The 72089-nt window shown below is 33.6% G+C and overlaps 3 protein-coding genes and 2 long non-coding RNA genes across 5 annotated transcripts; 3 read left to right on the forward strand and 2 right to left on the reverse strand.

The window, feature by feature from the left end:
• Positions 1-11579: 11579 nt before the first annotated feature.
• On the forward strand, positions 11580-13782 carry LOC114373780. The gene is made up of 3 exons (XM_028331321.1): positions 11580-11714; positions 12338-12430; positions 13513-13782. Exons 1-3 carry the CDS (start codon positions 11636-11638, stop codon positions 13611-13613), a joined length of 273 nt encoding a protein of 90 aa, XP_028187122.1. The 5' UTR covers positions 11580-11635; the 3' UTR covers positions 13614-13782.
• A 2801-nt stretch (positions 13783-16583) lies between these two features.
• Positions 16584-17889, reverse strand: LOC114375062. The gene is made up of 3 exons (XR_003658691.1): positions 17318-17889; positions 17150-17233; positions 16584-16755 (listed from the first exon to the last, which is right to left on the reverse strand). It is a non-coding gene; the product is annotated as an uncharacterized LOC114375062 (long non-coding RNA).
• A 3347-nt stretch (positions 17890-21236) lies between these two features.
• Positions 21237-23714, forward strand: LOC114373786. The gene is made up of 2 exons (XR_003658460.1): positions 21237-21358; positions 23417-23714. It is a non-coding gene; the product is annotated as an uncharacterized LOC114373786 (long non-coding RNA).
• A 1328-nt stretch (positions 23715-25042) lies between these two features.
• LOC114377485 (internal alternative NAD(P)H-ubiquinone oxidoreductase A1, mitochondrial-like) lies at positions 25043-29382 on the forward strand. Its single transcript, XM_028336012.1, has 9 exons — positions 25043-25584; positions 26502-26715; positions 27018-27178; positions 27283-27348; positions 27530-27693; positions 28088-28202; positions 28428-28607; positions 28682-28844; positions 28966-29382. Exons 1-8 carry the CDS (start codon positions 25111-25113, stop codon positions 28832-28834), a joined length of 1527 nt encoding a protein of 508 aa, XP_028191813.1. The 5' UTR covers positions 25043-25110; the 3' UTR covers positions 28835-28844; positions 28966-29382.
• Positions 29383-30300: 918 nt separating this feature from the next.
• LOC114375173 (jacalin-related lectin 3-like) lies at positions 30301-34583 on the reverse strand. Its single transcript, XM_028332931.1, has 7 exons — positions 34348-34583; positions 34005-34208; positions 33128-33580; positions 32153-32380; positions 31679-32041; positions 31098-31319; positions 30301-30747 (listed from the first exon to the last, which is right to left on the reverse strand). Exons 1-7 carry the CDS (start codon positions 34348-34350, stop codon positions 30451-30453), a joined length of 1770 nt encoding a protein of 589 aa, XP_028188732.1. The 5' UTR covers positions 34351-34583; the 3' UTR covers positions 30301-30450.
• Positions 34584-72089: the final 37506 nt, after the last annotated feature.

Below are 72089 nucleotides of genomic sequence, written 5' to 3' on the forward strand. Positions count from 1 at the left end.
GCTTGCTAATTGTTTATTATGAAATTGATGTGTTATTATGTCTTGATCAGAGTGTCTGATTCTTGTATAATGTGATTGATAATTGAAAAGTATGATTGATGGATGAAAAGTGAACTTTGAATGACAAAGTGACGGAATTACGTGAGTTATGTGTAAATGAGTTTTATTTAGTTTATATGATATGTATATCTAGTTTTCTTGCTTCTCTATTAGTTAGGAATGTGATATCTCACTCCCTGTGTGTTGTTTGTGCCTGGATCCTATGATGATCTTGAACTTTATGTTTGGGGGAGCAGATGACTAGGTGAATTGCTTTAAGGAACCTTGTGCGGAAGGTCGTCGAGACACAACGCTCTGATAGGATGTGACATTGGCATATAGGGTTTTATATTAATTGTATGAAGTCTTAGACGACCTTGTTTGAGCCGAGATGACTTTATTATTTATTTGGATAAGTTTGAATATGATGTAGAAGAAAGTGAATATGAGTCTTTTATCCCTTTGAAAGGATTGTATTTAAAAATGTAAAAAAAATTACTTTTAATTAATATTTGAATTTTTATTCCTTTGTTAGTATATATGTGAGGGGTAGAGGGTGTCACATTTAGTGGTATCAGAGCAGGTCAAACCTTTCATCCCGTGTGTTATGTGCTTACCATATTCTGGTGTGCACTTTGTGTGATTACTTATGAATGTTTTTTTTTGTTGAACATACTTGAATTATTGATTTTATTTTCCTTTGCATGATTAAATGAGATTGAAAAATGCTTGTGATGTGCCTTGCATCCTTAATGTTTGATATACCATGAATCCACTGTTGAGTCATGAGTTATGAGACTGGCCATCTCTATAATTCGTGAAGTGCGATAGGAGGCCATGGCAAGCCATTAAGTGATACAAGTTGTCTTGAAAACTTGATGTGTGTATTAATATCATCAAGAACCTTGAACTTGCAGGTGTGTTGTGAATGAGTGTGTCTTTCTTAATGTGTAAACGCATGACTACTTAACTCCCTTTGTTTTGTGTGTAGTCGTGAATGTAGTTGTTGAAGTTGTGATTCCTTAATACATCCGTAGTGACTGTTTAATTCTTTATTCTTATATGTATGTTATATACTTGTTATAGGAACCTTATAATTTTATGTATACTTGTAGTATGGTGCTTTGCCTTAATTGCATAAATGGTATGGTTGTTTGTGATTTCTTATTCTTAGCGATGCTGATACTCTATAGTTCGATGACTCATATTGAGATATATTTCATAAAGAATACTCTTTGATTGTACCTTCTGATTCTAGTGCAACCTATTCTTTGTGTTATGAGCCTACATCAAACAATTGGATTATCGATGTTTCTGTCACAATCAAGCGATAGTTGATGTCTCCATATGTACGTACACTATGATTATGTTTTCGTTTCTATAATTCATTTGGAATGTCTGTTGTTGATTCTGAATGAGTGATCTCTCTTGATTTAAAAGTTACTGTCTCCTAATCATTTAAGGGTTCATTTTGTTATGGGTTGCTCATCTTCCAATCATGTCTTGTCAAACTGCTTGATAATTTGTCATGTTGTTACTTCTACTACGAATAGAGAGAGACTTCGCTCTTAGTAATCATGTTAAGGTGTTTCGAGAGGAAAATACTTGAGTAGGTATGATCCTTGTTACCTGTAGATGAAAGTCAAACTTAGTAAGACGTGTACCTGTGTTCCTTGAGGATATGCTTAGTTACCACCTAAGTGCGAGATTGAGAATCTTGTAGGTCTAGTACCTCTAGAAACCTGTAGCTGTAGTTCGCAAGAAATGTTAGGTAAAGAGTTGTTTAAGAATATAGAGTAGTTGGAAAAGTTGTGAAGAATAGTTAAGAGGTTTAATGTGTTGGATCAAGTGGCCTCAAAATAATTAAGAACGAGGGGTTGAATTAATTATTCCTAAACCTTTACTAATTAAAAAATTACTCTTCTAAGGCTTTTACTAAGTTGTTAAGAGAATAAGGAGTAGAAGAAAAACTTAACAAAAAGTAAAAGCAGAAATTAAATGCACAGCGGAAATTAAAAGAGTAGGGAAGAAGGAGACAAACACACAAGAGTTTTTATACTGGTTCGGCAATGACCCGTGCCTACATCCAGTCCCCAAGCGACCTGCGGTCCTTGAGATTTCTTTCTACCTTGTAAAAATCCTTTTACAAGCAAAGATCCACAAGGGATGTACCCTCCCTTGTTCTCTTTGAAACCCTCGTGGATGTACCCTCCACTAGAACTGATCCACAAGAGATGTACCCTATCTTGTTCTCAGTCAAACCCAAGTAGATATACCCTCTACTTGTACCACAAAGGATGTACCCTCCAATGTGTTAAGACAAATATCTCAGGCGGTTAAACCTTTGATACTTTGTGGGGATTCAAAAGAATTCTCAGGCGGTTAGTCCTTTGAATACTTTTGTATAAGGGAAAGGGAAGAATCAAAAGAATTCTCAGACTGTGTCGTTTTGAATTCTTTGACAAGGGAGAAGGGAGACACAAAAGAATTCAGGCGGTTAGTCCTTCGTTCTTTTGGAAAAGGGAGAAGAGAGACACAAAAAGAATTCAGGTGGTTAATCCATGGCGAATTCTTTTTGGCAAAGGGAGAAGAGATGAAAAGAATGAATAGCACAAGTTTTCAAGGTTCAGAAAACCAGAAAACTTTGGAAAGCTTTTGGCACAAAGAAGAAGAAGAAGTTCAAAGAGATTCAAGGCTTGTAAAGGATTGTATAAGATTAATTGGAAAGTATCTTGAAAAGCAAATCAAAGCCTTGCTTTTATAGACTCTTCATGTCTGGCCAAGAGGACCATTTAGAAGAGTTATAACTTTTAGAAAAACTTAAAACCAATTTGAAAAAGTCAAAAACCTTTTGAAGAGTTACATCTTTTGATTTATTCAGAAACAACCACTGGTAATCGATTGCCAAATCAGTGTAATCGATTACACAAGGCTTTTATGTGAAAGGATGTGACTCTTCACATTTGAATTTGAATTTCAATGTTCAAAGGCACTATTAATCGATTACCAAAACATTGTAATCGATTACATCTTTTTGAAATTAATTGGAACATTGTAAATTCAGTTTGAAAACTTTTTCAAATCCATTTTGCTACTGGTAATCGATTACAATAATCTGGTAATCGATTACTAGAGAGTAAAAACTCTTTGGTAAACTTGTTTTGAGAAAAAATCATGTGCTACTCAGTTTTTGAAAAAACCTTTTCATACTTATCTTGATTAAGTTTTTTCTTGATTCTTGAATAGCCTTTTCTTGATTCTTGAATCTTGAGTCTTGAACCTTGATCTCTTGAATCTTGATTCTTGATTCTTGAATTCTACTTTCCTTTTGAATCTTGAAGTGTTCTTGATTCTATCTTGAACATCTTGAACTCATTCTTTGATTGACCTTTGAGTTTTTTGTCATCACCTTTGTCATCATCTTTTGTTATCATCTTTGTTATCATCAAAACATCTTTGAATCACTCTTGATTCACCATGAAGCTTTGCTTCTACAATCTCCCCCTTTTTTATGATGACAATTTCTGAAATCAAGAAACACACACACACACACACACACTTTTTCCTAGTCGATCACTCACATAAATTCTCCCCCTTTGTTTTTGAATTTATGCTTCTCTTAAGATTAAGTTGATTACTCATGTGAGTTCTTGATTTAATCCCTATTTCTCTCCCCCTTTGGCATCAACAAAAAGCCAAAGTTCGTATCAAATTTGAAGTATTCAAATATAACTAAACATTCATACAACATTCATGGAAAAACTATCAACCAAATCATGAAGCAAGAACCATGAAGCAATAATCATGAATAGATTAACTATAAAACCCACATAGTCAAATAACATACTTAATATTTGTTCAAACATACCATGCAAATAAGAAAATAGTAAATTGTTCAAATACCATAATAATATAGCCAAAATACAAGGCTGAAAATCAAAGTACTAATAATATAGAAATCTAAGATGATGGTGGCGGCGGTGGTGGAAGATCGAAGCTTGAACGAATGTAAGACACATCTTCTTCAACCTTTGTGATTCTTGACTCCATTTCATTGAAGCGCATATCCACTTGTAATTCCAAAGTGTCAAACCTTTCACCAACAAAGGTTTGAAGACCATCAAACCTGCCCATTATCTTTGAAAGGAGAGATGAATCCTCTCCATCATGTCCTTCTTCACAAACATGTCGAGCACCTTTCTTCATCCAAGAGCCATCATTCTCCTTTTGATAACCGAAAGATGCTATGACTGAAGCGCCTTTAAGGAAAGATCTCTTGATTGGAACATAAGGTTCAGAATCAAGAGGGATGTTTAAGTGTTGATGGAAAAGGGTAACAAGATGGCGCATGGAGCATTCAATGGCAATGACTTATGCATGTGATATCTAACAAGATGTGCCCAATCAATTTGTAAACCTTTATGAAAGGCCCACATGACAATGAGATCTTCTTCAGAAACCGGAGCAAGGTTTGAAGATCTCGGAAGCAAGATGTGAACAATAAGGTAATGGAGGATGCGGCTTTCAAAAGCCAATGAACCGGCAAGAAGCCTTCCGGTCATATCCGCTTGGTTGGTACAAACCAACCGGCGGGCATCATGTACAGAGAAATCAAACTTCCAATCGTCAATCAGTGCACCTTCAAATGGTACACCTTCGCTTGGCAATTGGGTTAAATCATAGAATAGGGACTGGTCAATGACCATCTTAATCCCATAAACTTCAGACATTAGGGTACCTTCATGGATTTCTAAATTAGAATAAAAAGCTTTGACTAGTTCAGAATAAACAAGTAATTTCAGAGACATGAATGGAATAAGATTGGAGTTTTCAAATGCTTGAAAGCATTCAAAACTGTCATTTGAGAAGAAATCCATATCTATGAATTTTGGGTCTATAATGGAATGAGAAGAAAAGAGGTTTGTGTACCGTATACGTTGTTCCTCTGATGAAAACAATGATCCAAAGGGAATGGAGGAAGGAATTGGTGTTTCCTGTGACCCAAAATGCCGTTGACTCCGACTCAAAGTGCCCTTTTTCTTCTTCGAAGGTTCAGCCATTTGAAGAGATTTTTTGAGATTTCAATTGGTTCAAATGAAAGATAGTGGAAAAAGAAGAAGTTTGGGCTTTGTGGGGAGTGGTTTGGACAAGAATTGAGTGAGATATGGCTGGAAGAAAATTTGGGGGCGAGGGTTTTCGAGAGAGAGAAGAGTTGCAGGTTTCAGAATTTGAAATCTGAATATATAGGTGCAGGGATGCATTGTAATCGATTACACAAATATGGTAATCGATTACCAGAAAGCAACATTGCCAGAAATAACTGCTTGTAATCGATTACACTATTATGGTAATCGATTACCAGTGGTTATTTTAGCCAGAAAACAAAAACCAAAAGGCTTTCTAGGAGAAAAGAAATTTTGAGTGATTATCAAAAAACACTTTTTAAAGAAAAAATACTAAACATACTTTATGAATAATTCTCAATCATGTAATCACATATCATATCATGCAAAAACATTAAAACATGTAGATAATCAATTTTATCAAAAACAATCAAAAACACAAGTATGATGAATATTGATTTTATTTAAATATATGAATAAATATTTCATGCAAATAAGATGAAATCAATCAAGAACACATACTCATGATTTCAAACAATAAAAAACAAACAAATAAAGAATTGTTAGTCATCATACTCAAATTGTTTAAATAAAAATTTCAATTTAAGAGAAATTTTAATAAGAGAATGATTTTGATATTACCTTTTTCAAGATTAAAGTGTCTAGATCTTCAGAGATGAGGATCATACTTTTTCTCCTTGTTTTTCATTCTTGAGAGATGTTCTCATCACTTTCATAATCTTTGGTTAGAAGATTAATCTCCTTTTCTGAACCATCGGATGAATCATTGTCATCCCATGCAATGTAGGCTTTCTTAGTTCTTCTTTCATCAAATCTTTTCTTTTCACTTTTCTCCGACCATTCTTCATTTGAAGGGCAATTGGCCTTGATGTGACCAATTTGGTTGCATTTGTAACACCTAAGGACTTGTGAATCATCTTGTGATTTTCTTCCATTATTGAAATTCTGATGCATGTCAATTCTTCTTTTCTTGATGAATTTCTGAAATTTCTTAACAAAGAAAGAAAAATCTTCTTCATCATCTGAATCTTCTTCTTCATTTTCTTCTTGTATTGATGATGAGGCTTTAAGGGCTATACTTATCTTCTTTTTGTCATTTTCTTCATTCTGATTAAGGCGTTGAAGTTCCATCTCGTGTTCCTGCAATTTACCAAATAAAGTGGCAAGAGACATGGAAGAGAGGTTTTTACTTTCAGAAATAGAAGTTACCTTGGGCTGCCATTCCCTACTTAAACATCTTAAAACTTTATTAATCAAATCTTCATTAGGAAAGATTTTTCCTAGAGAAGCAAGGTGGTTTACTATATGTGTAAATCTTTTTTGCAAACTATGAATATTTTCATTAGGGTTCATCCTAAATAATTCATATTCATGGGTTAGGGTATTGATTCTAGACCTTTTTACATCTGTGGTTCCTTCATGGGTTAAATGGAGAGTATCCCACATCTCCTTGGCATTAGTACAATTTGATACTCTAAAGTACTCATCTATTCCTAGGGCTGAAGTGATGATGTTTTTGCCTTTGAGATCATATTGGATTCTTCTCCTATCTTCTTCTGTCCACTTATCTCTAGGTTTTTGGGTTGTAGTACTTGTGCTTACATCTACTATAGTGGGTATGTGTGGTCCTAATTCTATTGCTTCCCAAATATTTAGATCTATGGCTTCAATGAATATCTGCATACGGGTTTTCCAATAATGGTAACCCTCACCATTGAAAATAGGTGGTCTGTGAATGGAATTTCCTTCAGGAAACAAGGGATTTGAAGAGGCCATGAATCTTGAATTTGTTAGACTTTCTACAAGATACCTGCTCTAATACCACTTGTTGGATCAAGTGGCCTCAGAATAATTAAGAAGGGGGGGTTGAATTAATTATTCCTAAACCTTTACTAATTACAAAATTACTCTTCTAAGGCTTTTACTAAGTTGTTAAGAGAATAAGGAGTAGAAGAGAAACTTAACAAAAAGTAAAAGCAGAAATTAAATGCACAACAGAAATTAAAAGAGTAGGAAAGAAAGAGACAAACACACAAGAGTTTTTATACTGGTTCGACAACGACCCGTGCCTACATCCAATCCCCAAGCGACCTGCGGTCCTTGAGATTTCTTTCAACCTTGTAAAAATCCTTTTACAAGAAAAGATCCACAAGGGATGTACCCTCCCGTGTTCTCTTTGAAACCCTCGTAGATGTACCCTCCACTAGAACTGATCCACAAAAGATGTACCATCTCTTGTTCTCAGTCAAACCCAAGTAGATGTACCCTCTACTTGTACCACAAAGGATGTACCCTCCAATGTGTTAAGACAAAGATCTCAGGCGGTTAAACCTTTGATACTTTGTGGGGATACAAAAGAATTTTCAGGCGGTTAGTCCTTTGAATACTTTTGTATAAGGGAAAGGGAAGAATCAAAAGAATTCTTAGACTGTGTCGTTTTGAATTCTTTGACAAGGGAGAAGGGAGACACAAAAGAATTCAGGCGGTTAGTCCTTCGTTCTTTTGGAAAAGGGAGAAGAGAGACACAAAAAGAATTCAGGTGGTTAATCCATGGCGAATTCTTTTTGGCAAAGGGAGAAGAGATGAAAAGAATGAATAGCACAAGTTTTCAAGGTTCAGAAAACCAGAAAACTTTGGAAAGCTTTTGGCACAAAGAAGAAGAAGAAGTTCAAAGAGATTCAAGGCTTGTAAAGGATTGTATAAGATTAATTGGAAAGTATCTTGAAAAGCAAATCAAAGCCTTGCTTTTATAGACTCTTCATGTCTGGCCAAGAGGACCATTTAGAAGAGTTATAACTTTTAGAAAAACTTAAAACCAATTTGAAAAAGTCAAAAACCTTTTGAAGAGTTACATCTTTTGATTTATTCAGAAACAACCACTGGTAATCGATTGCCAAATCAGTGTAATCGATTACACAAGGCTTTTATGTGAAAGGATGTGACTCTTCACATTTGAATTTGAATTTCAATGTTCAAAGGCACTGTTAATCGATTACCAAAACATTGTAATCGATTACATCTTTTTGAAATTAATTGGAACATTGTAAATTCAGTTTGAAAACTTTTTCAAATCCATTTTGCTACTGGTAATCGATTACAATAATCTGGTAATCGATTACTAGAGAGTAAAAACTCTTTGGTAAACTTGTTTTGAGAAAAAATCATGTGCTACTCAGTTTTTGAAAAAACCTTTTCATACTTATCTTGATTAAGTTTTTTCTTGATTCTTGAATAGCCTTTTCTTGATTCTTGAATCTTGAGCCTTGAACCTTGATCTCTTGAATCTTGATTCTTGATTCTTGAATTCAACTTTCCTCTTGAATCTTGAAGTGTTCTTGATTCTATCTTGAACATCTTGAACTCATTCTTTGATTGACCTTTGAGTTTTTTGTCATCACCTTTGTCATCATCATTTGTTATCATCTTTGTTATCATCAAAACATCTTTGAATCACTCTTGATTCACCATGAAGCTTTGCTTCTACATAATGTGGAACCTTAAGAAGAGTGTAAGGTAGTTAGTAAGGCATTAATTGTTAAGCATAGAAGGATTCAAGAGTGAGTGTTCTTGCGTAAGGTAGGTGACCTAAAAGATTATTGATGATAGTTGTATGATTAGTGAGATAAATATTAGTTCTTTTTACCTTAATATGGAAAAAGTTTGTGGATGCTTCAAGAAATACCTTAGTACCTATTGTGACCTCTATGTGTACCTGGTCATGTCATAATATGATTGATGCCCATGTGTGTTTGTGAAATGCGTGACAGGATCTCCCACCCTAAGTTAGCTCTTGATGTGGTTTCGATGATTAGTGTTTAGTATGTTTCCAGTTAAGTTGAATTATGGTGTGTATCATAAGGTTATTATAGACCTTTGGGAATCATGTTTCGTGCTAAGAGTTTTGTTATGCATTTTAGTTAGATGAAGATGACCCTTAGAGTATGCTACGTCTAGGTGAAAGATAACTACAAATCCTTCTTGGGCAGAAGTTGTTTTGAGATGAGAGGAAACCTAAGATTAAGGTAAAATTCCCTTAACTAGTAGTCGAACCAAAACGTTATTTTAGGATTCCTTGAATTAACCTTAATTCTTGTTGGAGATTACTCAAGTAAGTTTAAGTTTTCGGGTGAGATCCTTGTAAGGTGTAAGCCATAAGTTCATACAGAAGTCGACCATTGTAAACCGTTGAGTGCTATCTTAGCCGCGTAGGTCCTTATTGGAGTAGTAAAATATTTGAAATAATTTTTAAGTTTAGAGGAGTGCTTGTATGAGGACAAGTAGCGGCCTAAGTTTCCTCGATAACTCAATATTCATGAAAGGATTTATCGTACGTATGACCTAAAGTTTGTAGCCACGGTTTTCGCTTCCACACTTTAGAGACATTACTGTTAGTTTGATACGTTGTGAGAACCTTAAGAGTTAAATCCGAGGTAGAAGAGATGAGTAGAATTCTTAACAATCTTGTTGTAAGTTTAGTTGATTTGTTAATATGATTTTGTTGAGGTTTTTTAAATTTGTATGTTATTATTTGTGTTATATATATGTTACGTTAATTTTAGTTGGTATGTTATTATTATTTGGTTTAGATTTTTTAGGTTTGTATGGTATTATTTGTGTTATATATATGGTATGTTAGGTTTAGTTAGAATGTTAATATTATTTAGTTTACTTATTTTAAGTTTTTGCTGAAATATATGATACATTATTAATTTTATATATATATATATATATATATATATATATATATATATATTGTTTAAATTTTTTTTTCCATAGTAACTTTTTGATTTATTTTAATTTATTTGTATAATATATGTTATTTAATTTAAATTTTGTTATTTGTAGAGTATTTCAATAAGTATTTTAAGTTTTGCATGTATTTTTATTTATTTGGAGAGTATATTTAAATTTTATTATTTGTATCATATATTTTGTTATTCAAATATATGTATTCTGTTGTTTATTCAAATTTTAATTATTTGGTATGTATATTTAACTAAATTTTTGTAAGTGTACTTAATTTTTTTATGTATAAATTTTATTGTCAATTTATTGTATTATATTTTATTTTGCAGTATCAATGACATCTTTCTCGTCATGTTCATCAAATATACAAATTAAGTCTGGTCCAATTGATGGTTATGTTTTATGAATGCAAGCAAAACATGTTTCAGAACATGTTTTGAATGGGAAAGAAGATAGAAAATTACATATCAGACGAGTTGTCCCCATATATTTAAAGCATATTGATCTCGTCAGCACCACTAGCTATATCAGTGATCTCGCTAGTACCATTGGCTATATCTTTGTCATCTCGCCAGTTGCACTGGCTATATCCCCATGGTCTGAAAAAGCTGCCTCTGAACCCTAAAAAAGTGCTGCCAAAATCTGGAAAAGCTGATGCCCTAGCTATGGAAATCGCCGGTCAAACTGGCTACTCTCCTGCATGGTCAAATCGCCAATACGAGTGGCGAGACCATTGCATTCTGCGCCACGTGTCGATGTCAACCCAAACTCGCCAATGGGGCTGGCGGTTTCCATCTTCCCTGCATGTATTTTATGTAGAAAACAGACCCATGCTAGAATATGTTTAAAAACATCACCATTTTACGAATAAGTTTGAAAAAGTAGCCTCTTTAGGGCAATTTGCCTATTTTTACATAGGAAGAGACTGTAATACTTGCATTTTTTAGGGGGGAGAGAGACTGCAAAATCATACTACAATACTTACACCTTTCAAAGGAGTAGAGAGTAATTTAACAATATTATGTTAAATGAACTAATTTTTTTAATTGAATATAAGAGAAAATATTGAAATCTTCATTCTCATTTTAAGCCCACTATATCAATAGGTATTCGCATCCGAGATATTGTAATTGTCCGCTTTATATTGGTCGAATCTCGTTACAATTAAAAGGTGCTTCAAAGAATAAGGAATAAAGATATTTATAAATTATCTCTAACATCAACTCTTAAATATGATGTAGAGCTTTTAGGTATACTAAAAAAAAAATCCATTATCTACCGAAAGAAAATCTATTTAATCAATGGAGAAAGGGGTTACAAATCCTGAATTCAGAAAATGGACTCCAAAAGCTTCATTAATAAATACTTGAAACTCATTAAAGCATTGATGACATCATAAAAAAATGAATGCAATAAATACTTGAAATGAAAGCATTAATGACAGTAAAAAAAAAAATGCAATAAATATTTGAAACTCATGAAAACATTGATGACAGTATAAAAAATAAATGCAATAAATACTTGAAATGAAAGCATTGATGATAGTATAAAAAAATAAATGCAATAAATACTTGAAACTCATGGAAGCATTGATGACAGTATAAAAAAAATAAATGCGATAACTCATTTTTTACTCTATAAATTGTAGAACAATTTTGTTGTCTTCTACCATCATACAACAAAATTGACTTTCTTGAGTTTGAGAGATGGCTTTCATCGCTAGGGTGTGCTTGCTCTTTCTTTTGCTAACCTCTGTAGTCACCTGCAAGGAACAACCTCTGATGAGTTTAGTTCTTTACATAAACAATTGAAAAAATATAGTATACATAACTTTTTAAAACGTGTTTTTAGTTTATTCTTTTCTTTTGTTTATGAAAAATGTATTTGCATTATGTGTTTTCTGATGCTTGATATCCTTCCAAGTTAAATTAAAGATTAACAAGAAATAATTTTCTCATAATTGTAATAATTTATTTCCACATTTCAAATTTAATGTTACTGCTGCAGAGATAAAGGAAAAAGGGAATCAAGATCAAATTTTGCATTTTGCTATGTTCTGTTAGGCATTTTTTTTAGTATGCATACAATGGTAAAGAATATTAGTGCTGCTTCAACGAGACTATTTTTTTTTTTCATATATAATAATTAGTTAGGATAGACCCATTACTACTCATACTAACCATTTGTTGATTAGGCATACTATTTATAATCCTTATTAGTATAAATTAAGAGGTATGTTTACTTTTGTTTTTATTTTTTGTTTTCATTTTTTTTAATTTTATAAACATGCTATCTTATCTTTAAAATGTTTTCTGTTTCAAATAATTACACATTAAAAGTGAAAATGACTTTTTTTCTTTTCTTTCTAAGAATCTAACATTAGGTGAAATGATTTTAATTTGAAACAGGGGACCTAAATAGCAACCACAACATAGATGATTATTACTATCCAAAGGCCAATCCAAAATACGATCCTCGCATTTCTCGTCCACCACGTCCAGGTGAGTAGTTATTATATTTATTTTAAAAATATACTATATTTTAAATAAATTCCACATTTAATATATTTAGATTTTTAAGTCAAAATGTCTTATAGCACATGTTAATGTTCCCGGCTTGTTAAATAAATAATAAAAAAGTCTCATTCAATTGATTGAACAAGATATACAAATTGGTATATACGATGCTACTTATCTTTAATTTTTATAGATAATTAAAAAACTTGTTAAATAAATTAACTAAATACTAACTATATAATGTTAGACCCAGCCTTTTTTACTTAACTTTTTAATATTCCATAAACTTTAAGTAATACTTATTCTTTCTTAAAAAAAGTAATAGTTATTTTGATAAATTATAAATATATCATCAACACTTTGTTTTTTTCTAATGGTGAATATACCACCATGAGTGTATTAGGAAATTTTTGCTCCAAATGCTGAATAAATATTCTCGCTCATGAATACTAAGATTTCCATATCGCTCTAAACGTTAGTAATGTACTTATAATATAATTTTAAATATATTTTTTATTCTTAAAAAAAATTGTCATGAGATTCATCACTTGATGTCTATGTCACTGTTTGAAATTTTTTACTTTTTACTATTTCTGTTAATAATAAAAAGTACAGTAAATTTTATGTTGATAACATTTTCCTGAAAGGATTTATTTATTTTAAGAATATACACAATATTTAAGGAAAAGTTATTAATAATTTGCGGACTGTGTTGTTCTTCCCGGCCACCATGTTAGCATTAATAATTTGCAAACTGTCATGTTTGTGGATTAAATAAGTAAAGATTAACACTTAACATAAAACTTAAGGTTAATAATCTCTACATCTTTGTGTTATTACTTGTTGAATTCTAAAGATTAAAACTATATATTAAAATTTAAATATATATTTAAGAGAGGTGTTCATATTTTCCTTTCAATTATATTTAAGTATAATTTTTTCTTATAGGAAAGATGTTTATAGAAAACTAAGAGCATTGTATTCTTTCTCATCAATTATTTTGGTTATTTTTTTAATACTTATATAAGTCACAAGGTAATAAAAGTGATTTGGGTGTTCTTTTTTAGGGAACCGAAAGATGCAGATGAGAGAAGAAGATTATCCCGGACCAGGGCCTAACACTATACATTATCCTTTCTCCCCTCATCCTCCCCCACTTGATGATTGAAGACTTAGTGTTATAGACATGGCTAATGGAGTGACAGTGGAGTTAAATTATAAGCATGTTTAAATAGATTAAGTTACATATATATGAGAACAAATTTGAAATTAAAATGTATAAATTTCTCTCTCTAAGTATTTTAATAAACATATATGTTTAGGACTTGATCTCAAAATTATTAGTTGTTGTTTCTTTTTATTTATTTTTACCGAAAAATGTTAGTTTATTAGTTTTATAGTTTTCTTAAAAATATCAATTGAGGAAATTCAAACTAGTGACTTCTCTCTCCTCCTTTCACCCTTCTCCAATCACTGAACTAATCTTATATCTCCAAAATTATTGGTTGTAATATAAGGAGCGGCTTTTCTGTCAAATCTGATGACTTTATGTTGCTGCCTGCTGCTCATTTCTTTTGGTCAAAATTAGTTTTAAGGTCATTTTTAAATTCATTTGGCTAGCAATAATTGGAAAGACTCTTCGTACTGGTTGAAATGGTTTTTTTATGCAGCATCAATTTTGTTGTAGACAAAGATTTTACTTAGTATCATTCTTCAATCTCAAAAGGATAACAACTTTTTATGTTTCAGTCAGATTGTTCTCCAGAGTGATAATTTCTTAGATTTAGAATATTTCTTCAATCAATGGAACACAAGAAAACATCCATAATGAATGGTACAAACATTACACTCACAAGGAAGCACAAATGAAGTGAAAATTAAGTAACTCTTAAAAAATTTGTACCTTAAGAGTGAAGGCTTTTGATATCACTTTCAGTAATTTATGATATCAACTGTGTCCTGTGGAGAGGTTTGAATTAAGTACTGCATTGACCTCTTTACTTCCTCATCAGATACATTCGCGCCCGGAATCATTCTCACTTTTCGGTGACTCCAATCCAACAAAGCAAGGTGGTATAGTTATAGAAGGAATTGAGAGAAGAGTGAGTTGGAATAGACATAATTTAATGGATATTCTTGAATTCAAGACTGAGTATTGAAAAAAAAGAAGCTTAAATACATTTTTCATCTTTATAATTTTATGCTTTTTTCATTGTTTGTTTTAGTATTTTTTTTCATTCATTTTAATTCTTAGAAAATATGTTTATTTTGTTTTTCGTTCTTAAAATATTTTAGATTGCACTACCAATGGTAAAAAAAATAGTATCTAAAACACTTTTAAAAAAATAAAATAAAACAAACATATTTTGGTAAGGACTAAAATAATTTTTTCTGCAAGAACAAAAACGCAAAATTACAAGAAAAAAATATATTTAAAAAATAAAATACAGACATATCATGAACCTTACTCTTAGCAAAATTCCGAGGGTACTAGGAGAGAGTGTCATTGTCTTTACATTATATATCACTTGCAGCCAGCTTACATTAACTAAGTAACTGTTCTCAAACACATCAAGATGTACTTTTTCGAGAAAAGAAAGATTGCATGTGGAGGAGAGTTGGCGGTTAGTAAAACCTATGATCATGAGCGAAATAAGATTTGGAGTAGAAAGTGCAATATCACAATCTTGTCCTCCAAGGAGATTGAGTATGGTCAAACTGGTAAGGTTGGAATTAGATATGCAGAGTAGTTTTGCATCCTTATGCAAAGAACAACTTCCAATGACCAAAGTACCCAACATGCTACAAGTTGAAAACAACTCAGCGCATTCATTGTGTGAAAGTGAAATGCTCAAGATGCAAGCAAGCTTTTTAATGCTGACAACTGCAGAGATTTTGGAAGTTTTTTCATTTAAACATCACAGTTAATGGAAAGCTTAAGAACTACCAAAGATGTTGGGGGAAACTCAAATTTGGTTCTGAAACTTAACTTTGTGTCGATTGTCAATATTTTAACATTGTGCATAGAAGCATATTTCATGACCCTATTTAGGAGTTTTGGCTTAACCGAACCATGGCGCTTGAAATCAAGACTAAGAAAGGAAATTGAGTCATCTCGACTAAACAGAACCCAAGATACAAATTTTCTAAAATTGTTCAGCTTACTGAAGTGTGAAGAATTGAATGCGAGATTAGTGAGATGTTTCCAAAGGTCTTTCTCCTCTTTACTATCTCTTCCTCTTCATCTTCATCACCAACTTCCCCTCTCTTCCTTTTCCTACCCATATATAGCCCAAAATAGTTGCTCAAATATTTCATTTATAGATATTATCGAGAAATTTGCTTAGAGACCAAATTGGGGAGTGAAAATCTAGAAGTACTTAGCATAGCAACACAACGAATAATTCAAGTTGCTTCTAGTCATTTTCCTAAATCATTGGTAAAAGGGAAGGAAGGTTATGCCAAAAATACCTTGTAAATTGTGATTTGGAGACAGATTAGTGTCACAACTCTGGTTTTTTTTTTCTCGAATGCTGCTTACTACAACAAATCTGTTAAATAATGGAGGTTATTTTTTCGTTTAGTGGAGGTTTTTACCCTCCGCAAAATAAATTACGGAGGTTGTCAAAAACCTCCACAGTTATATTCGCCACAAGCAATTAGCGGCGGTTTTCGAAAACCTTTGGTATCGAGAATATTTTGCAGAGGTTTTTTTGTAGAGATTTTAAACCTACGCTAACTGTGGAGGTTTTTAAAGGAGGTTTTAAACCTACGCTAACTGTAGAGGTTTATTGGAAGAGGTTTTTATATCTACACTAAATATGGAGGTTTTTTGTAGGAGATTTTAAACCTATACTAAATGCAGAGGTTTATTAAAAGAGGTTTTAAAACTATACTATGGAGGGTTTTTTTTTAAATCATGCTAACAATAGATGTTTTACAATTGATTTCTAATTCTCCTTATTTTCTTGTATATAATGATTTTGTATACTCATTTTAGTTTCATAATCTACATGTATTACAATTTTTCATTTTCTTATGATATCGATAAAAAAAATTTAATAAAAAAACTCATAATGAGGACATAGAAATTATATTTCAATAACCAAAATAATAACATATAGTTCAAAGATTTATAATTCAAATTTCTATTGTAAATCAAAGTATGACATAAAATCCATAACAAAGTAATATTAGTCTTGTACTAAACTTTAAATCCAAAATACATTATAAGCAAACTAATGGTTGCTAGCACCAGAAAATCCCCTTGCATCCAAAGGTGTATTAGGAACACTTGAAGCATCATTTGGCTGAAATAGGAAAAGAAAAAACACTTAGTCACATATACTATATACAAGGGTGTATCACACATACTAAATCATAATGACCATCAATAAAAATAATCAATTCTAAACAATTGTTTTAATATTCTAAACTTATGCATGGTTATTACCTTGGTCATATATGTTTACTTAAAGACCTAACTTGAGATAAAGAGTATTAAGAGCTAGCCAAAATGAATAAAATTCTACCTTAATATTGTTGATTAACTATAAAATCTACCTACAAAACTGTAAATTAATTAACTTAATAAACACACATACCAATTACAAAATATATTTCCTTACTAATATGCGTGAATAAATTAATAAACTATAGACATATGTAAAACAGTTTTAAGAGTACATTGTGTATTATACTAACAAGTTTTAGGATACCAACAACATCAAGAGGAGAAGCTTCAGATTCATCAACTATGTTTTGAGTCAATCCTACTTCAATTTGTTCCTGCAAACATGTAATAAAATGAAATATAAAATTTTTAAGATTAAGCACAATCCTTGAAAACAATGTTACTAAAGAAAAACATACCGCTATAGTCTTTGCTGCTTCATTTACAAATGATTCATCTTTCCTTTTATGAGTTTCAATATATAATTGTCCACAACTTGCTAGCTTCCTAGTTTCTAACAATTAAGATAAATAAAGAGTAAGTAAACATTGAACTTCTTTAATTAGTAAAAGTTAACATTTAGTGTCATTACCAACTCATTTCTTCTTCTAGGATTAGCTTTGGATCCACCGGTGTGTGGAATAACTTGTTTGCTTCGAATTTCTTTATTTCTCCTACAAAGTTCCTATATGCAAAGTAATTTCAAGTTTACAACTTGTAATAGTAATCATATAATTAGCTATAAAAACAATTCAATAACTAAAACAATCTAATTAGAACAAGATAATAATTTGTATAAAATAAGTCATTGAATAATATTATTTAAAATATAATTTACGTTAATAAAAAAAGCTTAATTTTTCTAAGGGGTTCACACTCAACACAAGAACACATCAATTTCACAGCAATTTCTCATTAGGACATCGACTGATTCATCAAACATATATAATTTCACAGCAATTATAAGGATAAAATGAAAATTACAAAAACACCCCAAAACTCATTCTAATTGATATCTCTAAGGATCCCTACACATGTTCTCACTAATCCCTAATTGTGAATAACTCATCCCTTACTTGGGCTCACGTGTCTTCAGCCAGCGATAACAGCATCTCTAGTAGTTCCCTGAGATTCCTCCAATTTTTTCCTCTAATTGCTCCGATAGAGTTCCCAAACGTCAGAGAGACAGAGAAGGGATTGAAGCCTCCGCTTGTATGCGATTCATTTTTTCTCTCTCCGTGACTATTATCTCGCAAATCCCAACGGTGAAGGTGTGCGGAACTGAAACACGAACCACATATCAAAATTTCATGAAAATCCAATGGTTAACGAAACCTGGATCGTAGTTTTATTGAGACCGTTTTGGGTTTCTGCGGGAAAGAAAAAAAACTACGATGCAAAAGGTATTTCTCTTAGCTTAGACATTGTATCGAAATTCCCAACGGTGAGAATGCTCGGAATTGGATTGTGAACATACTATTTAAATTTAACAACGATCCAACGGTGAATGAATCTAAGATCGTCATTTTTCTGAGACAGTCTTGGTGGCCTGCGGGAAAAAGAGAGGGTTTTGAGAGGAGAAGGGAAAAAAACGAAAATGAGGGAAAGAGGAGGTACATGAGTTAACATAACTATTTATACGTAGGGTACTCAACCTATTATTTGCTCTATATTTATTTATTTATACTAAAAAGCTTTATAAATTTATTTACAAAAAAAATGGGATGTGAGGGAGAGTTAGAGAGGGAAATTGGGATTTTGTGATTTTTTTGAGAGGGAATTTTTTTTTGCCGGAAAAAAACATGATTTATTTTATTTTAAAGAGAAAAGAGTGAAAAAATAATATTTAATTAGCAGAGATTATAAACCTCCGCAAATTAAGCACAAAAAATGGTAGTTTTTAATAAATTAAGGAGGTTTCTAAAACCTCCGCAAAATAACCTCCATTATTTAACATTTTTTGGTATTTCAAGTTTGATACAATACCCGTCTAATTCTAGATACAAATATTAGTGACATTGGTTATTTGTTATATTTAATAGACTTTTAATTTTTTTTACAACTAAAGATTAATTATAAATAATTAACAACACAACCTAAATATTATCTTCTTGACTATAACTACGACAATTATATGTTAAAATATAGGAGAGTAATTCCAATTCATGTGTTAGCTATACCTTATTTACAATCATGTTTTTTAACCTATACACGACAAGGTTAAAAATATAACATTGAATCTGTTAATTAAGTCAAAAGAATTTGAACAAAAAGAAAGAGTGTGTGACAGTGTGAGGTTTATGTCCATTGCGACAATTTTCTCACTTTGTTTTGTAAGAACGCTCCAATCATATGAAATCAACATAAGTTTGAAGAAATATTCAAACTGAGTGTATTTACCCTCAAGACTTATACTCCGAAGAGTCTGTCAGGGTCTCTCCCTCTTGATTCAGGTCCAACCTAGAAAACATTTTAACATGTAGACTCTATCTATGAACTATACAAAAGACACAACTCCTTAAGTGTTCTCAAAATAACTTTAAGTCGTCGTGCCTCCTCATAACATTAAACTTGTCGAGTTCCCACAGTGGATCTCATCACACTATTCATTGCGCATTAACTCATCGCCCTTAAAGGGTCTTACAGTTGTGTGATTATACAATGTATAACTCACAACTTAGTACGTACAATATCTCAATACACATGTATCTTAAAATTCAACACATACTCAATTTATCACATATATCCAATCCCAATCACAATGTTGTAATCCCAAACAACATGTTATCACACCTCATGAATCATATACATATCACAGAATATTCATATATGCATGGCACAAACACAGACTTTACCTATGAATTATGCAATACACACAACTACTTAATTGTTATCAAAATCATTTTAACTCGTTGTGCTTCAAAGTGATTAGACTCGTCGGATTCCCACAGTAAAGACCATCATTAAACTCACCGTACATTAATTATCGCCTTTAAAACTCATGGTGCATTAACCTGTTATTATGATTGGATTTTTTCTTAGCATTTGCTGGTTTCCCATTCACTTGTTATTCCTGATTTATTCTCCCCATAATTCTAGTAATATTATTTCCAATCATAATCTGAAATTAATACCCAAAAACAAACCTTCCTAATTTACCGACACTTCAAAAGCATCCTGTGTGGGAAATCAAACTTCATTTGCAGAGTGACACAAAGGCATTTAGATTATGTAGTATCAACATGGTAAAGGGTACGTATCAATTCTGCAGAACTATAACACTGGCTAGCATCGGTGTCTGTCTCATTCTGGGAAGCATTACTTGGCAATAAAATGATGCATTTGTAAAAAATGGATGTCACTGGTTAGATTTTGGTTGCTGCAGTATTAGTACATGTTATTGTATAAATCAAATTGTGCAGAGCACTAGCAGAATGATTCTCATATATGGAATATGGTTTCCTGGTTTTTGCCATATTTTCACAGCTTGTGATATAGTAATACCAGTTAATTTAATGAAATTCTCTTTTTTGCCGTGAAAAAAAAATGCTGACCTGCTTAGACAATTCGAATCACAAATTCAATAATATTTCAAAAAAAAAAATCGGATATTCGGTATCGAATTTTATGCAACTAACGGGGTTTGATTAAAAATATAAAAAATAATAACAAAATCTTTCAATTGAATCAAAAAAGTAATTAGGACGTGTGTGTATATATATATATATATATATATATATATATATATATATATATATATATATATATATATATATATTGACAGAAAAAAAAATTGATCAGGTAGTTGGACCCCGCTGTAGAAGTTTGATGTACATGCAAATTCAATTTGACAAAATGAATAATTTATTTTTCGTTTGAGTATGTTTGAAAAATACATTTGAGATAAAATTAATGTTTACTCCTGAAAAATACAGCATGTTCACCGTAGTATGATAAAATATGGAGTAAACATTAAGATTTATTTCTTACTTTTTGATGTATTTTTTTACATTCACATCTTAAAAATGTATTTTTAAATTAGCTCCAACTTTTTATTATCTCACTACTTTAACGTTAAAAAATATTTTCTGAACAGGAACGCACCTTACGTGTGTTGGTGATCCCGTTGACCTTATGTGAACGTGGCGTGATATTTTCATGTTTGGTGGTTTATGAACCCAACGCAACACAACTTGTATATTGTAATTTGCATTTAGGAAAGTCGACTTCCACCTCCAATAGTATTCATACACGTGTTCCAGAGACTTTAGACATGTTCTCTCTCCTCTATAATCTATAAATAGTTAAGTACAACATTAGACTAATATACTACCTTAATTCACCCTCAGTTGACCTAAACATGGCATTTGGAGCTCACAATGGCGTGTGCTTTTCCTTATTTTTCATAACTTTCTTGGTAATATTTTCTGCCACTGCTCGAAGCCCTAGTCACTTCTCAAGTGAGTTTCCTTTTCATTTCATCTTATTTTCTATATCTAATATCATATCTCCCATTATTTTGTTAGCTAGAGGTAATTAATTAGAAATTATCTAGGAGGCCAACATTATATTAGTTAAAAGGAAGACTTTGATACATTAAGTTCATCATCCTTTTTTGTGGTTGTTAATTATTCAGTTTAAAGTACTAAAAAGTCTAGCTTGTTGGAACATATCTTGCTTTCGAAAGGATAGATTTAAAGGAAAGAAATTAACCAAAGCACAAAAACTTCTCTTGTTATATATGTCGATCTGCCCCTTTCTCTTTATCAGTTTTAGTTGTGTTCTCCCTTTTCCTTAACAATCAATTCATACAATACAATAATCTTTAGAGTATATAGAAATTTTATGGGTGAAAGTTACCAAAAAAAAAAAAAAAACGAAAGTTGCCAGATTGATTTTTGCTAAATTTTGGTATGTTTAAAAAGAGAAAAGTTTCGCCGTAAAAATAAAAAGAGAGAGGGAGAGAAGTTTAAAAGGATTTCTTAAGCTTTATGTTAATTAGTGCAATTCAATCACGTTTAAAGATGAAATCAAAAGGTATGACGTTATTAATACTCTTCCTCCACCTCCCATCCTTATTTATAAGACTCAAGAAAAATAATATTTATTTTTTATAAGACTTAATTTATTATATTTTTTATTAATTATTTTTAAATTAAAAATATCTCTCATTACAAAAAAGATAATTTAATGATAAATAATTAAAAAAAGAGTATTAACAATAATGATAATTTTTAAAAAATTATAAATTTAAGATACATGTATTGATATCAACTATATTAATATTTTTTTATGAGTTGACATAAGTAATAATAATTTATATTTTTTAATCAAATAGTTAGTGTAAAGTTCAAAATAATCAATTTATGACTAATATTATGATTATTTTAAAAAAAAAAATTTCTTAATCTTAATACATGAATTATTTGAGTATTACTTATTAGGAGTGTATATGCTATATATATCTCGAAAGATGGACAGGCTTCGTGTTCCTACGATTTATGACCTTTCATTTCCAAGTTATAGATTATGTCTTCTTGACTTTTTGCTAAGAGACAAAATTATATAAGAGAAAAAATTATATGAGAATTTCTCTTAGAGTAAACTTTTTACTTCATCCACCAGTTAAAAATATCTTGAATATGAATTTTAAAGTAATCATTAAATAAATCAATACTTATCCATTACATGACAATATTTAGATTACACTATAAAAAAATCTTTGCACTATATGTCAAGTATTTCAATTAAAATTTAATATTAATTGTGTGGATTAATTTAGAATTCCTCTTAAAAATTTATTTTTCACACACTGTTAGAATATAATTTTTTATACTGTTAACTAGTAATCAGAAATCACCTTATATCTCTAAAAGGAAACAACTTATATGATATCTTTAAAATCGAACAATCTTACCTTAGATGACAATATATAATAGTATAAAAATATTCATATTATCAATGCATTATAATTATATTTTATTTTGTAATTAGTTAACTTTTAATTATATATTAGCTTCTCATTACTAAAAAAGTTGTTTTTTTACGACGTGTATTTTATATCGGTTATATGCAACTGCCTTAAAATGTCACGCGGTGACAGTTTTGTAATTAAGAAGAATTTATAATACACATCTTAAAACGGGTTTAATTTACTAGGAAAAACTTAAACGACAATGGGTTTATATATAGAAACGACGTTGTTTTTCTTCTATGCCAACAGTCGGTGTCCTTTAATTTAAAATCCCTAATACTTTAACTAGAACCCTTCACTCTCTCGAGCTTCCCTTCACTCTTGCTTTGGTCACTAGCTCACACCTGCACAAGAGCATTGCCTGTTTCCGCGATGAGCTTGATGCCGTCCTCGGTTGTAATTTTAAATATATTTTTTATTCTTAATTAATTGTAATGATGTTTATGAGAAAAGATAAACATTAGTTTGACTACATTTCATATATATTTCTTTTCATGTTTTTTGATAAGTAAAATATCGCTTTACTTTGGATTATTACACACAGATGATGAAGTTGCTTCGAGCATGGTGGGGAGGTCATTGAAGGTAATAAACCTTGAAGACTATGGTGGACCAACTGCAATTCGTGAGCACGATCCATGGAAGGGGGCTAGTCGGGGAGGTAATGCAGGGCGAAAAGGCTGAGCCTGAGAGATTATTGGAAATGTATAATAGTTTACCTTATTTCAGTTAATGCAGTCAATGCAATATATACTTAACCTTTTATATTATAAACATATGTACTTTTGAGGTCGATGAAGAGTAAAATAATTTCTCTGGAAGAATGGGAAGATTTAAAGGAATATTTATATATATGTTGATGATCATCAAATTAAAAAATAAAACTCGATCACGTGCCCTGGCCATTGTATTAATTTGTATCGAAAGAAACTATAGCTAGGGACAGTCATGACAATATAAAAATAAATTTATTCACTACTATCCATTAGGTCTTTGTCTGCATGTCACGTGCATGAACCACTAGCCAACATTAATTATAACAATGAGTATAACTTTCATCTTTCTCACACGGTGGGTTTGATTTCCTTCAAGGGAACTAAAATTCTGTTTGGTGGGCAAATTAAGTCCCTAATGCCTGTAGGCTAATTAAATAAATATAATTGGATAGAATTATTTGCATTCTAGACATGCATTAATTTTTTTTTTATGAACCTCTACTTGCTGTCTCAGCATATTAGTAGCGTCCTATATAATAGTATAGAGGTGTCTCAAGTTTTACTAACTTTTTTTTTTACTGTAATAATCTCATGTCATTTCTGTATTGATAAGAACCTCAATAAAGGGTGGCTTATATATACTCAAAAGTGAGCTGACTAATATAAATATGTTCGCTCTTACTAAAGAATGAAGAACTTAATTAGCTTGTCTCCTAATGAAACATAACCCAAAGTTTGTATAACTATACAAACTATGCCTACAGGTCAGAAGAATTGCCCGCATGCTCAGATTTTGCTGGAAAGAATTGCTGTTAATTCTATCAACTACTACTTGACAATTATTCTTAAAAAGAAACAATCATACCCACACCAATATAACTTATATAGGCTTGACTGCATAAATTAAAAGTCTTTATAAGATAAGATTTCATTTGACAATGTGGACATATTTAATTCACTCTTTCTACTCCATCAATTTTCTTAAAACTTTCTTTCTTCTCTCGTTGAGGATTGTATTTTACACACTATTTCCGCAATTAGCTAAAACATGTCTTTCAATTTCAAATTCTTTTCCTTTTATCTTTCTCGGTATACACTTGATTTTCTTATATTGTTTATTCATTTTAATTTAAAAACAATTAATTGTATATTACAATTTAACTCCTCGATCTTGTGTATATAAGAATTTTCGTGTAGATAATTCTTATTATCCTTCACAAAAAATCACATGAAGACATTTGTCAAATAACATGAGGTGCCAATGCCACCTTACTTACTGCTACAACTAAATCCAAACATCAGCACACACAAACATGTCCCACCTTACATCAAGTTAATAAACTGAAAACAAAGCCCACATGCATGAAACTTAATTTCTTACACTTATTTCACTTTCCACCCCAATCTAAATTTTGTGATGCATATCTACTTAAGCTTACATATTATATATTCTTAGTTCTTACACAAAATCCACTGAAACCCATTTGAGGTTGAGACCAAACCAAACTAACAAGGATCATTCATGGCTTGGTTAAGAAACCTCTCAAAGTTTGCCACCATGAAAAGAGCATCATCATCATCTCAAAGACCCAAAAACACTGACCCATTTTGTCTATTACCCTCCTTCACTTTTTTTTCCAACTTCAGCACTAACACCATTGAGGAGAAGCCCTGTGTGAAGCCAGTTGAGTATAATAATTATTCGGGCTTGCAGCCAACAAGGCCTCATGAGAAGCCACGTGTGGTGGTGCTGGGCTCAGGTTGGGCCGGGTGCAGGCTCATGAAGGGCTTGGACCCTCGTGTGTATGACATTGTTTGTGTCTCACCTCGCAACCACATGGTCTTCACCCCTCTATTAGCCTCTACTTGTGTTGGAACTCTTGAGTTTAGATCCGTTGCTGAACCCATTGGGAGGATCCAACCAGCTATTTCTAGAGAGCCTGGTTCTTATTTCTTCCTCGCCAATTGTACTCAAATTGATGCACATAACCATATGGTGTGTCATGTGTGTTAACTTGTTTTGTTTAATTACCTGTGTGTGTTTGATTTCACGTTGTAGAATTGATTGTAGGTTCAAAATTAATTTTAGATCAATTTTTACTTATTTAGTTTCACGTTGCTGAATTGATTATGGGTTCAGAATTTATTTTAGATCAAGTTTTACTTGTCTGATTTCACGTTATAAAAGATTTTAAAATTGATTGTATTCAGAATTGATTTTGAGTTAAAACAACTTTAACTAACTTTTGCGTTGAATCCGAAAGTTTATACTAAGTTTTACTCATAACTTAATTTTATAATAAAAACATTCAAATATAAATCACATCACTTCCAAATCAATTTTACCAACCCTCATCCAAGTATTTTCGAGCACCAAAATATTACTATCCAATTTCTAAGTTTGCACGTGAAGGACAAGAGCACCCTCCGTTGGAAATGTTAACATATGATTAATTTACGATTATTATTGGATTCATGTACCTCAAACAAATAAAAAGAATTTGAGGGGGTGTTGAATGATTTTGGAGTGGATCTGTTTGCCCTTTTTGTGTGTGTGTGTGTTCATGCCAACGTGTATGCTACAACTTAGTGACTAGCAGTGTGAGCTGCACACAACTTCTTTTAACAAGGAACTTCATGATTTTTGTTATGTTGTAATTTGCTAAAAATGAAAAAGAAAATTAACTTTAGGATGTAGGGAATTTGGAATGTCTGGAGTATCTTAAGTGATGAAGAATCTGTCACTAGATTTAAATTTTTGTGCCATTTATATTGGATTTTGGGACTCAGTTTTCAAGGCAGTCTATTGGCCCGAACGAAAATACAATTTGATACTATTATTGGTTGGACTTGGAAGATTGGTGCCATAGAAGTGCGGCTTAGTTATGAAGAATTTGGTGCTTTGTTTTGAAGGTGCACTGTGAGACTGTAACCGAAGGAGTAGAGACAATAGCTCCCTGGAAATTCACAATCTCATATGACAAGCTGGTAATTGCATTAGGGTCACAGCCTTCCACTTTTGGAATTCAAGGAGTCAAAGAACATGCCATCTTTCTTCGTGAAGTTCACCATGCACAGGAAATTCGTAGGAAGCTGCTCCTGAACTTGATGCTGTCTGATGTTCCAGGTTTGCTAAACAATAGTTTTACTATGTTCCACAAACATTGAGTCATCATAGTTTTTTATTATTTTTATTTTTAGACTTTAATTTCTATGCAATGTTAGTGGTAAAGAATCAACCAATTAGAAGTCATTGTTGGTGTGCTTTATAAGGTAGTTAGTGTAGAAGTCAATAGACTTATTATACATAATGATTTATGATTAATAGATGACAATGTAAAAACAATTTACACTATCGATGCATAGACTATTGATTCTTTATTTTTTATTTTTGGATGTGCATCACTTTTGTGCTTTATTTGTACGCAGGTATTTCAGAAGAGGAGAAGCAAAGGCTTTTACATTGTGTGGTTGTGGGGGGTGGTCCTACTGGAGTAGAATTCAGTGGTGAGCTTAGCGATTTTATCACGAAAGATGTTCGTCAGAGATATGTCCATGTAAAGGATTACATCCGTGTCACTTTAATTGAGGTATGCTAAGTACCATCAGATATGTGATATGTGAACTTATAAAAGCCAAAATTGTCTGTTAAGGTAGTTTATGCTGTTGAACAAATTTATTCATGCCTTGTTAGGCAAATGAGATATTGTCTTCCTTTGATGACCGGCTTAGGCGCTATGCTACCAAGCAATTGACAAAGGTGAGTTACATATTGATGCAAAGGCATTTCATCTTTAATTTGGAAATTTTCATATACAAGATGTCACTCTTGGTCATTGTAGTACTGTCTGAAACTGGTTGACAAGCTAGCTAGTTGTTAAAACTTAAAACTATTCTGTATTAGTTTCATTATATTTTGCCAATGTTGTAGTCTCTCTCAGTCAGGAGTTCGTCTTGTTCGTGGCATTGTGAAAGATGTTAAACCTCAGAAGATTTCCCTTAATGATGGCTCTGAGGTTCCATACGGGTTGTTGGTATGGTCCACTGGTGTTGGTCCATTGCCTATGATTCAATCTTTGGATCTCCCAAAAGCTCCTGGTGGGAGGTTAGTCTTGTTATTTGACATTGTTACATTTGCTTCCCACAGATGCCCTGTTTGGATAATCTTCTCCATTAGCAGAAGAATATAAGAAAGTAAAATTAATTAACTTCTCTCTTAAATTAAATAGACTTATGCACTTTAACTTTTGTTGAAGCTTTCTTGAAAAGCTGAGGTGATAAGTTGATTTTAGCTTATGAGAGAAGTTCAATTCATTTCTTTTCCTATAAGTGCTTATAGAGAACTTTATAGGCCAAAAAGTTACAAATTAGAAGCTGATTTATGAATAGATTGAGTTTTTTTTTTTTTTTTTGTCATATAAGGAAATCTGGTTCAGGTATATATAACTTCTCTATAGTCTATTATCCCAAAGCAAATTCTGAGTGTTTTTGTTTCATAGGATTGGTGTTGATGAGTGGCTCCGTGTTCCTTCGGTACAAGATGTGTTCTCAATAGGAGACTGCAGTGGATTTGTTGAAAGTACTGGAAGACAAACACTTCCTGCATTAGCCCAAGTAAGTGATATTAGGTTCATTTGTTTTCTCCTGCACACTCCTTGATTCGTTAAATTCTTGCAATTTGTAGTTTTGGTTTCCGGCTAACAAAGATACATTTCATAGTGACTTTGCTTATTTTATTCTTATTTGTAATGGTTCATCATTGAAGTAGTGTTTCTTGTTTCTTCTTATCCAGAAAGCTTGTTATTGACCATTTGATACATTGTCATTTGAATTCAACAGGTTGCAGAGAGGCAAGGTAAATATTTAGCAGCTCTACTAAACAAAATTGGAAAAGCAGGTGCAGGCCATGCAAACAGTGCAAAAGAAATAGAGTTTGGGGATCCATTTGTTTATAGGCACCTTGGAAGCATGGCAACTATTGGTAGATATAAGGCCCTTGTTGATCTTAGACAGACCAAGGTAATATTTAGCATTCCTGAGATACTGCTGGTACTTCAAAAACATAGTGTGATTCACTTACCATGCTCTTACAGGAGGCAAAAGGGTTGGCTCTGGCAGGATTTCTGAGTTTTTTTATTTGGCGCTCGGCATACATCACGCGTGTTATCAGCTGGAGGAACAGATTCTATGTACTTGTCAACTGGATTACAACTGTGGTATTTGGCCGCGATATAAGCAGATTATGAAAATCATAAGGTAATGAATCTCTTGCAGCGTGATTAAGTGTTGTTCCCTAAGGCTTTATGTAATTTTATTTGGACTTGGACTTGTTGGAAGGATCTTTTATATGATAGTACTTGTGGTCGGTTGCATTTAGGGGTTCTTCATAGAAGCAAGTAACTATCAAGTCATCAAGAGATGAACATTTGCTGCACTAGTTCATGACAGCAATGGAACTGCACTAGTTCATGACATTTACTGGATGTGTTCCATTTGATAAAAACATTTGCAAATGAAAGAGGATATTGAGGAACGTGCTTGAGGGACAAGGCAATGAAACTTGCATCTTGAAACCAACGTAGATTATTTGTACACATTTTTCTCTTGTAGCGTCTCATCAATCAGAAATGTAGCCATCCTAAGTCTTTTTGTACATATTGAAAACCAAGAAAGAAATTTTCATGTTCATGTACTGTTCATGAAATGTGTGATCAGTGATCACAATATCAGTTCAGCTGTTCGGTTACCTAAATTTTCATGATCTCTTTTCTATCAGAAGATTATTGAATCACAAGTTATTCTTGCAATTGGTACTAGTCCCTCCAATTGCAAATGCCTTGTTGAGTTCTTAGTTGAAGTATTGGATTTACACTTCAAGTTTAAAGCTCTTCCACTTGAACGTGAAGTGATGCATATGATTGACTCAATACAACATGACAGCATCAATTTAAGCATTTACCAGAAGTGGAAGGAGACTTTTTCAACATTACGTTGAAAAGAATCTAACAGAGACTAAATACTAATCAACTTTAAGAGTCAATGTCAATGAAATGTAATATTATTAATTAAGCACGCTTGGTTTCAAATAAATTAGTTATAGATAAGTTAAAAATGAAATAATTCATATTTAATAGGTGAAGGTAGAAACTAACTTCTCTAGCAAAATTTGGAGCATCATTTATATATTTTTGTGAACGCTGTCCAACTGTGAATGAACTTCAAGACGAGTTTACCTTATTACTATTAAATAATGCATCTTTTTATTACTCTTATATCAGTATAAGTGAATATAGATACATTCTCTAATAATAGATCATTTTCTCTTTTACCATAGTCAAGGAAGTGTTGGTATGGAGAGGTTAAGTTTGACTTTTTCTACTTTTTAAAGTATTTTAAAGATTGACAATTCTTAGTTTTCATTTTTAAAAGGGTAAGATCTAAAACATACAGTTCAATCCCTCTTATGTGCCACAATTTTCATGACTTAAGCCCATGAATAAACGAATTACAAAACATTGTTGTTAGTTTCCTTATTATAACTGCTTGCAACACAGTGAGATTGAACTGATACTGATCCAGAAATTAACAATACATTTTTCTTAATGAAAACCACATTGCTATGTATTGAAAATCGCCGTGAGATACATTTCTGAATCAGCTACCTTTAGTATTTGCATTGAAAATATGTTAAATGAAATGAAACCTTGAGAGGTGAAAGAAATTATCGCCAGCATTATTCACTTTGTATAACAAATCTTAAGTTGGCTAGAACATTCACCAAACATTATTTAGATAGTATACAAGTAATCATGCTATATCATCTCATCACTCTACACATTCATTAATTATTGTTCTTCACAAATCAAAATAGCTTGAAGAAGGATAACTTTGAAGTTTTCTGAATTCCTCCTAGCCAGTGTTGCATATGGACCCCAATTGCATCCAAATACATGCTACTCCTCCCATGCAAACCAACCACCTTGCCCTCTGTTGTGGTTGAAGTGAAATATTTCCCTACTTCATCACCAAAAGGACCATACTGTCCTCGACTAGTATGGAATGTGAGTGACTTTATGATTATAGGTTGTTCATCAGCGGTGATTGAACCATAATAGCCAGATATGCAAGTGAGAACCTCATTTGGGTACTCCAGTTTTATCTAGAATCACATTAGGCATGAATAAGACCAAGAATGCATAGTCTAGTCCATTTTTGTGTTAGCAATCATGCATGATCCAAGAAAATGAATGATGAGTACGAAACAAAATGGATGTGGTTAAAAAATGAGTTGAATATCTATGCACTCTCAGTGTAAAAATATTTATCTTGTTAGTCAATCAGAAATCATACTAGACATCACTTTTAAGATAATTACTGTAAAAAGTCAACAAACTTACTATACATGATCATTTGTGATTGAATGACAATGTAAAATCTCTACACACTATGTGCATATACTATTTACTCTAAAACAAAGTGGAAAAAATGAGAATCAATTCATATCCATACCCGATGCATGGTATTTCCTCCATTACCACCATGTTTTACAGACCATACAGATTGCTTATATCTGTCGTACTCAATCTGAATCGAGCAAATGCCTTCAGGTGCTTTTGTCATATAAATCTGCTTAATCCCAGAAAAGACTCCATCATCCCAGGGTCTACCTCCATCCCCACCCCATGGACCTGGTCCACATGGAGCTGGTTCTTTAATCACACAACGCGAAGCCTGTGATGTGAAATAGGGAGCAAAAGTGAATAGAATATCCTCTTCAATATAATGCTAAAAGGTGATGCATCAAAGAGTAAAACATTCACTTGGTTTCTATAGTTGTTTTCATTTTCTGTTTTAGTTCCTATATGAGAAAATTGAAGTTTTAGTCTCAACACATGCATAAAAGTTATGTTTTGGCCTGTCATTAATGTTAGAGAAAACTTTTTGGTGGTGATAAACCACCACAAAAAAAATTGTCTAGGGACTACAATAGTAAACCTTAATAATTTTTTTTCATAGAGACTAAAACTGTGGACAAGTATAAGGACTAAATGAATAGTTTAATTTAAAATACAAAATGATTCAAGGAATACCTGTTCAATAGGGGCTGGTTTGGCAACAACTGGCCGTTGAGGATTGTCTATTTCAGAAATATTTGGTTCTTTTGAGATGATTTCCATGGAAGGAGCTGTTGCCACAGGCACTATTACTTTTCCTTCTATAGCATGCACACCGAGAGAATCTAGAAATAAGCCACTTCTTCCATGAATACCCACAACCTTCCCTTCTCTCAGCTTTGTTGTGAAATAAGTTCCATATTCATCTCCAAATGGTCCATAGGGCCTTTTGGTGGTGTGGAAAGTAAGTGACCTTATAACAGCAGGCCCCATGTACATCAGAGATCCATAGTAGCCAGATATATGTGTGAGAACTTCATATGGAAAATCAAAGATTATCTGCAACATGATGGCACACAAAATGGTTAAAAAAAGAAGAAGAAAGTAAACCCAATTGTCTAGTTTATTAGGTAATAGTAGACTACAAAGGCTTATTAACTGTAAGTTTACCTTTTCATGTTTGAATCCTCCTGCCCCACCATGTTTGTATCCCCATACAGGCTCTCCATCCAGATCATACAAAGCTCTAATCCAGACAATTCCAACATTGCGGGACATGTCAATTTGCCTAACTCCTGTGTAGGGTCCATCATCAAACACATATCCACCTGTGCCACCCCAAGGCCCATATGTCACTACACCTTCAACCATTGGTGGTACCTTCTCCACGAAAACTACCTGAAGCGAATAGAGATTCTCAGTTTGATTTGATGCAAATGCCAGCTATGCTTGGATTGATGGAAGGTGTAAAATAGAATGGAATGGAATGATACTAGCTTTCATTGGTTGTAAGGTTTAAAATAGAATGAAATGAAGCAAAACCTGATGGAATGCATTTCATCCCATTCCTTCTAATACTCTTTTCTCACCCTCCAACTGGGAATGTGTGTGATGGATTCATGGAATGATTCTGTTTTTCTCTGTTCTATCATAAAAGTCTCAAACAATTAAAGGACAAAATTCAGACGCTATTGTTTAATATTTTTGGTATTGTCTCGGATTAGAATTAGAGTTTCATCTTCATAATATGTGTATTAAGGTTTGTATTATAATACCAAGGTAGAACTCCAAATTTGATTGGAGAAATGTATGAAACTTTGTTCCATATCACTCAACTCTATTACACTCTATTCTCATGAGGAGTGCTAGTAAAATGCTCTCTTCTATGAATTTATTGAAAACCACAAAATCATGAGAATGAGACTTATCTAATGAGAATTGACTAATTGAGTCTCACAAAATTTAGTGATTTTCCAATAATTTCAACTAATAATAGAGTGTGTTAGAGGTATGTTGCTAACATTTGTCTTCATTCTATTCCATTTTACTCACAATTAAATATCCAAACATAGCTAAAATTGAGAAGAAAATTAAGTAACACTTCAAAGAAAGAATATTCACGAAGGCTCACTTTATCTTTATTACCTTTTCTTTTGGTTCAACATTGTTTGGTTCTTTGAAGCTAGAAATCTTGACGGTTGGAGATTTTCCAAAATCATCTTTCTGTTTTAAAGCAAGAACAATATCATAGCCTTGGCCAACACTTCCTTGTATTACAGAATAACTAGCATTGTCATTGGTGTTAGTCATGTAGTTCTGTGAAAAAGACAAAGCTTTGGAAGGCTTTTGTTGCTGAGAGGACTTCACATTGACTCCAATGGCATCGAGGTGCCAACCGTACCTGCCATGGAACCCAATAATCTTGCCACCTGTCATTGGCAACGAAAAATATGTCCCTTGTTCAACTCCAAATGGTCCATAGAGTTTCTTGTTGCTCTCAAAACTAAGTGACCGAATGAAGATTGGTCCCCATTGATTTAAGCTACCATAGTATCCATCAACTGATGTTAGGAACTCCTCTGGGTAATCAAGCTTGATCTGCAGCACAATCATAAATATTTAATCGATATAACACACGAGTTTGATGAGTAACAACCAAAGAAGCACAAACACTTCATGATTGTATACACAAATGTTTTTTTTTTTATTAACAAATGTTAATTGTTAGTTTTTCTTGTAACATGTTAGATATGTATCTATGTTGGACACTCTACGGACTACAAAGTACAAACACTTTGAATACTCTTATGTCTTAACCATATTTTGCAACTATAGGGATCAAAAGGCCCTAAATTCTTTCTTTTCATTTAAGATTTGTCTTAAGTTAATTTTATACTTTGTTATAACCAATTAACCATAGAACTTGTTGTATACTCATCTCCATGTTGTGTCATATCTATGCCACATTTCTAGGAATCAATTAGCATACTTATTCTTTCAACTAAGGGCATGGAAAATTTACCTTGTCAATTTTATAGCCTCCACTTCCACCATACTTCAATGACCAGATAGAACTCCCTTGCTTGTCATATTCAATCTGAATTGAGTCAATTCCTTCCCCATGAACTATCACCAATTGCCTAACCGTCGAATATACACCATCATCCCAACGGTATCCTCCATTCCCACCCCATGGTCCAACTGATACTGGTTTCTCCTCAAAACTCTGCACTCCAAACACCATTTAATTCAAAGGTGTTAGAAAAGTGAGGCAAAACAAAAAAAGTAGTTGAACAAATACTTTGCTACAACAAAAAAGGTGACTTCATTCGTAAGTAACAAAAACTTCTTTAAGCATGCAGTACCATCTTCTTGTGCTTGTTGGAAGAGAAAAATACAAGTTGGATAGAGAAACCTTAAGTTCAAGTGTAGGGAAAGCTTTTGAGTTATGAGGAATTTAAGGCAGCAAAAGGGTATGTTTAGGGGAATGCATAAGAGAAGTTTATGGAAACAAAAAGGCATATTTGTGCTTGACAGGTGACTAGCTATGTAGAAGCAGCTAATTGGAATCCACAATGGAGGGGAACAGTTGAAAGGCAATGGAATCAGGTTCTTCATAGAAATCAGTCTCATGTTTTTAGACTTAGACATTTTCATTTCATGAGTCTGTGACTGTCACATTCACATAACAGTGTTTTCCCACAATATTATTATTCGCCATTTTCACAACAAAAATCTATATGTGAAATTGATGGAACTTTCCATGTTACATTAAATTTCATATTTGGAATATTTATAGGAATACAGGTGCTGTCCATCTATTATTGAATGTTTACTCTGCCTACCTAATTTCCATTAACAATTGCATTGCATTGCATATTCTTCTCTCTTCATGCTTTGTCATTCAAGAATTAGTACGCATTGTTTTGAAATTCACGGTGATCATGTTGATAAAAAAAAATAATTAACATTTTTAGAGAAAAAAAAGAAGACAAACTCCCTTCTATTTGTTAAACATTAAGACAAACTTAATTGTTGGAAATTAATCAAGAGGTATACTGAATAAAATACTCATATGGTTCAGAAAATATAAACAAAATCTTTGTGCAATTTGCTAATTAGTAAGACAAACCTAATAGTTAGAAAGTAATCAATCTTTGTGCCACTGATAAAACCACATGATTGTGTACCTTCCATGGTTTGAAATGGTGCTAAACTGGATGTTGTTAATCCATATACTATTTAAATTGATATTTAGCATTATGCAAATATTGCTTGGGAGAATTATTTCCAGATGCTTAAGTGCTTGAATTTGTAACCATCAGCATATAGATCAACTAGCATGGTGTTTTGGCTTATTCAGTAATTTTGAATTCCAAATCTCGTTAATGTTAATATAAAGTTAGGTATGTATTTGCGTTAAATACTCATAATGAAAACTTCATCATCCATAGGCCAGATCATTCTTCCCAGCTCCAACAGACTACCTCTAGTGATGGATATTTGTGGTTGATACAAAAAAAATGTGCTTGAATTTGTAAAGGTATGTTTGTCAACCCTTCAGGCACTGTCAAGGAGTTAATACCAGATTGATTGTAGCAATAGCAACTAGGATTAGAATTTCTATTTTTAATAGTTATTAGTTTTTAAAATGCAAGATATAGTCCAAAGAGAAGTTGAATAAGATGAAAAACAGAAGAAAAAAAAATAAGAGCATTTTCTAGGGTGTTTTTTTTTGTGGTTTTTAAAATAATTGTTTTAGAAACAGTTCCCAAAACTTTATAGATTTTAGATGAGAAATTGATTATTTAGTAGTGTGAAAATGTTTTAGAAATTAGAAATCAAATTTTAAAATTAAAAAGTGAGAAAGAAATCAAATAGACCCTTAATTTTCATTTTTCTGTATCTGGAAGCAGTCCAAGTAAGACTCTGGTAAACTACTGCAAATCTTCTGAAGAATTCTGTATTCAAATGTTCAATTACTCTTCTATTTTATTTTATTTTGATAAATTTAGTTCCTTCTGAGTAGCCCCCATATTTTTTCGGAAGGTTTTTTTTTTTTTTTTTTCCTTTCAGCAGTGGTTCTTTAACTATGACACCACTTCAACAGCTAACAAAAAGAACTGTGAATTTCAGTCAGGTAAAAAGAACAGATGTACCTGTGGTCCCAAGTCCCAAGTTGTGGTTAGAAGAAAAGCATAAGAAAATATAAGAAATCTAAATTTTGATTCCTTAGATGTGGTAGCCTTTCCTGAAAGGATTTCCTTGATTCTAACACTGCTTTTGTTTTATGAGAATCCACTTTAAGCAATATTTTAAGGGAAACAGAAACACAAGGGCACACATGATGTTTACTTTTAATCATGTGATTACTAGCATCCAATGGTTTTCATTGTGTCTCCAACGCAAACCAACTTTCAAACCAAAACTACAACATAATTGCTTTGGCATTTTTGTTTTAAAATGTGTAATTTTTCCGTTCAACATGAGTACTAACGCGTATCTAAAATACACTAACAAATTGAATATGTCATTGCATAAGCATGGAAGATATTATAATTCATAAATGTTGTTTATCGAGTGTCAAGTTGCTAATTATTGAAACGCCGTTATGATCCAAAGAGTTGAATTCCTTGAAATCTTGCGTTGATGCCACTTTAAAGAAAACTACTTTTTTATTATTGGAAAAACAAGGAGGAAAGATCAAATGAATTTCTCAACACGCAATTCTATTTCTATTTTCTTATTTTCTTGGCAGGCTACTTGATTGCCTTCTAAAAATAAAATAAATTGTACCTTTTAAGGCCAACTTAGAAAACTAACGCAACCAACACAATGCACGTTGCCTAGATATCTTAAAATTTGCATTTTGCAACTTCACATATACTTTTTTTTTTTAATAAGATTCAATCTATAATATTTTTTTAATAATTTTTCTAGACTAGAAATATTCAAATTTTAAGAAGAAAGAGAATGTATTAACAATCAATTAAAAAAATAGAGAAGTATGAATTATAAAAATAATTTTTAAAAAAATTATAAATTTAAAGTAAATTTATTGTTAATTAACACCCAAATTAATAATTTTTTTTAATTTTAATGAATTAGATAATTTAGTCTAAGAAACAGATGGAATAACACTTTGTCATATTTAGTTAGTTTCAGTTTTACTATTCTCATAAGTTTGGAAAAACACTAGAAACGTCTTCACTTGCAATAGGACACTTTTGTCTCTCTGCATATGCGTAGCAACAGCCTAGAGAGGTATCGATCTTGTCACGACCATTCCTTTGAAATTCACAATTTTGTATAAAAGAAGAAATGGAATTAAGTCTCGTAAGGTGGTATTAGAGATCACATCCTCTTGAGTCTTGAGCTTTGATCCCAGCTCAACCAACTAATCTCAATTACAGTATATCTTTATCTTTATATATATATATATATATATATATATATATATATATATATATATATATATATATATATATATATATATAAAAGGAGAAGCATAAAGTATTTTTGGGATATAAAAGGGGATCATGGGGTAGTTCTGGAAGAAAATAAAATATAAAGAGAAATACATATTCAATAAATGAGAGTTGAAATGTTTTGAACCGTTAAATTAAAATTCTAATCGTAAATAATCGTTTATTATGTAAAGAGAACTTGAATATTTTAAAACCATTAAATTGAAGTTTTTATTTTATAATAACCGTTGATTTGTTGAATCAGATTATTCACATTAATGATATTTTAATTAGTGGTATTAATCAATAAAATAAATTAACATAATAATTTTATAATTAAAAATATTAATAATTTTTTAATGAACATTTTTAATATAGTTAAAATTTATCTCATGACAAATGATAATAATTAAAAATAATAATTTTATAAATATGTGACTAAATTTAAAGAATTCATAATTGAAATATTGTTTTTTGGTAATAAGAAGATAATTTATAATATTCTGTAAAAAGATAATTTATAATACATTTAAAAAGGATTTAAATTTCGATAGTCCTTAATTTTTATCTAACCAAATTTGTAATAAATATATTTACTCATAAATTAAATTAGTAAGTTATAAAAAAATCTAATATTCAAATCATCATTAACAAATAAATCTAACAATTATACCTGTACCTTTAATTTTTCTCTAATTAAATTTGTAATAAATATGTTTATTCACAAATTAAATTCGTAAGATATAAAAAAATCGTAACAGTCAAATCATCATTAACAAATAAATATGAACAAATAAACCCGTGGGATATGGTGAAAAATTAAATTAAATATGTTGAGGATGTTATGTTGAGAATACAAAAACAACTTTTTTCTTTAATTTTCTGTTATAAGAAAGTAACGTGTATTTATCTTTATCTTCTTTATATAAAAAAAAGTAGGTGGTACATTTTTGAAAATATATATGATTGAGGTGTGCAATTTTTGAAATTCTATTATTTTTTTATTAAATAGCATTTAACGTGATAATCAAATCCAATACACACATTTGGTAAATTTTCCAATTAGTGTCAATTTATAGTAATACGAATATTTGAATAAATCAAAATGATGTGTTAAAAGGATTTTAATCAATCAAATAAATAAGATATTAAAAAATTTAGCGTTTAACATTTCCAAGATTCCTTAAAAGTTTTATTATTCTTTAACATTCAACGTGACAATCATAATTTTATTAAATAGCATTAAACATTTCAAAAAAATATCGTTACGTTAAAAAATCATTTATTGAAAATAAAAGGATTGTTTTAATAGTATTAAAAAATATATATTGAAAGATATTGAGATATATACACATATACATGAATTTTCTATATAAAGGTTACATTACACACCCATTAGACACAGGACTGAAAAAGGTATGGGTTGGTGAGAGGAGATCAATCGGGGTGTGACTTACGGTGGAGGTGTAAAGAGATAGGAAACAAAACTTTGTAGTTTTCTTCTTTTCTCACATTTTTTTTAACATTTAGTTATTATATTACACTTTCAACTTTCGTTTTCAATTTCTCAATTAATTGACAGTAAAATTACAGGTTTATTGTCCTCGTTGTTGGTCACCCATGATGGCTTCTTCCTTCCCTTTTTATCTTTATTTCCCTCTGGGTGGGGGTTTGCATAATCAAAAGTAACATTCAAGTTAATTGTTTTACTGATGTTTATGTTTCAATTGATTAAAGGTTGTTGGGCATGGCACGTGAGAACCTATTCTTCCTAGCGAATGCACTGATTTATTTGTTGCAAATAACATAAAAGAAGACAACACAATTAAATTTCATTTTAGGTTGATTTAGATGACAACCTATATAGCAAGGATATATTATTATGTTTTTTCAACTTAACATGATACCAAATATCCTCTATGATTTATTTTTTTATGGATGAGATTTTTATACATCTTGAGAAATTAATGTGGAAGCAAAGCTTCATGATGAATCAAAAATGATTTAAAGGTGTTTTGATGATAACAATGATGATAACAAAAGATGATGACAAAGGTGATAAACAAAAAGCTCAAGTGAATCAAAGAACAACTCAAGTGAATAAAAGAACATCTCAAGTGAATCAAGAACAAGTCAAGAGTTCAAGAATCAAGAAGAATTCAAGACTCAAGAAGAAAGTCTATAATCAAGATTCAAGATCTCAAGATTCAAGATTCAAGATTCAAGACTCAAGATTCAAGAATGAAGAAAAGACTCAATCAAGATAAGTATTAAAAAGTTTTTTTCAAAACTTTGAATAGCACATGAGTTTTTGACAAAACCTTTACCAAAGAGTTTTTACTCTCTGGTAATCGATTACCATATTGTTGTAATCGATTACCAGTAGCAAAATGAGTTTGAAAAAGTTTTCAAACTGAATTTACAACGTTCCAAATATTTTCAAAATGCTGTAATCGATTACAATGTTTTGGTAATCGATTACCAGTGTCCTTGAACGTTGAAATTCAAATTAAAATGTGAAGAGTCACATTGTTTCACTCAAAAGCTTTGTGTAATCGATTACACTTATTTGGTAATCGATTACCAGTGTTTGTTTCTGAAAAATCTAAAGATGTAACTCTTCAAAAAGGTTTTGACTTTTTCAAATGGGTTTTAAGTTTTTCTAAAAGTTTTAACTCTTCTGAGTGGCCTTCTTGACTAGACATGAAGAGTCTATAAAAGCGAAGTTTTGTTTTGCATTTTCAACCAATCTTGAACAATTATTCATACAATCCTTTACAAGTCTTGAATCTATTTGAATCTCTTTGAACTTCTTCTTCTTCTTTGTACCAAAAGCTTTCTGAAGTTTTTTGGTTTTCTAAACCTTGAAAACTTGTACTATTCATCTTTTCATTCTCTTCTCCCTTTGCCAAAAAGAATTCACCAAGGACTAACCGCCTGAATTCTTTTTGTGTCTCTCTTCTCCCTTTTCCAAAAGAACAAAGGACTAACCGCTTGAATTCTTTTGTGTCTCCCTTCTCCCTTGTCAAAGAATTCAAAACGACACAGTCTGAGAATTCTTTTGATTCTTCCCATTCCCTTATACAAAAGTGTTCAAAGGACTAACCGCCTGAGAATTTTTTTGTATCCCCATTCACAAAGTATCAAAGGTTTAACAGCCTGAGATCTTTGTCTTAACACATTGGAGGGTACATCCTTTGCGGTACAAGTAGAGGGTACATCTACTTGGGTTTGACTGAGAACAAGAGAGGGTACATCTCTTGTGGATTAGTTCTAGTGGAGGTACGTCCACTAGGGTTTCAAAGAGAACAAGGGAGGGTACATCCCTTGTGGATCTTTGCTTGTAAAAGGATTTTTACAAGGTTGAAAGAAATTTCAAGGACCGCAGGTCGCTTGGGGACTGGAGGTAGGCACGGGTTGTTGCCGAACTAGTATAAAAACTCTTGTGTGTTTGTTTCCTTCTTCCCTACTCTTTTACTTTCCGCTGTGCATTTAATTTTCGCTTTTACTTTCTGTCAATATTCTCTTCTACTCCTCATTCTCTTAACAATTTTAGTAAAAGCATTAAAAGAGTAATTTTTAATTAGTAAAGGTTTAGGAATAATTAATTCAACCCCCCTTCTTAATTATTCTGAGCCCACTCGATCCAACAATTAATTTTTGGTTATGATTATCATTTTCAGGAATTTTTTTAATTGCATGATAAAGTTATAGGTTTAATATATTTATTGACCTAATTTTTCCCAAATCATGTGCCTTCATATATGAATGTATCTATATATATACATTTAAATAAATTTTTTATTTGTATAACTTTAAAAAGTTAAATCATAATAATTTTAAAACAAAAATTAAGTAAATAGTAGTTTCATAAAATAATGTGTGGCATACATATATAGTGTTTTAAAAGATTTATTTAAAATAGTTTAATATATTAATTTGTTATAATATGTATTTGATTGTCCTAATTTTACGTTAATTTTTTAGTAAAAAAAAAACAAATTTTGTTAAAGCATAAATTTGAGACACAAGTCACCCGTTTTCCAAACTACAAAAGTAATTTTTCTTTAATCATGTGACAAATTAAATACAAGGCAAAATATTATCCAGATGCATAGATTGACCTTAAAACAATAAGAATTAATAAATGATTAATAACAATTACTATAAAACAGGCTGATATTTTATCTTTGTTACCTTTTCTTAACAATGAAAAACAATTTGAAGAAAGCAAGTCCACTGCTAGAACTACTATTTTAAAAAAAAAGAATATAGAAATTAATAATTCAAAATCCAATTTTGAATTGAAATTTGAATTAAACATTGATTGATGTTTTGTTCAAAAATTACTGCAATTCAAGTTAGGTTTTTATTTTGTAAGAAAAAAAATAGATAACAAAGAATAATTTTTTATTTATTTAGTGTGGTTGTTTATTTTGATAATTTTATCATATGAATTTTATTAGAAGTACTTTCTTTATTTTCACATCATCAACAAGTCAAAATTATTTCTTTATTTCCACATCATCAACAAGTCAAAATTAATTATGAAGAAGAAAAAATAATAAAAATATTATTTGATGCAATTATTGACAAATTGGAACAACCGGAGAAAAAATAAAACAAAAAATTATCAAGTTCATTTTAAAAAGCCAAACATGTAGTCAATTTAACTAATAAATCAAAATTTTGTAAGGAGTACGGTACTTATAATCCTACTGGAGATACTAATAATGCTGAAAAAAAAAATGAATCCTCTTTAATGAGTTATTTCCAAGAATCGGACCTAGCAGTTGTTAATATGTTCATAAAAATCCTTAAAATAAAAAATCACAAAAAATTATTGTAACGATTTTTTTTTTGCTGGATTTGTAACAAAATATTATCATGTTAAGAAATATATTTATAGTTCAAGTTCATTTTATTAGGATAACTTTTAAATTTTCAAATTTATAATTGTCAATGAATAAAGATAAATTTTATGTCAAATAGACTTCATGATCAGAGTTTTTTAAAAATTAAATATAATTGAATTCGTTCAAAAAAAATATTTGATCATGAATCTAAATGTAAAAACCATTATCAGTTGTCAATATTATTGAGTAATAAAATGTCAATATCAAAATTTAAACCGAACTAATATAGAAAAAAAAACACCGGAAGAGTTTTGGAATATTAATACATATTGCCAAATAAATAAAAATAAATTTATTTCATTATTTATGCATAATAATCAACCAAGTTCTTTAAAAAATATGGAAAAGGAAATGGAAAAGTTTTAACTCCACAGTATATACTTATCATCTTAAATGAAATCATGTTTTTTCACCTAATATTAAGACAATTTATATAATGAATAATTATCGTATGGTGTAATGTGTTGTCCTAAATTTTCCCAAATCATGTGTCAAATAAGATTCATATTTAACGTAAGAAAAAAAAAAGGATGCATTATATTTTAGCTGATAAAAACAAAATCCAAATGTATTACGGTGAAATTTAGCTGAAGTCACATTATATTTTTTTTTATCATGGAAAAAAATAGTAGAAGTCACATTACAAAATTTTATGGTGAAATTAATTTTTTTATTATTATAATTTAAACCAAATATATAGTTTTTATGCATATTTATTTCTTGATTCAAATGATTTATTGAATATTTTTCATAAAAACATGAACACAAATTTTAACTTAACTTACTATATAAAATATAACACACGAAAATACATTTTTTTTATAAAAAAAAACACAAGAAGAAAATTTTTAGTTTACATTAAATTCACAAGCATTAAAAATTTTTATTTAATAATTTTGTCCAATCATTGTTAAAATTTATTTTACATAATTAATATATATTTAATGTCTTGTGGTGAAATTATATTTTGCACTATTATAATTTAAATCAAATGTATTTTTTATGCACATTACTTTCTTGATTTAAATGATTTATTGAATATTTTTCATAAAAACATGAACAAAAATTTAAGCTTAACGTATCATATAAAATATAACACACTAAAATAATTTTTTTATAAAGAAAAACACAAGAAGAAAATTTTAAATTTACACTAAATTCACAGGTATTAATATTTTAATTTAAGAATTTTGTGCGATCAATGTGAAAAATTATTTTACATAATTAATAAATATTAACTAAAAATCAAATTAAATCAACAAAATCACAGATATTTTTTCCATTTAAAATTAGTGCCTCAAAATAATTTTTAAGCAAATAATTGTTCATTTTTTATTTCTTATCTTGTCTCTTAAATAAATTTTCATGATTTTCTTATACTTGGACAAATTATTTTCTTGTATGCATATCCCAATATATTAAAATAAAATTAATATATAAAATATAAAATATGGGATTGAATATATATTTTTTCTTATAAAAGCAAGTAGAAGTTTTGACGTAATTCATAGTAAAAAACAAATTATCTAGAGTCACGCTAATATCTAAATTATTATGATAAAATTATTTTTTATTATAATAATTTTAATTGAAATTTATTTTTATGCTTGTATCTTTCTTGATTTAAATATTATACTGATTTTCTTATTTTACGAACATAAAAATTATGAATAAAAATATAACAAATGGAAGTGAAGATTTTCATGAAAGTATGAAGATAAATTTAGACTCTACTTACCGTATAAAATATATTAAATATAACATACAAGAATGGACAATGTTTATGAAAAATAATAGGAAAAATTACATTAAATTTATAGGATAAACTATTTTACTAAAGATGTTATCCAAATATATCAAATTTTTAAACTTAATCCACGAGAATGGACAATTTTCTAAAGTTGCATTATTATCTAAATTATTACGATAATTATTTTATTATCATAATTTTAATTTGAATGTACTTTTTTAGGACTATTGCTTTTTTATTTAAATAATTTATTGAATATTTTATTTTACAAACATAAAAATTATGGAAAACTTATGACAAATGGAGATGAATATTTTTTTATGAAAGTATGAAGTAAAATTAAGACTTAGCGTACCATATAAAATATACCACACACGCACAGATGAACATTATTTTTTTTATGAAAAACTAAACTAAACTCACAAATATAAACATTTTTACTAAATGTTTTTTCCAATCAAAGTTCAAATTTCTTTTACAAAAATAAAGTACTAATTCTAATTACTAAACAACTTCATTCAAGTTTAGTAAATAAAACAACCTAAAAAAAGTAGGGAGTGTTTGATAGGAAAGAAAAAAAATAGAGTTGATTGAAATAAAAAAAGAGAGTAAATAAAAAATAAAATAAAAAGGTGAAAGTTAGTATAAATATATTTGAAAACCTCATCATACAAATGAAAATGATGTATGAACACTCCATGAAATAAACAGAGGTAGAAGTGAGAAAACTGTAAATATACAGGCAATATAGCGTAATAAGAAAGAGAGAAATACAAAATAATAATGAATATCAGCAAAAATATTTACTCAATTAAGGTATCCAAATATACACTACCAAATATGCATTTGACATCACCCAAATTTACATTGGTTATATTCACACTTAAGACATTTTTTTAGTAATGATAGTTACTCTCATTCTCATACTTAATGGTAGGAAGGAAAGTTTTAAGAAACTATATTGATATTTTATAATTGTATTGTGAAGTAAAAAAAAATGATATGCTGCAAACTAATGAAGATTATGTTCACGTGAAAAGAGGAAAATGCCAGACATCTATGCATACAATTTTCTTGGAGCAAGTATTTCTTTAATTGGTTTGAGCTTTTTGTCATTTTATTATAGTGATAAGCCACAGTTTCAGTTTCAGTAAGTTTCCCCTCATCCTAAAGCAACTTCTACCTAAGAAGGATCTATAGCTACTTCTCATATAGACATAGCATACTCTAAGTCTATCATCATCTAACTAGAATGCATACTAAAACGCCTAGCATGAAAGGTGATTCCCAAGGGTTTATAACAACCTTAAGATACTCCACATACTCAAACTTAACTCAAAACACACTAAGCACTAATCACCAAACCCACAACAAGAGCTAACTCAAGGTGGGAGATCCAGTCCATGCATCCCATGAACAAACAGGGGCATTGATGTTGTTAAGACATGACCAGGTACACATAGAGGCCACGACATGTACTAAGGTAATCATCAGAGCATCCTCAGACTTTTCCCAGATTAAGGTAAACAGAACTAAGATTTATCTCGCTAATCATACAACTATCATCACTAATCCTTTAGGTCACCTACCTTACACAAGAACACTCACTCTCGAACCCTTCCATGCTTAGCAATTAACGCTTTACTAACTACCTTACACTCTTCTTAAGGTTTCACACTAAACCTCTTAATTATTCTTCACAACTTTTCCAACTACTTTATATTCTTAAACAAATCTTTACCAGACATCTCCCGGGAACTACGGTTACAATTTTCTATGGGCACTACACCTACAAGATTCTCAATCTCGCACTTAGGTGGTAAATAAACACATCCTCAAGGAACACAAGTACATGACTTACTAAGTTTGACTTTCGTCTACAGGTAACAAGGATCATGCCTACTCAAGTATTTCCTCTCGAAACACCTTAACGTGATTGGCAAGGGTGAAATCTCTCTCTATTCATAACAGAAGTAACAACATGACATGTTATCAAGCAGTTTAACAAGACATGATTGGAAGATGAGCAACCCATGATAAGATGAACACTCGATTGATTAGGAGACAATAATTTTTAAACCAAGAAGGATCACTCATTCAGAATCAACAACAAATATTCCAAATGAATTCTAGGAACGAAAACATGACCATGGTGTACACACATATGGAGACGTCACTAATCACTTGATTGTGATAGAAACATCAATAATCAAACCGTTTGACGTAGGCTTATAACACAAAGAATGAATTATTCTCAAGCTTGCAAGTGTAGTCAAATTACTTGACTTAAGCACACGACACAAAGAATAGGTTGCATTAGAACCATAAGGTACGGTCAAAACAATATTCCTTATGAAATATATCTTGATGCAGGTCATCAAACTATAAGGCATTAACATCGCTACGAACAAGGAATTGCAAACATCCATACAACAAACATACATAAACTTATAGGTTCCTACCACAAGCATATATCGTGCATACAAGAAATAAGAATCAAGCTACCATTAATGGTGTATTACTGAATCGCAAGCTTCAACAACCACATTCATGACTACACACAAAAGAAGAGAGTTAAGTAGTCGTGTGTTTACACATCAAGAAAAAGACACTCATCCAAGGCATATATAAGGTTCAAAAGGTTTTCACAACACTAATCCACACATCAAGAGAGAAATAAGCTTATTAACAACATACACGCAGGAAGATAAGGGCTCATTAAGGCGTTATCAATCAATATCAAGACTACCTGCATCACCTAACGGATTGCCATAATGTCCAACCGCACTTCACAAATTATAGAGATGACCAATCTCATAATTCATGACTTAATGGTGAATTTATGGTATAACATACATTAAGGATGCAACGCACATCACAAGCATTACTCAGTCTCATTTAATCATGGAAAGGAAAATACAATTAATAATTCAAGCATGCTCAACAAAAGCATTCATAAGTAATCACACACAGTGCACACCAGAATATGGTAAGCACATAACACATTGACAGAAAGGTTCGACCTGTTCTGATACCACTAAATGTAACACCCTCTATCCCATACATATATGTACTAATAATAAAAGGAAAAGAAATTATAATTAATTAAAAGTTCTTAAAACACATTTAAATAAAACCTTTCAAAAGGGTAAAAGGCTTACATTCACTTTTTTCGCATCATAATAAAAACTTGTCCAAATAAATAATAAAATCATCTCAGCTCAAACAAGACCGTCCAAGACTTCATGCAATTAATATAGAAACATATACCCCAATGTCACATCTTATCAGAGCATTGTGTTCCCGCGTCCTCTAGCATAAGGTTTTCCATAGCCATTCACCTAACCATTTGCTCTCACGAACACAAAGTTCGAGATCATCACAAGATCCCAACACAAATAGCACACGAGGAGTGAGTTATCACATTCCTAACTAATAGAGAGAAACGAGACAACTATATATACATATCATGTAAGTGAGATACAACTTACTTAAACATAGCTCACGTAATTCTACCACTTTGTCACGTAACATCACATCACAACACAACACATCTCATTCATTTTTACATCATTCACGTACTTAAAGATCAAAACACAATATCACTAAATCAATCAATATCAATAAATACACAAGCGTTATGCAACAAATACACTAAGACTTAAGCCTACATGCAATGTGATACCATGTCAGTGAAAAACCATCCTAGGGCGCTTAGGAGTACATAACAAGTTACACCATACAATGGGTATGTCAGGTCACTCTCACTAAGTAAAATCATAAGGTGACCAGTCAGGGTCACTCCATTTTGCAAGAATGCTCCAACCATATGGAATCAACATAGGCTTAAAAGAGCACTCAAACCGAGTGTCTTTACCCCCAAGGCCTAGACTTCGAAGAATTCGTTAGGGCTTCACCTTCTTGATTCAGGTCCAACCCCTAAACCAATTCCTTTCACACACAGACAATGCTAATGAATTATACAATACCCATGACCTCACACTCGTGTTTCAAACACGTTTAACACATTACGCTACAATTTAACACTGGTTCCTAACAAGGAAATCTACACTTTCCTTTTAACATTGCGCATAAACACTTTTCGCAAGGTAAACACTGGTCGGGTTATCGTATAATTCACAGCTCACAACACAAGTATTATCACATCAAGTGTTAAACACATACTTATTCACAACCAAATCTCATGTCCACAATTTAACATCTCATAATGTCACAATCCATCATCACATGTTTACGTGTATCTCACAAATTAACACATGCTCAACTTTGTACTTATACTCGATTTCAACAACAATATTATAAGCAGACACTGCTCATGAATTATACAATATCCACGACCTCACACTCGTGTTTCAAACACGTTTAACACATTGCGCTACAATTTAACACTTTAGATTCCTAACTAGGAATCCTACACTTTTCCTTTACCACTGCACATAAACATTTTTTTTCAAGCTAAACACTAGTCGGGTTATTGTATAATTCACAGTTGTTAGTGCTCTTCGGCAAGTGTACCGATTCGCTCAAGTAGTATAAAACGGTAAGATCGAGTATCGTATCCTTAGGGAATTTGTTTCACTCAAACACTGTACATCCAGTATGCAAACATTTGGATGGATTAAAAGCAAGAAAATATCAAGTTGAATTATGTACTAAAGTCTATTGGAATATAAACTAATTATCTAGAATTATGGAAGTGAAAACTATCAAGTAAAAAGCGTTGGGTCGTTCTACTGAATTTCTCTTGATGATATTATGTATTTTTCTCTATTTAACATTATCCTAGTGTTCTTATGCTGAGAAATTACTCAAACCAAGATTCCTCTAGTGAATGAGCCTAACTCTCTTTAAACTTCATCCTTGATCTCTCAACAAACTTAGTCTAATAGAGTTTCATTAAGTATACAACATAATATGAACTAGATCACTGCACTCCATTCCTAGACATACAGATTTCTAGCTTGCTCTACCAAATTCTAAGGCTTTAAAGCATTTCCCAATGCTAAAAATCCTAACTATACACACAAATGGGTGATCAAGCCACAAGCATGTAAAAATAATGATAGATAGAAGCAATGAACACATAAGAACAACATTAAATATATAGTGAAAGAGTGTTACATCAAGGTTTCAGCAGAACTTCCCAACCATGAGGCTTAGCCTTCCATTACAAGTAATACAAGCTCTCAATACAAAGAAGGAACATATTTTAGTGAAAGAAAATGGAAAAGAGTGGTTGAGGATGTCTCCTACAATCTCTAAACCCTAGACTTCACTCCTCTAACCTAAGCTCTCTCAGCTACTTCCTTTCTGTCTCTTTAGATTCCTCTGGTGCATTTTTTCTCTAAAACTATCCAAAAGACTCTTATTTTCGCCAATTTCAGTGTTTTAAAGGCTCTTGGACCTTTTAGCTTCTGAAAGCTCGCTTAGCGAGACTGACTCGCTAAGCGAGAGTAAGTGAATTTTGGCTTAGCGAGTTGGGCACGCTAAGTGCGAGAAGGGACAACGACCTCGCTGGGCGGGCTGGCTGCGTGCTGGGCGAGCACATCTCTGACTGATCATTTTCTAGGGTTTCCCAACCCGCTAAGCAAGCTGTATGCCTCACTTAGCGGATGACACTCACTGAGTAGATCTGCCTCGTTGAGTGAGTCATCAGCTACTTGAACCTTCTCTTTTTTTGGCCTGAAACTAAAGTGGTTTCAACATTAATTCACAAAATGTGAGTATCTACTCTATAAAATCACACTAAACATAAAAATATGTACAATTCCTACAAAAGAACCATAAATTGGAGGTAAAGTGTTATTTCCTAGCAAATATTTAATACAAAACTAACTCATGAATAACAACTAACAAACTCCCCCAAATTTATAGTTTTGTTTGTCCTCAAGCAAAGAAAGAACAATTTACTTGTCCTCAACTGACAAAATTCACAATGGTTAACCAAAAATTGTGCTTATTCCAAAATATTCAATCGCATGAACAGAGGTGATTAACAATACTTCAACCAATAGCCCTTCACAAAGATATGCAGTATTTCAAAGATATGAACATGTTCATTAAGCAGCACAAATGAAATAAGCTAGCAAGCAAGACAGGTATCAAGGAAGGTTCATCCAACTTAATCCTCACGACCACTGTTTCTCTCATAAGCACAAGCGTTTAAGGTAATTCTTCAAATCCACATCCAACACAAGTCTTAACTTTTGCATTTCATCTCATGTCATTACAACACACAAATTGAATCTGAAGGACTTTCTTGGCTTGTAATGGGGCTGGGCTACAAACAATTCATGGTTTTTCTAGGATGCAAAACTTAGGTTCTAGGAGAGCATTCATCCTTAGATCACCTTTTCCTTTTAATTCCCAACTTCTATTGATATGCCACAATCATATAAGACACTTAGCTTAAGAAACATCACACACAAAGCTTTACTTATTCTTGAAACTTTCATTTTCTCTCTCTTTTTATTTTTATTTTAGCAGTTTATGCTTACTGCTTCTTTCAACAATTGTCTATGGTTGTTGCTTTCCTTACCACAATCAAAATCACCTAATACACTCCCCCAAATTTGGAACAAATTTTCTTTGAACCACAATGCTCTCCTACAACCTAAAGAAAGGTAGACAAATTATAATTTCAACCAGGCTTAGGTTCAACTCATTCAATCAAGTTTAAGCTCAAAATGGGTGCAAAGGTTTCATCATTCATGAACAGGGTAGGGCTATTTGGCTAAGTGGATAATTCAATCAATCATGGCCTTCATCATTTCTAAATCATGCATTCATTCAGTATTCAAAGATTCATGCAAAAATCAATACTCAATGCTAGTCGTTCTCTCCCAATTTAAGTTCACACAACTCACCGGGTTATAGCCAATGATTACTTTCACTATTTACCTGTCAAACAAACTAACATTTTCACTCACGCCCCTAATTCATGTTATTTCTCTTCTAACTACCGTATAATTATTCAAGGCATATGATCTATCATCGCAATTCACGCAATCAACCAAATCCAAACCAATCAACAAACACCAAAAAATTTAAACCAAAACGTGTTTTAAAAACCAAACCACTGTGCATAGTTCAAAAACTGTAAACTGTTCCAAAAAGCTGTAAAATATGCTAAATAAGTAAATAAAACTAAACTAAAACTAAAATTTAAAAATTGTATCTAAATAGCAAGAAAATAAATAAGATCCTGGCATCAATCCTCCTATGACGGTGCTGGGTCATCCTAAGGTGAGGAGGGAGCATCCTGGGCTGGCCTTGGTGTGTCCTGTGTTGGAGTGGGCCAAGGGTCTCAGGTGCTCTGCACTGTTGCCATATCTACGGCATAATCAGTGTCCTCAGTGACATCTCCTTCCTCTGTGGCCTCTAAAGGTGTGGCGCCAGGAGTGTCTTCTGGTGTGTCCTCCGGCTCTAGTTGCGACTCCTGGGCTGTAGAAGCCTCACCTCCCCTTATAGGAAAAGGCTGGAATCCTGGCCAGGCCATTTGTGCCATAAAGTCCTCCATGCCAAGGATGGGCTGATGCTGAGCCAGGTCATGGATACTCTACATTACCAGGCATAAGCCGTGGTGGAGGCTCTGTAGCATTGGCACCAGAACGTTTGAGCTCTGAGCGGAGGGGCTGGAGGGTGTTGTGATCTATGGAGGTGCAGGAGCAGGAGCTGGTGCTGAAGTAGAAGCTGGAGCAGAGGTGGAGGCGTCAGAAGGTCCCCGAGCCCTAGTCTTGCAGGTCCCTAGAAAGGTGATCGTGGGATCATTTGGGTTCCAGCAGTTCTTCCGAATATATGCCAAATTAATGGCAGGGCTCAAAGACTCAAAGGTGAGAGAATTAGGGACCGCTCCTCTGGCTATGTATAATGCTGTGATCAAAGCAGGGAATCCGAGCCGAGAGGAGTTGGACTAGGCCATCTGCGAGATCTGGCCTAAGATGATGGAGTTGGGCCTTCATCCTTCTCCACTCGGGGGCTTTATCCTTCTCCACTTGGGCCTTCGCCCTTCTCCACTTGGGCCTTTAGCCTATATTTGGTCAGTTTCAGGATTCTCATCATTCCCTCCTTCTTGGAAAACATTTGCCCTCAAATGTCCAGGATCATCACCGGGTTCAAGTACCACTTCCTTCCTTTTCTTGTTGGCTTGCTTGGTATAGCTTTCATTCTTCTTTGCAATTTGCACCTTCACTTGGTCATACAATCTTTTCACATACTCAACTTTGGCCTGTGCATCCTTATGCTGAGTCTCTTGGGGATTGCTTTTGTAAGTTGGCCTGTTAGGCAATGAAGCTCTAGAAAGGAGATCAACTTGATTTTCTATGCTTCTTGAAGGTGGCAGTCCATGAGAAATCTCCTTGGGAAAGACATCTTTAAATTCCTGCAATAAGGGTTAAACACTAGGAGAAACATAAATAGTTAACTGATTAGAATTATCACTCTCTCTCTCTCTTGTGTATCACTCCATCTCTCAAGTGTATCACTCTTCCTTTTTCTATTCCTCTGTGATGTCTCACTATTGTCTCTCTCTTGTTCTCTCTTTTCTCTCCTTCTGATTTGGTTGTCACACACTTCTCTAAGGGATAGAGGTTTATGAATAATTTTATGGTCATGGTGCTGGAAAGAAATCTTGTTGGTGAAGCCATCATGCACTGCTTTGGTGACCTCTTCAATGTTGGCCCTCACTAGTGCCATCTCCATATCCGTGTCCTCAACAGTCAAACTTCCTTGGGATAACCTCTGGAGTTTCTGTCGCATGGTTCTACTGTAGCTAGTTGGAACATACCTCTTTCGCATAACCCTTCTCATCTCAGTCCATGTATCTATGTCCCGCCCTTCTTCTCTCTTCATCTCTCTTTGATTTTTCTTCCACCAAACAAGGGCATAATCTGAGAATGTAGCTGCTGCTAACTTCACCTTCTGCTCTTCAGGATAATCATTGTATGATAATACATGCTGAATCTTCATCTCCCAGTCAACGTAGGCGTCTGGGTCACTCCTGCCTTTAAAAGAGGATACATTGAGTTTTACTCCCTCAATTCTGTCTTGCCCCTCTATTCGGTTCGATCCATCATTGACCCTTCTGTTGCCACCATAAGGTCTCCCAACATTTGGATTCATTTGGTGCTCTAGTCGTTCTATTCGCCTGTAGAGCACTTCATTATTACGGTTCAACAAACGTTGCATTTGTGTAGTCATCGCGTCCAATAACAAGCGCTGAAATCCGTCCAGTTGATGATATACACCACCATTGTCACCAGCTCCTGCCATGATTAAGGAACAAAGAATTTTGCAGTAATTTAAAAAAAAAATTGAACCTCACCACACTCTACTCACGTGTTTCTCTCTTTGATGGTAGTTCACTCGTGTTTGATGCTCTCAATATAGGCTTTTGTGTAATGTATTCCCTCTTGCCTTTTACCACTCGTGTTCCCTATTAAGTTCCTAGATGGACCGAATTAGACACACAAGGTAATATAAAATAAAAGGAAAGACAATATAATTATCAGAGTAACAGATTTGATTTGGGATAACAACTTGGACTTGATTTGGATAGCAGATTGGATTTGATTTGGATAACAAATCTGATTTAGATAAAAAAAAATTTGATTTGATTTGATTTGGATAATAGATCAGATTTGGATAACAAATTAGATTTAATTTGGATAACAGATATGATAACAAATAAGATAACAGATATGATAACAGATAAGATAACATATATGACAAGTAAACTTCAAATGCTCATAACTTTTGCTACGTTTGTCTGTTTGAGGCCCACTATATATCAAAACGCTCAGAATTCAGAGGAGAATCTAGATAAGGGGATTTGTTCCACGATTTTCTTTTCAAAAAAACACCTCTAAATGCCTCAATTTCGTGTTCAAAGATCAAACACCCACTTTTTTTTTTCAAAATTTTTGCAACTTTTTTTTTGACACAAAGTGTGAAAGACACGAGAAACAAGAACAAGAACGTGACAAGAACAAGAACAAGAACGAAACAAGATGTAAACAAGAACGCAAATAACAGAACACAAGACGCAAATAAGAACGAAACAAGATGTAAACAAAAACGCAAATAACAGAACACAAGACGCAAACAAGAACGAAACAAGATGTAAACAAAAACGCAAATAACAGAACAAGGACAAAACACGAACCTGGACAAATTACAAAGAAAAATAATAGGATAGGATAGAACCTGTATCAAGAGCCGAAGCTCTGATACCAGATGATGTGAACCTTACGGGGCGCAGATCGCTTGATACAGGCTGTAGAGTTTTTGGTTGACGCCACTTCCAGTGAAGGAAGATAAGTCATGGTAGACGCCACTTTCGATGAAGGAAGATAAGTCAGAGTAGACGCCACTTCCGGTGAAGGAAGATAAGTCAGGGTAAACGCCACAAGGATTACCTTGATAAGTCTGAGATTGGTTCAACAAGGAACCCAGAGAGAAACTCTCACCCAATTTTATGAAAATGCCCAAAAGTCTTTTCTTATTCAAAACAAAAACCAATACTTATAGTGTATTTGAACAAAAAGATAAAAATAGTCATGGGCCTTCTAAATAGTTTGGGCCAAAATTACAATAAATAAAAATTATAACTAAAAAACATATTTAACTTGGGCCTTCAAATTAATCTGGGCCTTCAGCAACAATTAATAGTCTTGATAGTGTCTCTGCCTCTGGGCCTTCATCCTTCTCCACTTGGGCCTTCACCCTTCTCCACTCAGGGGCTTTATTCTTCTCTACTTGGGCCTTTAGCCTGTATTTGGTCAGTTTCAGGATTCTCATCAATATGTAATTTCGAATGGTGATGTTCCAATGCTTGCATTCCAGGATGTGTTATATGACCATTCGACCCAATGCAAGAACTCCCCCCATGATGACAAGCAATGATGAATGAAGGCACACAGATATTGCTCAATTATACGATTCATTACCTTAGTCTGGCCATCAGATTGAGGATGATAAGCGGAGCTTAAAATGCAACTTGGTGCCCGACAATTTGAATAGTTCTTGCCAAAACTTACTAATAAACAAGGGGTCTCTATCGAAAACTAGGCTCTTAGGCATGTCGTGCAGTTTAGAAACAATATCCAGGAAGAGGTTTGCGACTTGGTACGCAGTATAGTGTGGAAGAAGAAGACCCAAATGAATGCCCTTCAAAAATCTATCAACAACCACCAATATGGTTGTATACCCCCAGTAAGATGGTAAACCAACAATGAAATCGAGTGAAAAGTCTTCCCATGGTCGAGTTGGTAGAGGAAGGGTGCAAGTAGTCCAACTGGTTTCCTAGTGATATACTTGGTATGTTGACAATCGAGGCATTGTTCGATGAATCTGCGAACATCCTGATGAATTGAGCTGCACGTGAAGTTCTCTTGTAACCTTGCTAAGGTCTTCGTGACTCCTATATGGCCACCGGTTGGTGTGGCATGAAATTCCTGCAATAGAAGCTTAAGGAAATGCAAAGTGTTAGGCAGCTAAATTCGACCATTTTGTAAGATGAGCTCATCACTGTAAACGAGATCAGGATGGTTGGTTGGATGCTTTTGTAAGTCTCACCGGAGAGCGATAAACTATGGATTTTTAGCTAACTCGCGCTTGAGTTCATCGATAAAGATGAAATGTGGCATTGAAAGAGAAAAAGCCATCCCTTTGTAAGGATCATATGTTCTTGAGAGAGCATCCACGACTACATTGCAACAACCAGACCTATATTAAATGGTAAAGTCATAACCCATCAAGCGTGTGAGGTATTTTTGTTGCTCCAGGGTCTGGACTGTTTGGGCCATTAGTTCCTTTAGGCTTCGATGATCAGTAAGGATGATAAAAGGGTGCCCTAACAAATATTGTCTCTATTTCTTAACAGCAATCGTAATAGCACATAATTCTCGGATATAAGTGAAGGCCTGGAGAAGCATGGAACAAAATTGCTTACTGAAGAAGGCAATGGGATGGTTCTGTTGGGATAGCACAGCGCCCATACCGAACCCTAAGGCATTTGTATCCTTTGTAAACGGAAGTGAGAAATCTGACAAGCATAGCACAAGAGCGGTGCTAACAGCATGTTGCAAGGCTTGAAAAGCATGTGTGGATTTCGGCGACCAGACTAGATGATCTTGTGATAGGAGATGGATGAGTGGAGCTGCGATTGTAGCATAGCCTTTGATAAAATGCCTGTAAAAACCCACGAAGAGCTCGAAGAGAGGTTGGACGCGGCAATTGTTGAATGGCAAGTACCTTACATGAACAGGCTGCACTCCAAAAGTAGAGACCACATGGCCTAAGTATTCAATCTGTTGTTGGGCAATACAACATTTGGAGAACTTATGGAAGTACTGGCCCTCTTGTAGGACCCGAAAGGCCCAATCCAGGTGCATGAGATGATTGGCAAATGTTCTATTGAAAATTAAAATATCGTAGAAGAAGACGATAATAAATTTACGCAGAAACGGTTTGAAGGTGGTGTTTTTCAATGCCTAGAACGATGAAGGAGCATTGCACAAACCAAAGGGCATCACACGGAATTCATAATGCCCTTGGTGAGTGCGAAAAGTTGTTTTGTGGACATCAGCCTCGTGCATAAGGATCTGATGATATCCTTGTAACAGATCAAGTTTGGTGAACCAACGAGAACCCCCAAGTTCATCCAATAACTCATCAATAGTTGGGATAAGAAATTTATCCTTAATAGTAATTGCGTTTAATGCCTTGTAATCCATGCAAAAATGCCATGTGCTATTGTGTTTCTTGACTAAAAGGATCAGTGATGAGAACAAACTCTGGCTAGGTCTGATTATACCGTTGCACAACATGGCTTCAACTTGAGTCTTGATCTCATGCTTCTGAAAGTGTGGGTATCTGTATGGGCGGACGTTAACTGGAATTGAGTTTGGGAGAAGGTTGATAGAATGGGTAATGTCACAGGTAGGTGGTAGTGTGGTTGGTGTTTGGAAAAAGGTTGTGATAATGTTGGATGAAGGAGGTGAGTTTTGGTGACTAGTTTACGGTCTAGGGTTGTTGGTTGGAAGGGAGCTTAGTGGGCATGAGATGAATATGGAAAAAGACATTCACACCATCCGTCTGTACCATGCATTTAAGTTGGCGGTGGTTAATGCCGCGGATATTTTTATCACGTTCACCCTGAAGGTTGATGACTTTGTCATGATAATTGAACTTCATGGTTAAGTCCATGTAATCTGTTAATATGGAACCTACTGACTTAAGCCATTGCATGCCAAGCATGACATCCGCGCCACATAAAGGTAAAATATGAAAATCCATTGTGAATGCATGACCCTGAATTGGTGACCAAGCGTTCTTGGATGAAGTTATGAGTACTCCCTCCATCCACAAAGGTGAGAGTTGGCTGGTCAGCTATAAAACCTACCAGGATGTGTCTCACGAGCCAAGTGGATGGAAATGTCATGGAAGCTAATATGAGTCAGAGAGTTGTCATTGTCTTCTATCACAAACAGAATTACATCCACAGGGGATATTCCATCCGACACAACTTCATTGTCCTCAGCTATCAAGATGAACAGCTTTGATAAGCAACAGTGGCTGCAATTGAACTTCTTGTCGCAATTAAAACATAGCCCCTTCTCTCAACTTATGGCTATTTCCTCCAGGGACAAGAGTTTGAAGGGCACTGATGGTTTTGGTGGTGTGGGTAAAAATGGAGGAGGTGGTAGTAATGGTGGAGTTGGGTTGAGAATGGTTTGAGAAGGGCGAGGAACAAAGGAACTCTGAGGAAATGGACGAGGGCGTGAATAATGGCAGTCAAGAAATTTTTCTTCCTGCAAATGCCCGAGAGCTGCGGCTTGGGTATAAGAAAGGGGTTGAAGTGCTTCCACCTCGCGACAAATCTCTGGTGAGAAGCCAGAGATGAAATAACTCAATAAGAAGGGAGGTGGGAGACCAATGATTCGGTTAGGCAAAGCCTCGAACGCGGACAAGTAATCATTAACAGAGCCTTGTTGTGTGAGTTTGAACAATGACCCCGTTGGATCTTCATAGTTGGAGGGACCAAAGTGAGCTTCCAAGGCCTGCAAGAGGCTAGGCCAAGAAGTAATCTGGCCATTGCATGTCATCCATTGATACCACGCAAGTGCCTGACCATCCATGTAAAAAGAGGGGATCATCAAACAGTCGTGTTCCAGCGTGACATGGTAGTCAAAGAACTGATTTATCTTGAAGAGCCAAACCACCGGGTCAAACCCATCATAATGTGGAACTTCAAGTTTTATTCGGTGTGGCTGAGCAGATGGAGAAGGTGATGGCGGATGTGCAGAAGATGAAGTAGGAGAAGGTGATGGCGGATGTGCAGAAGATGAAGTAGGAGAAGGTTGAGTGGACTCCATAACCGCCAATTTCTGATAGAGGTCATCGAGTTTGGTAGACATCAACATTTGGGTCTCGAAAAGCTTGGCGATAGCATCTTCCAAATGATCAAGGTTGGATTTAGAACAGGTAGAGTTTGCCATGGTAGCTCAATGAAAGCACCAGGTTGTTACGTTAATAGAAATAATATTCCAGAAGAAGGAAGGAACTAGATATTTTCTTATTGCCTTCCTACAGTGCCTTACTTTATATATATAGGCACTAGTAAGGTATGTAAGAAAAAAAACACTACATGTAAGGATAAAAAGCATTAAACATAAAGATAGACGTAGCTAACGCTAAAAACAAACCCGACAAGCACAAGTAGGAAAGTAACTACCCACTATAGGTTAATACCCTTATTCCCGATAACACTACATGAAAGCACTACGTAATAGAATTACACCCATTGCACATCAGCACTAAACGAAATCACAAAAACTCTAAGGAAGTGTGATTTTCCTTTTGGGCCTTTTGTATTTGGCTTCCTGTATCTTGCTTGGGCTATCAGAGAGAGAGCAGCAAAGAGGTGTAGAGTGGTATTGTCATGGATTTGGCTCGTGCTTTGGGGTTTGACCCTGGTGATCGTGCTGAGTTTTGTAACCAAGTGAAGCTCTTTAAAGGTCATCCTTTTAGATCCCATTCTTTGCTTGAGAGAAGGGTATTGATGTCCTTGGAAAGGATTCTTAGTAATTGGTCTGTGGAGCCTGTTCTTGTCAGCCCCAATTGGGACTTTGAAATTGTTGAAGATGTTGCTGCTCCTGTTTTTGCGTTCAATAGTTTCCTCTACCCTTGACCAAGGAAGTCATGAAGGACCCTATGGTTGTTCTGGAGTCCTCTCAAGTCTATGAGAGGACTACTATTGATTACTGGTTTGAACAATGCATCCAGGATGGTCGTGACCCCACTTGTTTGGTCACTAGCAGGGTTCTTAAGTCCTTGGAGCTGAAGCCGAATATTGGGTTGGCTGGGGAAATTGAAGAGTGGGTTGGAAGGGTTGTTGAATATCAAATCAAATCTATAGTGCAGTATCTGAGTGAGGAACCCTTGTCTGTTGATCATGTTGAGCATGCTCTGGATCCTGTTTATAAGGTTTCTTAAGAGCACCCTACTAGAAGATACATAATCAAGAATGTTGGTGTTATGTAGTTGATAGTGATTGTGCTCAGTGATAACTCCAAAAGTATTGGATCGCGTTTTTGAAGCAAAGCTCTAATGACTTTACTTAGCTTGGATGAGGATGCAGAAAGTAGGGTCAGTTTTGTTTATCTTTCTATGCTTGTTTATGAGTTTTTGCATCTTTAATTTTCTCAACAAATGAACAAAACAAGATTATGCAAGACTCACCAACCAACATGTCAAAGTGTCATGTCAAGGTCACCAAAACAAGATAATGCAAGTCTCACCAACCAATATGTCAAAGTATCTAGCAATAGAATTAACTTGGGATAGGAATGTTGTGTCATGTCAAGGTCACCAAAACAAGATTATGCAAGTCCCACCAACCAATATGTCAAGTATATGGATTTAAAACCTGAGGCATGGTTATGGTCCTTAAGACACCAAATCATAAACAGTTTTATTCTTTCCCCACCTAAAGAGAAAACGGATGTCCCAAAAGGAACAAAGAGATTTGGTTGAGGAAGGCCATTAAACCAATTATTCGTGACTGTTTTCCAGATTCTACTGCGTTGATCAATCACTATGGACATAGGTATTTCCAAAACTCTTCTTGATAATCTAGCGTAATGTGTTCCTGACGGTTATTGGTATTTTATAAGGATCCCCTAAAATTCCAACAAGTGGTATCAAAGCCACCATTACGGTTAGATTATTGGGATTTAAAGTTCTTTGATTCGTTATGATTGAATTGCTTTGATTATATGAATCCTAATTTTATTTTGGGGATATTATTATGATTAATATTTTCACCCAAATATAACACTGGGTTTGTACATGTCAAAAGAGAGAAACAATTTTATAATCATTTTTTTAAGGTTTCTTACAATGACAGTAGTAACTTTGAAGGTTTTTCTTATAATAAATTTTGAGTTTCAACTAAAGCATGAAACACGAGAAGCAAACCTGTTAAAGCCATATTAGCAATTTGTTATGTATTCTTCATTCTTCTTAACGTGTTTTCTCAAAAGTTATGAGAATGGCCTTCCACTCCAATGGCAAAAGAAAATTGCAAGAGCGGGTAGCCCGAGGAGCAAAACAGATCGGAGAAGAGAGAGAGAAATTGATTTTTTTTTAAAAAAAATCCCAAATTAATATGTTTTTTTGTTATGGTTTGTTTCTTTAGATTTAAATATACCATGTGGCATTGTTGGGTATATTCTTTTACATTGTCTATATGGATTCAACATTATTTATGAATGTGATATTTACTTAGTGTATTTTAAATATAAATTAATGATAGCATTAAATATAATTTAAGGATATAATTTTACTTGCCATAATTATTGTTTTATATTTTTCTGCTATCATGATTGGGTGTAAATCTAGCAGTAACAGATCCTTCCCATTTATTTGTATGTCTAGTATTTTTTAATTAAATTAATCAACGCAATATATTGTCAAAGTAATTCCTATTGTGAAAATTGATTTGATTAAGATTACATAGACATCAGTATGATATTATTTATGTGAATTGTGTTTGGTCCAAAGGAAGACTTAGTTTGGCCAAATAATATTGTACCTATGATGATAAATGTGTGACAATTATAAGGTGTTTTCATGTGTGTCGCAACCTACCTCACGATGGGATGGCGAAAGCATATAAAAGAAAGCATGTTAGTCTCCTAGGGAGAAAACGAGTGGAGTCGCCAGCAACGTTTATTTAAGGGAAAACATTAGAAAAACCAAAAAGAGGTTTGCAAATTTTGAAAATAAGGGTTCGAGAGTTGTTTACACATAGGAAAGGTATTAGCACCCCACGCGCCTGTCATAAGGGATGACAACCATTAATTGAGTGTGCACAATGTGACTTCAAAAATTATTTATTTTCCCAAGAACGATGAATTTCTTTTATTATGTTATTTTATTATTTTTATTTTTTTCGAGTCGACAAGGGTGTTGCCCTTGCTCCTACGTATCCCCAGGTGCAATAAGGAATTCAGACCTACGTAGTTCTTTAAGTCTGAATGTTTGTGTGCTAAATTGATTTTATGTTTTTGAAAGATTTATTTTGATTGTGAACAAAGAGTCGTTTAAGGCGTTGGACCTTGAAACGACGTTTTAAATTTTGAAAAGCGGAGAGAATCGTTAAGGCGTTGGACCTTGAAATGAACTCAAATGATATTTGATAAAAAGAAGAAGTTTGGTTATGAGTTGGTTTTATTTTGGTTTTCTGTCTATTAACTTTCAATCTCTTTAAAGACAACTTTACGACACTAGTGATCGGTTGAGATTAAACTTTACAAAAAAAAAACGAGATTACCGATGATAGATGGAGGAGATGAATGTGCACATAATAACAAGAGGGACCCCTAAGGGTACATAGATCACATTCAATCCTTAAAAATAAAACTAACCGACTACTGCACGAAGAACACAGAACAAGAAACGACGTAGGGACTGATCGCGGTCGCAATTCGGTAGCGTCTCGACTTTGTTTCCTCTTCTTTTTCTCTTTCTTCATCTTTTCTCTTAATTCTCCCAATTCTCTCAATTCCCTTCAGTGCTAAACCTACCAACCTCTTAAAACACCCCCTATCATGCCTATTTATAGGAAAATAGTCACCTTGGGGCAGTTTAAGCTCGCCTCAGCAAGCTGGAGCTCGCCTCAGCAAGCTGGAGCTCGCCCAGGCGAGCCAAATGCTAGCCTGGGCGAGCTGGGGTCTAGAAAAATAAAGAAAAAGACCATTTTGCCCCCTTCCTTGGTATCCTTTTGTGTTTTGATCAAAACACTGAGTGATCCTTTGCTTTGTGCGATAACTGATGTCGAACACCACAATTCGGCCATCGAGAATCAAAACATCAGTGAATGATATTCCCCGAACGAAATTAGGGTCTGACAATGTGAATAATAGTCAGTCTAAAGGAAGACTATTATTTGACATAATTTATTATCAATATTTGATTATTGTGTTGAGAGTACCAATTACAAATTAATTTCTCTGTCTAAAGACTAGAAATTAATGTTGTGCTAGATATCTTGTGATGGGTCTGTTATGCAAAATATTTGCACGTTTTGTTATATATATTTTATATGACTTAATTAAATGTGAAAGTTGTGTGATTTTAAGACCTCCCCTTTATTATATTAAATTGACTTGTATTTTTTGGTTAAATTGGTTGAAACAACATGTTGCCAAAGTAAGATCTATTGCGTAAGTTGATTTGATTGAATTTACATAGATGTTATATAGAATTATTCATGCGAATTGTGCTCGGCCCAAAGGAAGAGACAATTTGGCATAATAATTACATGCTTACGATGGTAAACATGTGGGGATTATAAATAGTGTGATTTTCCATGTGAATGATGAAATGTTCAAAGACAATCATTACATGCTTACTGAAGACATTTGAAGTCTTGAAAAGCGTAAATGATTGAAGACATTGTACTCTTGTAAATGTAAAAGACTGAAGACATTGTAGTCTTTGAAAATGTAAATGACTGAAGACATTGTAGTCTTTGAAAGCGTAAATGAGTGAAGACATTGTAGTTTTTGAAAATGTAAATGATTGAAGACATTGTAGTCTTTGAAAGCATTAATGACTGAAGACATTGTAGTCTTGAAAATGTAAATGACTGAAGATATTGTAGTGTTTGAAAGCGTAAATGACTAAAGACATTGTAATCTTGTAAATGTAAATGAGTGAAGGCATTGAAGTCTTGAAAAACGTAAATGACTGAAGACATTGTAGTCTTGTATATGTAAAAGACTAAAGACATTGTAGTCTTGTAAATGTAAATGACTGAAGACATTTAGTCTTTGAAAGCGTAAATGACTGAAGACATTATAGTCTTGTAAATGTAAAAGACTGAAGACATTGTAGTCTTTGAAAGAGTAAATGACTGAAGAAATTGTAGTCTTGTAAATGTAAATGACTGAAGGTTGAAAGAGTAAATGATTGAAGACATTGTAGTCTTGTAAATGTAAATGACTGAAGACATTGTAGTATTTGAAAGCATAAATAACTGAAGACATTGTAGTCTTGGAAAGTGTGAAAGCAAAAGGCACTGTAGTCTTTTGAAACATAAAGCAAAGGACGTTGAGTCCTATGATTCATGCAATTGGATTTTGGCAATTGGTATATAATGAGAAATCTATAGACTCATAGCCTGATGTGAGACATGAGTTTTGGAATGCATGGACATGCAAACTTTGCCCTAAAATGAAGAAAATGTAAGTTTTGTACGCAACAATGCAATGCAATGAAAAATTGTGCAATGTTCATGACTTTCTTTCCTCTTTTGATAATCTTAGTTTTTTTTTTTGTGTGTGTGTGAAAAACACAGATTAACTGTCTCTTTCTAAAAAACGTGATAACTCATGCAACCTCATCCTATCTTTTAAAAATCTCTTCGGGGTCTCCCTCAGAGTGTATGTTTTGATTTAATCACTTGACAGTTTTGGGTGGCGACAGTGGAGCCGTTTGACATTTAATCAATCAACAAAAATATTGATCCTAGGATTCATCCTTTCTTTTTTTTTTGTTTAAAAACTTTGATTATTCTACACAACAAGAAAATATATGGCTTTGGGATCGATCGTATGCACCATTGAAGGATGTCAATGGATTGTTACACTTTGGTATGTGACCAAATGAAACTTTCCTGATTTAAGGTCACAAAGTGATGCCAAGGGTCTGTCGACCCGCTAAAACTTGATGACATGCTGATCCCGAAAGAATTTATACAACAAAGGCCACCCTTGGATTCAAAAGGAATCCTAAGGAGTCTGCATGAGCGACTAACATCAAATGTACCCTACCATATCACAATTGTCTTTGGGCGATTTGCACGAGCTCCTGGTCAAATTAGTTTTCTTCTCAAATGTGCAAGTACGAAACCTCGATGATTCTCTTTTTTTCTTTACATATTTATTTCAACAATCACAAGCGTGTGTGGGTTCCATTCCTGAATCCCAACTTAAAAGCAAAACTAGTCATTCCTTGATCCACATGGGCTTTATTGGGCTTGTAATGTGGTCAGGGGTAAGAGGGCTATGAAAGAAAGGATCAGAGAGGCTCAAAGAGTATTTAAAGGTTATATTGAGTAAGAACCTCAAGAGTGTTGCCTTTAATTTATTCATTTCAACTTTTGGGTTGGGCTCTATTCCTTTTGTCTTATACATTAATCCTTATTGCACTTTTGTGCCTTCCTTGTAAATTCTAGAAATCTTTTGTCTCTTTTTTTTTCTTCGCTCACCTTTGGCGGATTTTATTCTCTTTTTCTTTTCATTATTGCCCAACTTCATGCGTGTGTTGTTTGTATTGCTCATCCCGCCGATTTAGCGGTGGTTCATACTCAGGGCTTCTATTTTGTTTTTTGTTGTTTTTTTTTGTGTTGCTTTTAGAAAACAAATATGCTTTGGCTCGGAGGGGCTAGCAAGGGATAAATAAGTGTTTGGGATGTTGAAACACGGCCATGTGTCATTTCAAATCTTAACTTAGATACTTTTGCAGTTTCGATTTTGGGACAAAACCTATGATAAAGACACTCCTAATTTTTTTCCTAAGCCGCCCTTTCAGGTTTTCAACCTACCGGATGAGAACTTCTGATCTGCCCCTAGGTACACTTGAGGCTCATGCCCAGTGTAGGGCTCTGAGGTATCTATTGTTGTCTTTTTTTCATTACCTTGTAACAAGGAAAAATGAAAGAAAATGTACAGGTTCTCGAAAATGAATTTTCAAGGACGAGAAATATTTGGAAGATTTTCAATTGACAGATTAAGTTGAATGACTCTTGTTCTTGACAACTCACTTTTCTCTCAAAAAGAAAACTTTTTAAGAACTGTACAGGTCACATGAATGTCTGTACTCTAATTTTTGACTTGAAACACAGTCAATCAAACATTTTTTCTTCTTCCCCCTTTTTTTTTACTTGTCGTTCACGGCACCTTCACCAAACGTGTAGAACGAGCAATTTTTGATTGAACAGACTTGAAGAACAACTCAAGAGCACAAGTCACTTAACAAACAAGCCAACAACGTATATTCACATTCCAAGGAATAAATATGCAAAGATGTAATTGTGAGAGAATGAGAGACAAGGCCATCAAATTTATCCATGTTATTAGCATTGTGACTGTTGTTTATAGTAATGGCATAAACTTGAAAATCCTAATGAGTCATTGGAGACATCTAACAACAACCTTCAAATTGCCCCAAGTATAATGCATAGTATCGCTCGACAACGTCAGAATTCACAAGCAATTGTCCTTCTCGAATTTTAGCCAGCTTGCATTAATTAGACTTTGCATCTTATGTTTCAGGGTCATACAATGCTCAATGGAATGCCCCAGAACTCCTCCATGATAAGCACATGTTGGTTGAGGAATCTTTTCTGGGATTATGGTTACCATTACATTATTGAGTAGATATGGGAGTAAGTTAGCATACGACACTGGAATCAGGGTGAATTCTACAAGCTTCTTTTCTGGAAAATTTCTTCCCCGATTGGTGTTTTCGTGCGTATTAAGGGTGGTGTTTGGCCTCGGGTGTGCAGTAGGTGGGTTTTGTGGCTGATTTAGGGTCGGCCTTTGTGGATGATTAGGTGTTCTTGGCTGGTGGGGGGGTGGGAAATGAGAAGGAGCGATATTGGCTGAGTATTGATATTGTTGAGCTAGTGGAAAATTTGGCCATGTAGGAATGGCAGTCACAGCATGGGTTCCTCCCTCCTTCTTATTCTCTCCGTTTGCCCCAGGCTTCCTATTCGTCGAAGCAGTATAATCAAACTTGCCTCTTCTCAGACCCACTTCGATCCTCTTGCAAGCAAAACTAAATCTGCAAAGCTTGAAGGCATGTAGCCCACCATCTTCTCATAGTAGAACATCGGTAGCGTGTCCACTATCCTTGTTATCATCTCCCTTTCCATCATTGGGGGCGCTGCTTTAGCTGCCAGATCCCTCCACCTTTGGGTATATTCTTTGAAAGATTCATGCTCCCTCTTACACATGTTCTGTAGATGCATTCTATCCGGAGCCATATCAGAATTGTACTGATACTGCCTGATGAAGGCAACCATTAGGTCATTCTAAGAATGGACCCAGGAAGGTTCCAGATTAGTATACCAAGTGATGGCTGCCCTAGTAAGACTTTCCTGAAAGAAATGCATCAATAATTTTTCATCTTTCATGTATGCCCCCATTTTCTTGCAGTACATCTTCAGGTGATTCTTGGGGCAAGTAGTCCCTTTGTACTTATCAAAATCTGGCACCTTGAACTTCAGAGGAATGACCACGTCGGGCCACTAGGCACAACTCTGCCATGTCAGCTAAGGCTTAATTTTCGCCTCCTTCAATGACCCTTAGCCTTTCCTCTATATGATCAAATTTCTCTCTTTCCACTGTAGCAGAAGGCAGTCTTCCCACTAAAACATGTAAGGGTTGTAGTTGTGGTTATGGGTGATACTGAAGCCCCCCTCCCCAAATTGTTTGGCGGGGTATGTCACCAAATGCTTGCCCCTCAGTGGCATACCCGAGGTGATGCTCGAAGTCGGCCAGAGTGTGGTCTCTGGGTACTTTAGGTGTCTCCCCCATGGGTTGCGAGATATGTGCATGACCAGACTGGGGTTGTTGGCTCCTAATGGGTATGGGAGCGAAGTCATCAACATTCTCATCAGGCGCGTGTGCAACATTAGGTGGTGTATAGTTTGGAGGCAACCCAAATGGTGAGAAGGAATGCTTGCTCTGGACCTGCATAAAATGGGGGCTGCCCGTACTTCCTAATGCTCTGCCTCCTTGACCTACCATATCCGAGACTGGGCGATTTACTTGGTTGAGGTTAGATGGGTGAGTCGGGTCCACCTCAGTGGCGGTACTTGCGGCAACGACTGTAGTCGTGTTGACCTCTATCATTTTTCTCATACTCATTATGGCTTCCATCATTGTGGCCATTTGCTTTTTCATGGCCTCCATGTCGACCTTCATTTGTTCCTGTACCTCCTCTATTTCACTCATCACTATAGCTTTGGCACTCGTTTGGTATGGGTGTTGTAAAATGCATTCTTTCTCTTTGATTACAATGATTACGATTCGGCTTTCAAGGAAAGAATGCAATGAGAAATGCAACCAATGTGAAAAGAACAATAAGCATGGATGTATGTGAATGATACAATGTTGATGTATTCCAAATTTTACATAGGACATTCAGTAGAACATAGGGTCGAATCAATTTAGATTTTCATTAAAACAACATTGTTCATCACATCTTGTCAGAGTCAAAGTGCAACTGGAAATAAAACATGGACATCAACGGTCCCTAATTTTGTAAATTATTTAGCTTAATCATGTGTTGGCAGTAGCCAAAGAAGCTATGTAAACTCGATCCATCTTTTGTCCCAACTTTTGCAAGCTGGTTACTTCCATACTTGACCTTGACTTGATGAAAACATTTTCTTAAAAGCATGTGCTTGGTTTGACCCCATAATCCAAGGAATAGAAATTTTGATTGTCAATACTTTGACAACCTATCATAGAGATGAATGATTAGGGCACACTCATGTTATGTATGACAAATGTAATTATGAGATAGACATGAAAGGCCCGAAGATCCATCCTTCCCTCGTTAACAATGCGTTAGGTACCATGTTCACATGATTTTCAATCATTTTTCAAGAGAAATAGGTGTATAATCCCAACATGGTCTGTTTATAGCTATCATCATGGTACTCAACACATGTAACTAAGAATATGGTGTAAACTCTCACGCTTCATTATGAATTTCTTTTTTTCTTTTCCTTTTTTTGTTTGTTTTTTTTATAGGAAAACGCAAGGCATGAGAAACTATGTGTCAAGATCATGCATGAGTGAGCATAACATGCGAACGATGAAAATAAAATGTTTGCAATTGGCAGAACGAAAGCATGCTAAATGAAGATGTATGATAATGCAATGACTTAAGCAAATGCAATGGATGAATATGATAAATTAAAAATGCAGGAATGATATGTCCATTATGATGCAATGAAGAGATGCATGATGTGATCAAGGAAAAAGCCAGAGTGAGTTTGCTCTGTGCCCCTAAATCAGGAACCTAATGGAAAGGATCCAAAAGTCCACTTCTAGTAACAACTCCCATGGGTGGTTTCATGTAACTTCACTGGCTTCTAGAGATATCATCCTTTTAGGTAACAATATTGTGGCGGTAGGGACTACCAGCGACAATGCCTCACCAAAAGAGGAAAACTCTAGATGAGACTTCACTGTTATCAAGCGAGTCGGAGACCCAGCATGACCATAGATCGACCTCCACTCCCTATGGCTCACACAGATATAGGGCCTAATATCTCAATGTGTGTGCAAAAGTGTAGGTGTCATGTGTACATAGAGCAATCCAAGAATTACCCCACCTTACTTGCCAAGCAGACAGACAATTCCCAGGTAGATGCAACAAGTACGTCACATGCCATCTACCCCAAGATTCAATGGCACAAATTATTTCTAACTACAAAAGTAATAGATAGACAGATACACACCAAGAGGCAATAACATGGCAAAAGTCATATACAAATATGAACAAAACAAAGGATAAAAGAGAAAAGGGAGCATAAATAAAAAAAAGTCATGATAAAATTACACACTGATCGAATGGCTTAACTCTCTAATAAGTCCCCAGTGGAGTCGCCATCTGTCGCAACCTACCTCACAACGGGATGGTGAAAGCATATAAAAGAAAGCACGTTCGTCTCCTACGGAGAAAACGAGTGGAGTCACCACCAACGTTTATTTAAGGGAGGACGTTAGAAAAACCAAAAAGAGGTCCGCGAATTTTGAAAATAAGGGTTCGAGAGTTGTTTACGCATAGGGAAGGTATTAGCACCCCATGCGCCCGTCATAAGGGACGACAACTTTAATCGAGTGTGCACAGCGTGACTTCAAAAATTATTTATTTTCCCAAGAGCGGTGAATTTCTTTTATTACGTTATTTTATTATTATTATTTTTTTCGAGTCGACAAGGGTGTTGCCCTTGCTCCTACATATCCCCAGGTGCAATGAGGAAGTCAGACCTACGTAGCTCTTTAAGTCTGAATGTTTGTGTGTTAAATTGATTTTATGTTTTTGAAAGATTTATTTTGATTGCGAACAAAGAGTCGTTTAAGGCGTTGGACCTTGAAACAATCTCAAATTATATTTGATAAAAAGAAGAAGTTTGGTTATGAGTTGGTTTTATTTTGGTTTTTTGTCTATTAACTTTCAATCTTTTTTAAGACAACTTTACGGCACTAGTGATCGGTTGAGATTAATCTTTACAAAAAAAACAAGATTATTGATGATAGATGGAGGAGATGAATGTGCACATAGTAACAAGGGGGACCCCTAAGGGTACATGGATCACATTCAATCCTTAAAATTAAAACTAACCAACTGTTGCACGAAGAACACAAAACAAGAAACGACGTAGGGACTGATCGCGGTCGCGATTCAGTAGCGTCTCAGCTTCGTTTCCTCTTCTTTCTTCTTCTTCTTCTTTTTCTCTTTCTTCTTCCTTTTTCTCAATTCTCTCAATTCCCTTCAGTGCTGAACCTACCAACCTTTTAAAACACCCCCCATCATGCCTATTTATAGGAAAATAGTCACCCTGGGGCGATTTAAGCTCGCCCAGGCAAGCTGAACCTTAGCCTTGAAGTAATGAGCTCGCCCAGGTAAGCTGGTTGCTTAGCCAGGAGGTAATTCCATGGCCCAGGCAAGCCAAATGCTAGCCTGGGCGAGTTGGGGTCTAGAAAAATCAAGAAAAAAACCCTTTTGCCCCCTTCCTTGGTATTTTTTTATATTCTTGATCAAAACACTGAGTGATCCTTTGCTTTAAACGATAACTGGTGTCGAACACCGCAATTCGGCTATCAAGAATCAAAACATCAGTGAATGATAGTCCTCGGACGAAATTAGGGTCTGACAATGTGAATAATAGTCGGTCCAAAGAAAGACTATTATTTGACATAATTTATTATCAATATTTGATTATTATGTTGAGAGTATCAATTACAAATTAATTTCTTTTTCTAAAGACTAAAATTAATGTTGTGCTAGGTATCTTGTGATGGGTCTGTTATGCAAAATATTTGCAGGTTTTGTTAGATATATTTTATATGACTTAATTATATGTCAAAGTTGTGTGATTTTAAGACCTCCCCTTTATTATATTAAATTGACTTGTATTTTTTGGTTAAATTGGTTGAAACAACATGTTGCCAAAGTAAGATCTATTGCGTAAGTTGATTTGATTGAATTTACATAGATGTTACATGGAATTATTCATGCGAATTGTGCTCAACCCAAAGGAAGAGACAATTTGGCAGAATAATTACCTGCTTACGATGCTAAACATATGGGGATTATAAATGTAAATGTATGTATACATGATTTTGATGATGTCAAAAGAAGAATCAAACAAGGCTCATTTGCTTCAAGATTAATACAAGATTGCTTCAACAAGCAAAGCTTTGCTTTAAGATTAACTCAAGATCAAGCCTTGCCATTGAAACAAAGTGCTTTCAAGACATTCAAGGCTCTGGTAATCGATTACCAGGCAGTGTAATTGATTACCAGAAGACAGGGTTGAGAAAGAGCTGTTGAAAAGGGTTTTGAATTTGAATTTTGAACATGTAATCGATTATCATATGTTTGTAATCGATTACCAACAACAGAACTTTGGAAATTCAAATTCAAAAGTCATAACCCTTCAAATTATAATTGTGTAATCGATTACACAGACATTGTAATCGATTACCAGTGGAGAGTTTTTAGAAAATTTGCCAACAGTCACATCTTTTCAATGGATTTGTGAATGACCATCAAAGACCTATAAATAGGTGACTTGGGCACGAATTTTAAGAGAGAGTTTTGCTTGGCCAAAATGTTTTATCCTCTCAAAAGATAGAGAGAGTTTTTTGCTGGTCCAGAATGTCTTATCCTCTCAAAAGAAAATGAGAGAGATTCCAAGAGAACTTCATTGCCAAATGCTCTCTCAAGAACTCTTGGGCAAACACTTGCAAATCCATTAAAAGTTCATCCATGGATCTTCATTGTAATATTCTTCTCTTGAAGAGAGAATTCTTCTTCCATTCTTCTTACTTAATGAAATTAATTAAGGGACCGATGGTCTCTTGAGTTGTAAGGATTCCTGAATACAAGGGATGGGTTATCCCTGTATGGTTCAGAAGTTGTAAAGGATTTTACAAAGATAGTGGAAATCTCAAGTGGGTTGCTTGAGTACTGGACGTAGGCACGGGTTATGGCCAAACCAGTATAAAACTGTGTTTGCATTCTCTCTTCCCTTATCACATTTATGTTATTGCAATCAATTTTGCCTTGCATGTTTAAAGAACATTATTAAATTGATTGTTGCTGCTTCTTCAACATTCTAAGCCTATCCCTCTTAAGAT

This window comes from Glycine soja, chromosome 11, assembly GCF_004193775.1.
Source record: "Glycine soja cultivar W05 chromosome 11, ASM419377v2, whole genome shotgun sequence".
Lineage (NCBI taxonomy): Eukaryota > Viridiplantae > Streptophyta > Magnoliopsida > Fabales > Fabaceae > Glycine > Glycine soja.

What these genes read in the sequence shown, in the direction of transcription:
- LOC114373780 (XM_028331321.1), top strand. Translation starts at nt 11,636, where the DNA reads ATGGCTTTCATCGCTAGGGTGTGCTTGCTCTTTCTTTTGCTAACCTCT. An exon ending in CAAGGAACAACCTCTGATGA is followed by an intron (nt 11,715 to 12,337) that starts GTTTAGTTCTTT and finishes AATTTGAAACAG; the next exon opens with GGGACCTAAATAGCAACCAC. An exon ending in TTCTCGTCCACCACGTCCAG is followed by an intron (nt 12,431 to 13,512) that starts GTGAGTAGTTAT and finishes GTTCTTTTTTAG; the next exon opens with GGAACCGAAAGATGCAGATG.
- LOC114377485 (XM_028336012.1), top strand. Translation starts at nt 25,111, where the DNA reads ATGGCTTGGTTAAGAAACCTCTCAAAGTTTGCCACCATGAAAAGAGCA. An exon ending in TCCGTGTCACTTTAATTGAG is followed by an intron (nt 27,179 to 27,282) that starts GTATGCTAAGTA and finishes ATGCCTTGTTAG; the next exon opens with GCAAATGAGATATTGTCTTC. An exon ending in CTACCAAGCAATTGACAAAG is followed by an intron (nt 27,349 to 27,529) that starts GTGAGTTACATA and finishes AGTCTCTCTCAG; the next exon opens with TCAGGAGTTCGTCTTGTTCG.
- LOC114375173 (XM_028332931.1), bottom strand. An exon ending in GAGGCTATAAAATTGACAAG is followed by an intron (nt 33,581 to 34,004) that starts GTAAATTTTCCA and finishes ATTGTGCTGCAG; the next exon opens with ATCAAGCTTGATTACCCAGA. An exon ending in ATGTTGAACCAAAAGAAAAG is followed by an intron (nt 32,381 to 33,127) that starts GTAATAAAGATA and finishes TATTCGCTTCAG; the next exon opens with GTAGTTTTCGTGGAGAAGGT.